The sequence below is a fragment of the Leopardus geoffroyi genome, chromosome B3 (assembly GCF_018350155.1).
Source record: "Leopardus geoffroyi isolate Oge1 chromosome B3, O.geoffroyi_Oge1_pat1.0, whole genome shotgun sequence".
NCBI lineage: Eukaryota > Metazoa > Chordata > Mammalia > Carnivora > Felidae > Leopardus > Leopardus geoffroyi.
In genome coordinates, this window is record NC_059337.1 from 122765976 (window position 1) to 122838064 (window position 72089).

A 72089-nucleotide genomic window follows, 5' to 3' on the forward strand; every position below is an offset into this window, starting at 1 on the left:
ACGTGGGGCTCAAACTCACAAACTGTGAGATCATGACCCGAGCTGAAGTCAGACGCTTAACCGACTGAGCCATCCAGGCGCCCCTAAAAAAAATGTTTGTTTATTTTTGAGAGAGAGAAAGAGCACAAGCAGGGGAGGGATAGAGAGAAAGGGAGACAGAGAATCCCAAACAGGTTCTGTGCTGTCAGCGCAGAGCCTGGTGCGGGGCTTGAACTCACAAACGTTGAGATCATGACCTGAGCCAAAAATCAAGAGTCAGATGCTTAACCAACTAGCCACCCAGGTGCCCCTATCCTCATGGTTTCTAAACACATGGAAAGATGTTCATTGTCACTGAATGAATGAAATGCAAACTAAATTGCACTAAGATACCTTTTCCACCTAAGAGATTAGTCAGAAGACAAAAAGTTTAGTAATACACTGTGTTGCTTAGGCTATGAGAAAAAGTGGCAGTTTCCAACTTTGCCGATAGAATTGCAAATTAGTATAAACACTATGGAAGAGTTTATCAGTCTTCAGGGAATCAGAATGACTTGAGGTATTTCAAGCAGAAATGGATTTAATAAAGGGACTTAGATGATGGCGTCCACTGGATGGACTAAAAGAACCAAATTTAGGATGATAGGATTATGCAATGATTTTTTTTCTCTTTTTTTTGGTCACACTGCCCCAAGCTGCCATCCAGAGACTAGGAAGTCACAGCTAAAGTCACAGCTGCCTTGTAGCCCTGAAGCCAGTGATAGGCTTACTATTGCAAAACTCACAGTGGCCAAAGCCTATGTGTGTTGGCTGCCATCAGAACCAGATTAAGAACAGCTTCTATCCCTTTAGTCTTTTGTGTTTCACTGTGAACACACTTCATTGGCAAAAACTGATTGTTTGGGAAACCAAACCCAACTTCCAGTTGGGAAGAAAATCTGGGAAGTGTAGTTCCTGAGTTTCTAACCCCTGTGTTCTATATCATATCTCCCTGTGGGAGAATATAGGAGGGCATTGAAAGGGGTGCTGAATGACAGTAGATAGCATCTCATATGATCCAGCCCTTTGGCTTCCCAGCGTCCATATGTACCCTTTTGTCCATATTTAAATTTCCAGAAGCAACAATTCAACAACATGCTTCCATCTAAAAGAAAGCATAGTTACACAAAATAATGCAAACAAGAAGGTAGCCACTCTGTCGTCAGTCACGGTGCCCATCTCTGGCTGAATGTTTTTCCCCTTCTAGTTCAGTCACAATCCATCTGATATTCTAAAGACTACATTATAAGGTTAGCTACCACTAACACTCCTTATGTAAAATAATAGGGGGAGGAAAGAGGAAGAAAATACTTAACAAAACCAGGAAGAATATATATGCATGTTTACTACATTTTGGTCATTATAACTTCCTGCCTCTGCCATCTATTCCTATCCCTTTTGCCCTCAGCCAGCATTCAGCTATTCAGCATATTCTATCTGGTGGAATGATCCAAGCCTGCCTTCCTGAAGGATGTACTCTCTTGGTGATTCTGCCTGTATTTGGTTACTATAGTTTTCCATTAACTTTTCCTAATGGACAAGTAGGCATCCCAAGGAATCCTGTCATTCCAGACATATGCCTCTCAGGTCACCACTGAGTAGCATCAGTCTTATTTTCCCTTGACAATCAAGATCAGTCAGAACTGAATTCCACCAACAACTTCAATAAGGTTAGAAGAGGAGCCTGGGCTCCAGATGAGAATGGAGCCTGCTGACACCTTGATTTTAGCCTTGTGGTACCCTGAGCAGAGAACGTAGCAATGCCATGCCTGACTTCCCACCTGCAGAACTGAGTTAATAAGTAGGTGTTGCTTTAAGTCTCTAAGTTTGTAGTAATTTGTTGCACAGCAATAGAAAACTAATACACGTTCAGAGATCAGAAAGCTACAGGAACCCAATGCTCAAAATTAGTATCATTAATAGTGGGACAACTAGACATTACCTAAGGATGTGATAAGAAGTTCAATGGAAAGTTCACAGCATCACTGTAAACTATTTTGACCAGTGGTGTAAAATCTGAATCAAACCAAGCTTTTAGATTACATGACTGTTTGCATTTGTCAAAATGCAAAGAACTGTAAAGTAAAAAGGATGATGTTTACAATATATAAATTATACCTCAATAAATCTGACCTGAAAAACCTCCAAGCCTTTTGATCTACCTCATTTTACAGGAAATACCAGGGATAACTAAACGACAGCCTAAGGAAATAGATGTATTTAGAATGTGGGACATTCTACATGACAGCAGGCCTGATCTCTTCAAAGAGTCAATGTCATGAGGGGGATTGTTCCAAATAAGACAAGACTTAAGAGGCATAACGAACAAATACATTGCATGAACCTATTGGATCCTTGTTTCAAAGAAACAACTCTAAAATGTATTTTTAGGACAGTTGTAGAAATTTGAATATGAAGTGAGTTTTAGGTGGTATTAGTGAATTATTGCTACTTTTATTAGGGATATTATTGGTCTTGTTAATTGAAGAACTGTCCCTACTCTTTGGAGATATGTATTTAGGGGTGAACTGTCATGGTCTTTTTAATTTACCATAAAATGATTCAATTATGAGGCAAATATGACAAAATATTAATGATGGCTGAAACCGGGTGGGATAGTACATAGGTAGGTGTTCATTATATTCTTTTCTTTCCTGCATGTGTGAGACCAGAACTGACATTACATTGAAACAAAGAGCAGGTGAAAGCTCTTCCTGGACCTACCCAGCTGCCTTATCCAGCCTGGAGATCCAAAGTGGGTGATGGATGGACTGCACAATGTGGAGCCTTATAGCCAGTGCAAAAAGTCGTGAATGCTGAAACAGATGCCCCAGCAACTGCCACTGGCAAAAGAACAAGGGCGTTTGCCTCCCTTCAATCTTCCAAATCATGGGTGTGTGATTGATCAGTCTGAATCCAGAACCTTGCTGGCCGGGGGCATTTTACCATGCAGGTAAGGGAGCTGAGCCTTCAGAGCCCTTCACTTGCACAGGCATTGCCCCGGAGAGCCTTAGCATGTTCACATGGTCAGGTGCTCTTGTGACCATCTTTGCAGAAGTAACATATTCTAACTGCAAATGGCTCAGCCTGCTGTCTATTTCTATTCTGCTTTTCCTTGTGTCATGCTTTCCCTTGGGTTGGCTGGCATTGGAATGGTCATGGGAATTTGGAGGACCCAGCCAGGAAGAAGAGGAACTGGGGTTGCATTTAGTTGGTGTTTAACTGGATATGCTTCTGTGGTTTGCAGTCATTTGCTCATCATCCTTTTGTGGGAATGGCTTCCATGAACACCCCTGCTGGTCACTGGGCCGGCTCCCCCTGCTTTGGATACCAAGTCATATCCCAATGTGAACGAGTCCTATGCCCAGCATCAGAAATCTTTGGTAGTGGAAGAGGAAAAAAGGTTCAAATGTATGGAGCCAGAAGCTAGTCTGTGTAATATTTCCCACTTAAAGAGATATACAAAATTGCAGGTGGAGAATTTGGTATTCACTGATGCCACATAAAATGGGAACTTTCTCCTACTGGGAACATGCTCAATCACTTAGCTTATACATTGATAAACACACCAGGTATTTTTTTTTTTGATGGGCATTGTGAATCATAGACTTTATCAGAATTCCTATATTTGTAGGGCAAAATCTGTAGTAGTACTAGAAATAGTATGTGTCACATGTTTTATGCATTTCAACTATCAACAACAATGATAAATTTTAACGAGCTGTACTAAAGGAAAAATTCAATTATCTTTTTATTTATTTTCCAGGAGGTATTATAAAATCTTGTCCTGTGATAAAGTGATCAAAGATCATGTAGCCAAAAAAAAAAAAAAAAAAAAAAAAAAAAAAAAAGTAAGGAAAAAAACCTATTACAAAGATACGGTGGGTGGTTGAGAGGTTATATTGTTTTTCCCAGATGTTATGATGTTTGTGTTATTTCAGCTTTTAAGAATTTGTATATATTATTTTTTTCTCACTCTAAATGGGTATGTGTAATTTTGTATTCTTTTACTGAAAGAAGGCCTCCATAGTTGTATAAGCTTTGAATGGAGAATGGCACAGCAGAAAGATAGAATCCTGGTCCCTCTTGACATTTGGGAGCCCATGGCAAATGGATGGCCCACTGCCAGACTCCTTTTATTCAAGGGAGAAATAAATCTCTATCTTGTTTAAGTGACCATTATTTTGGCTTTTCTGTTATGAGCAACCAAACAGAATCTGAGTTGATATGCCCTTTGTCTCAGCAGTTCTATTTCCAGGAATTTATTCTACAGATATACTGGCACATATACACAATGATGTATGGTCAAGGTCATTCATTGCAGCAGAAGATGGGACATAGTCTATATGTCCATCAATGGAGGCTGGTTAGATAAATTATGTGCATCCATACAGTGAGATAGTAAGCATTGTAAATTGGGAGGAAGCTTGTCATATCGATATGAAATTATCTCTAAACTGTGAAGAGAAAAAAATAAGTACAGAATAGTGTGAATGCTTATTTGTGTAAAATATAGTTGTACATACATATGTACACACACACACACACACACACACATATGTATTTATATATAGGCTTCCAGTTCCTGTACAGGCAACTAAGTGGCTGAGGACAGGAGTCAGAGGGAGACTTTTCTCTGTGTTCTTTTTGAATAATCATTGTGAACTTTAATCTATTTTAAAATAAGTAAAATTAAAGCTAGAAAACATTCTTTTTTAAAGTATAATTTGTTGTCAAGTTGGCTAGCGTAGTGTGTACAGTGTGCTCTTGGTTTTGGGGGTAGATTCCAGTGATTCACCGCTTAATACCTGTATAACAAAACATATTGTTTGTTATAAAAAAACCTCTTTTCAGATTGAAAAAAAATCCCTGAAAGTCACCTGTAGATAGTGATGTCATATTCCTGGATTGCTCAGTACAGTCTTGCTTTATGCCTCTTATTCTGGTGTAATTATCAACATTGCCTGACTTCACTTTCAGTGGTGTCCCGGCTTGAATGATTAACTGTCTGGGTAGCTTACAAAGTGCATCACAGCCCACAACAAGTCCAGCCCACTACACTTACCACGGTGAACCCTGAGTAATGTACAGAATTGTGGAATCATTATGCTGTACACCTGAAACAAATATAGTATTGTATGTCAACTATATGGCAACAATAAATATATTAAAAAAATAAAAAAGTAGTCTGGCCCACCCTGTGCTGAAACTGATCCCACTTCTTTGGCTGATGACCAGATGAAGTGGCTGGCTTGAGTTTAGGGGCCTTGAGTGAAGAAAAATGTGGCTTTTTAATAGTGAACAAATGTCAGTCAAGCAGGCAATGATCACACCAAGAGAGATAAAGGCAAGTGGAATACATGGAAGGTACACTAGTTTCACATCCTACTTCAGGCCAGTGCTGGGGCATCGCTTAATGGGAGGAATGGTGGGTGAAGCACTGTATTGTTTATCTGATTTTCTTTCTTTTTTTTTGCTGTATAATTGCATGCACAAATGTTACATGCATATGTCATGATTCAACTCTGTAGAACTTAACCACAGTGTGTTTGCAACCTGCTTCTATGTCATAGGCTGTGAGCTCTCTGACAGCAGAGAGCATGTGTGTTTTCTCCTTGTGTCCAGCTTATAGTCATACTCACTGAATATTGAATGAATCGATGAACTCTGTACAGACCTATGCTGACATCTGGTGCTCTCTTTTCCGTAGATTCTGGTTGTCAGATTTTGAAGACTATTATCTTTATGAAGACAGGAACTAGATTTACTTGAATCAACATTGGAACCTCACTACAGAACACTGATATAAGTGCTAATTAATATCAGTATATGCCTAGTATATAGTAAGTACTAAAAAATATTAGTTTGATGAATGAATGAATGAATGATCCAGTTTTTGCAGCAGTCACCTGAGGACCAGCTTTTATACTGATCACTCCCATCACTGGTGTTATGGAATGAATGTTTGTGTTCCGCCCTGCCTCCCCAATCCCTATGTTGAAGCCCTAACCCCCAAACTGATGTTATTTGGAGCTGGCATCTTTGGGAGGTAATTGGAGTTAGATGAGGTCATGAGGGTAAGGCCCTCATGATGGAATTGGTGGCCTTATCCACCAGAGAGACATCTCTCTCTTTCTGTCCACTTGCACACACCAAGGAAAAGCCACGTGAGGACATAGCAAGTAGGTGGTTGTCTGTAAGCCAGAAAGAGTCCTCACCAGGAACCCCATCTGCTGCACCTTGATCTTGAACTTCCCAAGCCTCTAGAACCCTGAGAAATAAAAGTCTATGGCTTAAGATGTTCAGTCTGTGGCATTTTGTATGGCAGCTGAGCAGACTGGAGCAGGTAGACTCCCCTGGCCCTGGGAGGGCTCTGGCCTTGGACCAGACAGTTCTCTCACACTGGTGGAGGAAGAGTTCATGGGGGATGCAGTGTTTGGATACCTTCTTGAATGAACACAGGGAGAATCTTACAAGCTGTCACAACTTCCTATTGTCTCAGCAAAGTGCCCTTTTGAGCCTGCAGTTTCTTTCGAGCTTCTTTTCCTAGCTGTTGTGTTCATGATGGATGATATTCCCGTGTCAGGGAGTATATTCCCTGGGGATACTCAGGTTTTGATATAGTCTAAAAAAAACCTGGAAGAAAGTAAAGTGCTGTAACAATTCCTAAATGCCACATTACTAATAATATAGCGGTCCTGATTATTCACTTGGATTGTGCCATATTCAGAATGGGTTGTGAGTCATGCACTTACCAGTGAACCAACTGCCATGCCATCCTCTCTCTTCCATCAAGAATACATACATATCGCGTTCAAGTCACTGTGGTGTGGTTTTAAGAAAGGTCCTGAATTTATTCCAGTTTTCCAAAACTTACCTAATCCACAAATTTCAGTATTTTCACTGCCAGTAGTAAAAATCACCTTACAACTGATGAGGACATTCTAAGGTAGGGAATCAACTCTTTTAGTATTGCCTCCTTCTGCATCCACTTTAAAACTGCATGCTCTTGAAGGATAATGCGTCCCTAACTCCCTAGTCACTTCTCTATATAATGTTGGAGTGGTGTCAGTTGTGTGTGGCTGGGGAGGTAAGGGGTTTGGGGTAAGGCTGCTGGAAAGGGGATGGATGGTACAGAGAAGGGGGCTGAGGGCTCTCAAGTCTCACATTTTGCTTTGGGCCCCAGAACAAAGCTCAGAGGCCGGCATAGGGCCGTATGTGATAGTCACCACTTCTCCTTACCTGTGTATCATCAGGCCTCACCATCCTTTGATAATCTATTGGCTCTGGGACACCCATCTTCTAAAGAGATGTTGGTGGATAGCACACACTTGGCCTCTCTTTTGGTGTCTAGGTCCTGGCTGATCTCTGGCAAAGGGTGAGTGGTTTGGTGATGGGAGGAAACTGAGAGCTTGGGGTTGGATGGACCTGGGCTTGAGTTCCAGTTCTGTCACTTACTAGTTGTGTGGTCTTGGGCAAGTCACTTGACTTCACTGAGCCTCAGTTTCTTTATAAGTAAATGGGGTTTACAATAAAACTTTCCACCTCATACAATTGTTATATTAAAACTGATATAATGCTTAACATGGGTCTTGGCACATAATAAGCCTTTGATAAATGTGAGCTATCATTTTTTCTGTATGTTTGCTTATTCTTCTGATATGTTGAAGATCAGGTATAAAAAGATTTTAGGTGGGATGTTACCCAGTTGTCACTGACCATTTGCTGTTCAGCTTGGGATGAGGTTTGATGCTAGGACAAACCCCAAAATGGGTGGGTAGAGCGTAATAAGTGTCCATTAGGGGAGGCTTGCCTTTACTGAGTCATTTCCAGATGCACAGAGCACCTGGGAGCACTGAGCTTCTTTGAGGAGTCCTGAACATGCAGGAGTAAAGCAAAAGTTCAATCCTGGGAAGGGTTGTTGGAGTCCAAAGCACAAATTCTAGAAAGGTGGAGTCTGGGTGGTCTCCCCAGAGCAGTCCTTTGGAGGGAGAAAGGAAATGTGGCAGTACCAGGCTACAAGGACAGGGGTATAGGCATCCTACACATCACTGATTGCTGATATAGAGCCTGAAAGCCATCTCTCCCGGACAATGAGCTGCTCAAGATGAGGACAGTGCTGTGGGAATCTGAGCCTACAGCCTGGAATGGACCAGCCTGAGGCTCTGATTTTAACAAACAATGGGCAGTGAGTTCAGCTTTGGAGGCTTGTCCCCAATCATAGGACCTTCACTAGAAAGGGCCTCTCTGGGTTTTGGTTTCCTCAGCTGTGTGTTAAGAGGATAGATGTTTCCTGAGATACCTTGCCTTTCTGTGGCTGGGAGATGGTAAAGGAGGAATAAATAGTTTGGTTTTGGTGGACTGCCTTTTTTGCATCTCATTGTGTATGCCCCCTGCCATTCTCTCCTGACCTTGGGGACATTCTTGCTGCTATCTGATGGACTAGGACTCCAAAATTTACTGTCATCTCAGTCACCAGTACTGGTTACTGTGAAAAATATCTCATCTGCCTTTCTCTGCCCATGCACAAGGATGAGTTTTGCATTTCTCCTCTTACCTTTCCTTCATGACAATGGTGCCATTAAGTCATTCATTCATTCATTCATTCATTCACTCACTCATTCATTTATTGGTTCATTCACTAGGTACCAAGCACAGTGCCAAAGGCACAGGAGAGAGCAATGGGCATTGTCTTGTGCTTGTGGAGTGGGCATGATGTCGGAAGAGACAAATCTGGTGACAGGCAATGGGCATTGTCTTGTGCTTGTGGAGTGGGCATGATGTCGGAAGAGACAAATCTGGTGACAGGTGTAATGAGAAAGGAGAGGCTCTGTGTGGAGTGGGGGTGGGGAGAGTTGATGGGGAAGGGGACAGTAAGATCTTTTTGAGGATGGGCCATTTGAGCTGAGACTTAAATGGTAAGTAGAAGTGAGACAAGAGAAGCAGGCATCTGTGTTGGGGAAGGAGAGGAAGGGGCACAGGAGGACGGATGTCAGCTCCAAGAGGGCGGGGACCCTTGACTCTTGTTTGCTGACTCTTGTATCCCAATGCTTTAAATGGTAGGCAATCAACGAATAGTTGCTGAATGGAAGAATAAATTGAGCCACTGGGGTAAAGTCTCTGTGGCAGGAAAGAAGCTGAAAGAAGGTGAGTGTCCCTGCAGTGCTGTCACTCAGAAGCTCAAAGAAGTTAAGAGTAGAAGTTGGGGCCAAGTGTGTATGTGTGGGGGGTGCTCATCTAGTTTGGATTCCCTGAGAAGCAGATGCTGAGAGGGGGATTTGGGTGTAGGCAGTCTTTATTTGGGGAGCACAAGTGAGGGAATGGGGTAACTGAGAAGAAAAGGGAAAAGCCAGTAAATAGAGGGGGTGTGTGTTGATGAATGGGGCACCACTGTGGGCCTGGGAAGAGAGGCTGAATTTTGTGGGGGCCTCAGAGGAGTCTTGTGGGTATTGTCCTCCCAAGGGGTGGTTACTTATCAATGAGTCTTGCTCTCATTGGTTGAGGAGGGTCCCTTGGGCGTTAAATCCCTAACACTGCCTGCTGCCCAGCTCAAGGGCTGAGCAAGCTATTGTGCTATGGAAGGAAGCCCTGGGGGGGGGGGGGGTGCTGCAAGCCCACCCCCACCCCCCAGCTGCAGATGAGCCCGGAGGAGGCTGAGAGGGTCTGGGGTGAGTACCAACTGTGTCTGCTGCAAAGACAAAACGGGGGTTCCAAACAACAGAGGGTGCTGCTTTGATTACAGTGGTGGCATTGCATGTGGAGGGAAGTAGGTAAATCTGAGGTCCTCTTTGGAGGTGGAAAATGATTAACAGTAAAGGGTCAAAGCTTTTTCTTTCTTCCTGTCTCTCCTCTTTCTTTCCACAAATGCTTATTGTTGTGGTTTGGCTTCCTGGCAAGCAACTCTGAGGCTAAGATTGTGGAGTGGGCTGTTTAAGGAGTGTCCCTGGACCAACACCTGTGGAAAGGAGGGCAGAGATGCAGGAATGGGGCACAGGGAGGACCACCGATGCCCTCGGCCAACCCCACGTACCCCTTGAAGCTATACCTGCCCTCCGCTGCTGTCCTGGGTGGGGCCCAGAAGCTGCACCTCCATCAGCCCATGGGCCCCCCTGGGAAGGGCCTGTGTGATTCTGGGCCAAGCAGCTCTCTTCAGCTGAGGCGATTTCTATCATGGTGTCCACCAAGGTTATTAAGAGTCTCACGGGTCAGGTACTGCTGCAGGTGCTGGGACCATAGCAGTGAATGAGAACGGCCATAACAAGGGAGAGGCAGTAACAAACAAATATATATAACGTCAGACAGTGAGAAGCGCAAAGCAGAAAACAAACAGGGTTAGCTGAGTGATGGCTAGACCAGGAGGAGGAAGGTGGGGGTGGAGGTGAGGCAAACTTGGGAGAGGCCTGACAGTTTAGAGGCAGGACAGCCCCTCCCTGGAGCAGCCAGCTCCCATCTCTCTGCCTCTGTGTATGGAGTAGGGGCACCACCCCCTCCCATGGGATATTTGCCCTGGGACCCTCTGCTTCCTTGTTTGCGGGCAACCTGGGGTTTTAGGAGTTGGGGGATGGGGTTCACACGGAGTCTCAATGGTGCTGCTGCCTTCCACCTGGAACAGCTGGCACAGCCTCGGGCCTGATCATTATTAACCCAGGGAGGGGGTGGATTGGCAGAATGCACGCCTGGGCCCCAGCCAGGGCTGAGATTGTGTGTGTGTGTGTGTGTGTGTGTGTGTGTGTGTGTGTGTGTGTGTGTGTCTGTCTGTCCTCATGCGTGTCCTTGGCCCACCTCACCTGGGCTGGTGCCTGCAGGGAGCCAATCGCCTGCCTCCTATTGGAGGCCAGGGATGGGGAAGGACCCCCAGCCTGCTGCCCTCCCCCGACCCAGGCCCTTGGGTTTGCAGAGGAAGGTCGAGCAGCGCAGCCAGCCGCTGGGGGAGGCCAGGAGCCGGTGTCTGCGCGGTCACGGATCATTAGGGCCGCGCAGGCTGGCGCAGTCTCGGCCTGGGCGAGGGCAGCCAGTCTGCCAGCGGAGGGGCTGTGGGCGGCGAGTCCTCCTGGCACACAGCCGACCCGGGCGGTGTGGCAGCTCCCGGCAGGGGAGGGCGCTGTCCAGGGGATGCGCAGCTGGGGCCCGGAGGGCGTCAAGGGCCCGAGAGTGCAGCCCAGTCCGGGTCTTGGTCCTGCTGCGGGTTTCCCATAGGAAGCCACCGCCACTGCCCCCTCCCCACACCCCCAAATGGCAACCAGCCCCTCTGTTTCAGATGCCTCGGGTCGGTTCCCTGGTGACCGCAGAAATGAAGCCGTGGGTGACGACTTTTGGAAGACCCAGCACTTGCTCACATTAGCTAATAAAAACAGTACTGACTTGTAAAATAAATGTAGGGAAGACAAAGTTTTTAACTGTTGGTGCAGGTGTGTGCGGTGGTGGGTTGGCTGTTTTGCTGTTGTCCCCCGCAGCCCTGGTGTGAGGGCTTCCTCCTCCTCTTTTCCCTTCTCTGGCTTCCTTGGGGCTGGGCTGGCAGAGGCCAGGGACTTTTTAGTGTTGCAGCACTTACCAAATAAAAGTACCAGTTAAATTTGAATTTCAGATAAAGGAACTTTGTGTGTGTTGTGTGTGTGTGTGTGTGTGTGTGTGTGTGTGTGTGTGTGTAAGTATGTCTCATTCATTATTTGAAACATGCTTATACTAAAATTATTCATTATCTGAAATTTGACAAATTTGTAAAGTGTAAGTATGTCCCAAATAATACATGGGATATACTTATACTAAAAATATGGTCATTTATCTGAAAGTTACCTGAAATTCAAACTTAATTGGAATCCTGGATTTTATCAGGCAACCCTACTCTGAGAGCCACATCTCCTGTGTCCCACCATGTCCAGGAAACAAGGAAGGATGGTAGAGCCCTCATCGCATCGCACCTCACCTCACTCCCAATATTGTGAGAGCTTCCCGAGCTGCTTCTGAGGTCAGGCTCTGGCTCAGAAGTGGGTTGTGGGTGTTGAAATAGGAACCAGAAGGCCTGGGCTCTGAGTCCCTGCCCTTCCAACATGGAGTTAGGCACGGTTAGCGTCCCTGAGACCCGCTTCCTCAGCTTTAAGAGGGTGTAATAGCAGATGATCATGCGGCTGGAAGGTCATCCATCCTAGCACATTCACTCTGTGCATTTTAAGGAGCAGAGGGCAGGGGTCTCAAACTCTGAAGACGATGGGTGCTGGCTGGGTAGGTGGAGGGTAAGTGAAGTAAGAGCAGTTCCTCAAAGAGCATAATCCAGGGAGGGAGGGAGGGAGGGGGCAGCTGTGGTCTGGTTCCAGCTGGTAATTGTCACATGGTCAAGTGAGGTCAGATCCTACAATTTTTCTAAACAGCCTAGATATCGGGACTTTTACACAAAAAATGTGATTTGAAAATGTTGGCAACCAATTAATATTTTTGGTTAAACATTTTAAACACTGTGTAGTCCTAACAAATGAAACCTAACAGTTGTGTCAGAGAGCTTCCTGTATATTAATTTGTCCAGCCACCCTAGGAGATAGATATTATTACGATCCCCATCTTACAAATGAACACATGGAGGCACAGAGAGACTAAGAGCTGATGCCATATTTGGTCTGAAGGCAGCCAGTTGGTTGTCTTTGAAAAGCAGTCCTTTCTGAGCCTGCGGGCACTAGTTATACTGAGCCATGCTGAGGGCAGCACAGTGGCTAAAAGCCCAAGCTTAGGAGTGAGAGAGACGTGGGTTCAAGGCCCAGCCCTTCCTTCTCTCACCGGCTGTGCCATGCTGTGCCGGGAAATGTCTAATAGTGGGCTCTCCAAGGTGTTTGCCCATTTCCATGGTGTAAATACTCCCACCACTTTTGATCTGAAGCTACCAGGGTGCTGGCTGTTCCGTTAGCGAGAGAGGCGCACAACTCGCTCTGCTATGCTACTGCTGCTGTGACCTTAGACAAGCTGATTCATATTTGCGGCCTCCTTGCCTGTGACGCTGAAATCTGAATGCCCACCTTTCAGCGTGAGAAGTGAAGAAACGATGTGAGTGATGTGCTTTGGCCTCATGGTTGCACACCTAGTACGTGTTTAGCAAAGATTCAATGAGTCTTTTTCTTTAGGCTCTTGACTTACAAAAATCCTCCTTCTTCTTCTTCAAGCCCAGGCACCTTCTACGCCTTCCATGATGCCCTCCTGCCTTAAATTGCCCCGGTTAGGTGGGGAGGTTTCTGACTCAGGAGATGGGGGCCCAGGGCATGGGCGCCCCCTTGTGGCAAAGAGCAGCAGCAACTTCTAGGGGGCAGAAGGCTGGCCTGGTTGCAGATGCTAAGACAGGTGTGAGGCCTTAGGAAATCTTGCACCTTCTCTGGCTCTAAATTTCTCTGCCTGTAGAATCGCGGTGGTAGTGCTTTTACTGTTCCTGCAGCTGAGGGGCAGATATGTGCCCCCTGAAAGGAAAATGCTTTGAAAGTTAATTCATCACATCTTTTAGCACCAACCCCTCCCGCCTCTGTGTGCTTTCCAGTTTTGTCATCTGTAGAATGGGAATAATAACTGTTGTGATCTCATAGAGTCTTTGTGAGGATTAAATGAGTTAATTAATGTAAATTAAATTAGAATGGACCTGCCACATATTAAACATTACGTATATTAGCTATTCTTAGAAATAAAATATAACATTGTAAATGATATTGAGGGGTGATACACTGTCAGTTTCCCTTTCAGGAGCCTGAGGGGTTCTTTTGAATAGATTCTGCTGGTGTTTCCTCCTTGCTGGATGCTCAGAACCCAAAGCCACTGGGCACCTGAATTTGCTTCTTCCTACTCTGCACGCAGAACCCTGTGGGCAAGCACACACATCTCATACATGCTGGTTCCTGAGAAGTTGTAGACATAGCAGTGGGCTGGAAACCTGTTTGTGCCTGTGGATGTAGAGATCTCCATCCTACCTTTCCCTTTTAGCCAAAAATATTTTTTTAAGTTTATTTATTTATTAAAGAAAGTGCACACACATGTGAGGTGGTGAGGGGCAGAGAGAGAAGGAGAGGGAGGGAATCCCAAGCAGGCTTCACATGGTCAGTGCATAGCCCAACATGGGGCTCGAAGTCATGAACCATGAGATCATGACCTGAGCCAAAATCGAGAGTTGGATGCTTAACCGACTGAACCACATGGGTGCCCTTAGTGAAAAGTAGTTTTTAAGCCCCAAGGAGGTCCAACGCCTAGACTGCACTGGTTCTGATCTCAGGGGGGACAATATAAATATCATAAAGTCAGGACTGGAGTCAGAAAACCAGACTTTGCTTGAGTGCTCTTGGACAAGTTATTCAGCCACCCTGAGCCTCAGTGTTCTCATCTGTGAAATGGAGGGATTGATCTCTGAATATTCTTTCCATTTCTAGAACACTGTGTGTTCCTTGGTCGTCTTCTTCTCTTGGCTGTGGAGGTCGGTAGGGGTGGAGGAAGTGGGAGATGTCAGGACTCCTTTTTTGGCTCTTGCTCACCCTGGATGCTGGCATCTGACCAGAGTGAATCTGTAAGGGAGAAATTGTTGAGTAATAGGGAGGATCTTAGCCCATTTGTGAGGAGCAGTGTAATGGTGGGTGAGAGCTCATGGCAAGAGAAGGGGGGGGTGGTAGTGGAAGCTGAAGAAACTTCTGGTGCATAACTATGGTGCTCATGTGGGTCATTGGTTCCTTTGTGGTTTGCTCTGCCTCCCTTCTTTTAGGAAACTGTCACTCCCCAATACCTGTGTTTCAGGTGACCAGTCCCTGACCTGCAGTGGGCTTATGACCCAAGCTGGGGAAAGCAAATCCTTTTCAAGGACCAATATGGATGGTGAGGGAGAGAGGGGCAGACTCCTTTCTCTGGCGTCGCTGCCTGTGTGACTGCCTGGACCATCTTTGTTGCCACATGGAGAGAGCCTGCCTGAAAATGGAGCAAACTCAAGGGAAGGCAGACTAGCAGCAGAAGGTCCTAGGGACATAATTTGAGCTCCTAGATGCAGCCATGCCAAAAGCCAGTCCCACCCTTGGATTTCCCATTTATTTGTACTTATAAATTCCTCCTTTTTATTATTCCAATTTGAGTGGGGTTTCTATTGATGACAGTTGACAGAGTCCTGGAAAATGTAATGTCCAATAAATGTAATAACACTTCAGGATGATATGTTAGATCCTTTCCACTCAAAATCGTCCATGCACCAGCAGCATGGGCATCCCCTGGAGCCTGAAATGCAGAATCTCAGGCCCATTTCAGATCTAGTGAATCAAGATCCCAGGATTAACAAGATCCCAGGATATTCACATACACATGGAAGTCCGAGAAGCATTACTCTAGACCAGTGGTTCTCTGCTCTAGCTGCATACTAGAAAGTCTCAATACCCTAGCTACACTCCAGGCCAATTGAGTCAGAATCTCTGGGGGGGGAGGGGGGGGTGGGCAGACCCTGGCATCAGCATTTTTGGAAGTTCCCCTGGTGGTAACAACATACAGTCAATGTTGAGAAGACCTGCTTTGGTGTGATTTGCTTGGTGGGAGCAAAAGGCCTCATGTTTTGTGATTTAGCCTGGAATGGGAACCTACTTTTGTGGAGGGTACAGCAAAGGGACTCCCTGGTAGTGATGGGGATCCCTTTGGAATGACATGGGAGCTGTCAAGCAGAGGGGCCAGACCGGACTGTACCCCATAGGCACCTCAAGGGGGGTTTACCCAATCTGGGAATACTTTCTTTTTCTGTCACCTCAAAATGTCTTCTTTTCTCTGAATCCATAACCCAGGACTACATGAAAAGCTCTTATGCTTTCAAAAATCCAACTTCCTCCGACACAGGCACTTGAACATAAGGAATCCCAAACTGAACCCAAATATTATTTTTTTATTGAACCGTGAACTACCCCCAAAATATGTTGTGAGTTTTCATTTTCCTTCTTAAAAATCGTTGTGGTGAATCAGTTCACTCTGGAACTAATCCAGATGCTTTCTAAAGCCAGTCAACTGGAAGAAAATGGGGATATCAAAATATTCTCTGAATTGAACCTGAAGGAAATTCTTTGCATTGGAGACTTTGCTACAACTGGTCACTGTGGGAATTTGGCCCTGTGGCCTCATCTTTCCAGTGACTAGTTGGATGCTGTGTTCTCCTGCCTTTCCATCTCTCTCTGAGTGAGGACCTTGCCAGGACCTGTGGGGGCACCTGTGACCAATTATGGATAGGTCCAGGTGGCCTCATTAGGATGTTAGCAGGTGGCAGAGGTTGGTGTGCTCAGAAAAATGAGGAAGATGGAGGTATCCTGTTCAGGAGGAGAAGAAGGATGGGCAGGGAGTTTCTGGGGCTGCTTTGTGTTTGTTCTTTATGGTCTTAACTGCTGGCAAAGAACCATTTCCTGCCTGGAGCTCTGCTTGGAGCAGAGAGAGGGGTGGGAGTGCTGAGGAGAAAGCTGGAAGCCCTTCTCCTACTCACCTAGTCAGCAGCGCATTAGGATTCTAATCAGGCAGAAATAGCTTCCCGTCAGCTCATTACAAACTCTTAACAAGGTCCCAGCTCCAGGTCGGGGCTGCTTTTCTCCTGCTGGGGACAATGATGAGCAGCTTGTTGGAACCTTTGGTAACTCATTTGTTACAACATGTGATTCACAGCAGCAGGAGGGCTCTAGGGTGGAGGCGGTGGAGGAGGGAACAGGGGAAGAGATGGAGACAGGGGCCGCCTCACAGAGGACAGGAAGGCAAAATTGTCCAATGCTTTAGGGAAGCCAGGCCCACACCCTAATGGACAACTAGAATCTTCTGTGAATCTGGGCCCAGTTATGTGTGAGGTGACAACTGTGTGTGGGAGCAGGTGGCATCATGACCACTTGCTGGCAGAGACAAGGCCAAGTTTTTTATCCAGTGGGGACAGCACTCAAGAGCTCTGCTTTGCATGCCCGCATAGCCTGAGGCCAATCCTTGAACTTACTCAGTGATTTGAAAAATATTTGCATGCCATAATTTTCCAGCTCAAAAACTATCAAGGTTTCCCAAATTCCCATTGTCTTACATTTAAACTTCTTTATTTGTCTATCAGGACTCTTCCTAAAACAACCCTACACATACTAGTCGTATTTCAAGTTTTTACCCCTATCCAAAATCCTCTATTGGAAACTCTTGAGGGCCTGATTTCTTCAGTATCTCATAGAAATAGTTAATTTTACCTTATTCCTGGTTTTCCTTCATATTCAAGTTCTCTCCATTCATCAAAGCTTAACCAAAGCATTATATCTTCTATATATCTTTTCATGGTTATGCAAACGTTCACTGGATGCCTACAGCATGGCTTAAAACAGGAATCAGCCAACTACAGTTCGTGGGCCAAATCTGGCCCACTGCCTATTTTTATAAATAAAGTTTCATTGCCACACAAGCCATATACTGCAGTTACTTATTGTCTGTGGCTCCTTATCTACCATAACAGCAGAGTTGAGTAGCAGAGACTGTATGACCTGCGAAACCTAAAGTATTTACTATCTGCCCCTTTGCAGAAAGTTTGCCTACCCCAGCTTAAACTATAAGACATAGAACACGCTTCCTTAATTTCTTTCGAAAAGCCTCACCAGATTCTTCTGTACTCCTCCTCTCCCTATCGAGTGCCCGCTTCCCATCTTTTCCTGCTCTGAACGTCCATCACGTTTTACTGTGTTGCTTGTGATACTTTTCTCTAAAATTTTAAGTAGTCACCTATTGAAGGGCATGTTTTGTGTGATCCTCTAATCTGTAAGAGCTTTGAGGGCAGAACCTGTTCAGACCCACCTCCGCAACCCCTCGGTTCTTAACACAAAGATCAGTAAGTGGGGAGAGGACCTTGTTGGTTGAAGTCTGCTGTGGCTCCTGAATGGCCTCCTTGAACTGCCACAAGGGCATCACCAGCTTCTGGAAGGTCTGTGTAGATCATGGCAGCATGGTGACTGTGTTCCCACTGGGCTATGGCCATCTAGTCCCGCCCTTTAACTGGGAGCCAGACCCTACATCCTTAATATTGAGACCGGCATTTCAGGGACGGAGGGATGTTCTGCAACTCTGAGGATGATTTATTGGATGCTACTAATCCTGGCCCATGTCCATCCCTCCTTCCTTTAACTTGAGCCTACATTTTAGGGAATTCTAGGTGTAGGACCATCAATTCCATGGAGATATCCAAGAAAAATAAAGGCTTCCTGTCTCTCAATCCTTGTTGTAAAATCACAGTGTAACTGTGGTAGGCAGAATAATGGATCTCCAAGATGCTCATGTTCTAATCCCCAGATTTAATGATGGTATTAAAAAATTTTTTTCTTGCATTTATTTATTTTTGAGAGACAGAGCACAAATGGGGGAGGGCAGAGAGAGAGGAAGTCACAGGATCCAAAGTAGGCTCCAGGCTCGAGCTGTCAGCACAGAGCCTGATGTGGGGCTTGAACCCACAAACTGTGAGATCATGACCTGAGTTGAAGTCAGACGCTCAACCGACCGAGCCACCTAGGCATCCCTAATGATATTATTTTAAAGTGCCAACGTGAGTCTGAAGCTATGATTAAGTATAAGAACTTTGAGATGGGAGATGACCTTGGATTATCTGATTGGGTTCAATTCAATCACTTGAGTCCTTAAAAGGAGAATAGGCAGGAGAGGCCAGAGAGCTGCCATGTGAGAGGGATTTGATCCACTGTTGCTGGCTTTGAAGATGGAGGCAGGGAGTCATGAGCCCTGCAGTGAGGTCAGCCTCTAAGACCTGGAAAGCTAAGGAACAGATTCTCTCCTAGAGCTTCCAGAAAGGTAGATGGTCCTGGCAACACCTTGGTTTTCGTTCAGTGAGACCCATGTCAGGCTTCTGACCTCTAGAGCAGTCAGCTAATAAATTAGTGTTAAGACCGAATTTGTGGTAATTTGTTACAGCAGCAGCAGATGACTAATACAAAATACTCCCTACCCTGCTTTTCTTTTTAGCCTGGAATGGCTGACCCTCCACTTGCACCAAATGGTTCAGTGACTCAGAGGCATATTGGGGAGGTGGAGGTCACATGGGCATTTGCCCATTCATTACAGAAAAAAAGCCATGTTGTTGTCCTGGAGCTAAAGCTGCACTGGTTGTCTTTGAAGTCATGACCTTTGCCTCTAAGAATAGATTGGGCAAACGTGAATGACCTTTTGCTGGCAGCCTATCGGGGAAGGGATGGACCAACCTTGTGGGTTTTTTGTTGTATGTGTATATAAACTTTAGGTTTTTAGCACCAGCTGGTAGAACTCTGGTCCTCAGAGAACCAGGAGCCCTAAAGTTCAGGGCCTGGGGTGCTTTCCTCTGGGCACTGCTGTGGTTACAAGAATAATCGGATGAACCTTGTATCCGTGATCTGGTGACATGATGATACTATACAACCCACCACCCACCGAACCTTACTGACTTAGAATGATAACCCTTTATCATAGCTCACAGGTTTATGGATTGGTTGGCCAACTCTGCTGATCTGGGCTGGGCTCAGCTGGGCTTGCTTATGCATCTGTGGTCAGCTGACAGGTTGGCGGGAGGCTGATTGGTCTAGGGTGACCTCAGCTGGGGAGACTTAGCTCTTCTCCATGTGCTCTCTTATCCTCCAGAAGGCTAGTTGCTCTTATTCTCATGATGGAGACAGAGAGGGGGTGTGGGGAGTGGGTGAGGTCTCTCGAGGCCTAGGCTTGGAACTGAGACATTGCTGCCCACTCGTGCTGCTGCAGTCTGTTGGTCCAAGTAAGTTACAAGGCAACCTAAATTCAAAGAACAGGGAAATAGACTCAACCCCTTGATGGAAGGAACTACTGAGTCACATTACAAGTGGTGTGGGAAGGATGGAGAATTAGGGCCATTTTTGCATTCAATCTGCTACAAACTCTGGGGAGGAAATAATGTCCTTGTTCCAAATAGCTCCTGACGGCTGAGGTGAACTAGGCTCCTGCCCACTTCTGGCTCCTCTCCGTAGGCTGTGAGCCATCAGAGCCTCCAGACCCTCTCTCCTCTTCACTACCTGCCCCTGCCAGTAGAAGCCATAATTCTCCCTATGAATTGCCACCCGCCAGCCCCTCCCTTCTATGTCTCTCTGCTTCAAGCCCGAGGGCTGTCGTGGGCGACCTGCTGGCTTGATGAATGCGGCTTCTGTAAACCTTCCCCTGGCCTCTGTCGCAACATCAGCGTGAAATGAACTTGCTAATACTCCGAGGGCCACAGTCCTTTTCCTCTTCCCCAGCGCGACGCATCAAATCGATCTGGCCGGGTGAGCCACGACAAACCCCACAGAAAAAAGCATCAGCAAATTTAAAGCCTCGTTTGAGGTCTTGATTCACCATAAACTAAGTTGCCGGCAGCAGGCATTGACACTTCTTCCACTGAGGTTGATACTGGGATTTATCGACTTGCCGTAAGACGTTGATATTGACCAAGACTGAGTTCCAAATGAAAAGGCCCATGGCAGTATATCTTCATTGCTCAAGTAATCCGAGGACTTGCTAATCCTTCCTTGTCCCACTCAATAATGTTTTGCAGAAATTCTTTTGGAACGGAGAGACTATCACTTAGACACAACAAGATGCTCTTTCCCCACAAGCACTCCTGAAAGAGGGATGGGGTACAAGCAGTGTGTTGAGAACACGACCAAAGTGCTGGAAAATCTATTCATGCCCACACCCCAAAACCTTTCACTTTTTAGAGACTCAGTTCTATCCTCCTGGGAAACTGCCCAGAAAAAAAACACAATAGGACTTCACATGGGACCTGCTCACGAATAGTGTCAGCTTCCCTTTCTCCACTGGTCCTCAGGCTAATGGATCCCGATCCCAGGGGATGCTCTGATGTCATCCTTAGCCCTGGTGCCTGACAGTGAAATTAATGTGACATTTGGTTCTTGCTAATTTCAAGGCCCACTAGGAACACAGAGAAAGAAGGGAAAATTTATTACCTGCTAATTTATTTTCTCATTGAAATACAGTCTGCAGCCCTCACTTTAGGGGAGGATATGTTTGCAGTAGAATCATATACAGTGAGTTTTGAGTTATTTTAGGTGTCAGGGTCCCTGGGGAAACCAGCAAAGAGAAGATGAGCAGACAGAACAGGGCCAAGGAAGTAGCCCGGAGAGGCAGATAAAGGAGTGAGCCAGAGGGGCAGAATTTCCAGCCCAGCTTCCTTACTCAGCTCTGTTCTGCCTGATAGTCTCTAAAGGCCCATTCAAGGGGGGAAAACAGAGGTCAGCAGGGAGAGGCCAAGGAAGGCAGAGCCACAGGAAGATGGGGCTTTCACAGATATGCGGTCAGGGAGGCACATGCAGGATGCCCAGATGTTGATCCACAGTGGGACCCTTGCTCCATGCTCCATGCAAGACCTTTGATGTCATTAGCAGTGCGATCATGACTAGCCCTCCAGCTTGACACTCCAGGGAGAGAAGGAATTGGTCACTGCATCAAATGCATCCCAAAGAGGTACTGACACAGAGATTCTGAGCACAGGCTTGGCAGTCAAACAGTACTGGGTTTGAAACCTGGCCTCAGCATTTACCAGCTGGGTGACCTTGGGCAAGTCTCTTATCCTTTCTAAGCCACAGTTGCCTCATCTGCAAAGAGGAGGAAATAATAACACTGCCACGGCAGACACCATATATTGCCTCCTTTCCCCCTCTGCCAACAGAAGATCAGTTTTGTTCAGGTATCAGTTCAGGTGTGGTCTCTGGGGAGGTGGGCCCACTTCCTGATCCAGGAATGAATGTGTGAATGAGATACAAGGGAATATTTCTGGGTGATTCTGAGAAAGATGTTCACTCCCTGATAAGAGAAGTTTTGACATGTGCTTCCTTCCTGATGTGGAGTAGATAAGGGAAGAATCTCCCTGATTTTGCTGCCTTCTGCTTCCTATGGTGGAAATTTGAAAACAAGTTTTATTTATTTATTTTTTTGAAAGAGAGACACTGCGAGTAGGGGAGGGGCAGAGAGAGAGAGAGAGAGAGAGAGAGAAGAAGAGAGAATCCCAAGCAGGCTCTGCACTGGCAGTGTAGGGCCCAACATGGGGCTCGAACTCACAAAACTGTGAGGTCATGGCCTGAGCTGAAGCCAAGAGTAGGACACTTAACCAACTGAGCCACCCAGGTGCCCCAGAATGTAAGTTTTCATTTCTTTAGGATAAGTAACTGGTAATGGGATTGCTAGTATGTGTATATTTAACTTTTTAAGAAATTGCCAGATTGTTTTCTGGAGTGGCCATACAATTTTGCATTCTTACCAGCAAGTTCAGAGAGTTCCAGTTATTCTACATTTTCGTCAACACTTGGTCTTTTGGGTACTTTGAAATTTATCTTCAGCCATTTAATAGATGTGTGGTGGACAAGCCACTGATTTTTTTTTTTTTTTAAAATTTTTTTTTTTTCAACGTTTATTCATTTTTTTGGGACAGAGAGAGACAGAGCATGAACGGGGGAGGGGCAGAGAGAGAGGGAGACACAGAATCGGAAACAGGCTCCAGGCTCTGAGCCATCAGCCCAGAGCCCGACGCGGGGCTCGAACTCACGGACCGCGAGATCGTGACCTGGCTGAAGTCGGACGCTTAACCAACTGCGCCACCCAGGCGCCCCTCCACTGATTTTTAATTTGCATTGTTCTAATGGTTAATAATGTTGAACATTTTTTCAACATCCATATATCCTCTTTGATGAAGTGTTTATTCCTTTGTCCATTTAAAAATTGTATTATTTGTTTTTGTATTGTTGAGTTTTAAGAATTCTTTATGTAGTCCTTTGTTGTATATGTGATTTGAAAATATTTTCTTCCAATCTGTAGTTTGTCTTTTCATTCTCTTACCAGTGTCCTTTGCAGACCAAAAGTCTTCCATTTGGAAGAAGTCTGATACTCAATTTTTTCCTTTATGGATTATATTTTTGGTGTTAAATCTAAGAATGTTTTTCTAATTTCACATCTCAAAGATTGTCACCTGTTTTTTCTACAAGTTTTATATTTTATACTTAGATCTATGATTTATTTGGGTGAATTTTTGTGTAAGACGTGAAATTTAATTTGAAATTAATTTTTTTTTAGCATATGGCTGTCCAGTTGTTTTAACACCATTTGCTGAAAAGACTGTCTTTTCTCCACTGAATAGTTTCTGTACCTTTGTCAAAAATCAGTTGGCCATATTTGTGTGGCTCTATTTCTGGACTGTATTCTATTTCGTTGGTGTGTGTGTGTATTTTTTTTCTTTTAAAAAATGTTTATTCATTTTTGAAAGACAGAGAGAGACAGAGCACAAGCAGGGGTGGGGCGGAGAGAGAGGGGGACACAGAATCTGAAGCAGGCTCCAGGCTCTGAGTTGTTAGCACAGAGCCTGACATGCGGCTCGAACTTCGAGCCGCAAGATCTTGACCTGAGCTGAAGTCGGATGCTCAACTGACTGAGTCACCCAGGCACCCCAGTGTGTGTGTGTATTTCTTTGCTAGTACCATGTCTTGACTTACTGTACCTTTGTAGAGAGTGTTAAGATCGGGTAGCTTGATTTCTCCAATCTTATTCTTTATTTTCCAAAATTATTTAAGCTATTTATCAGTTTGGGCTGCTGTAACAGTACTGAGTAGCTTAAGTAATAAACATTTATTTCTCAGCTCTAGAGGCTGGAAGTCCAAGAATAGGGTGTTGACATGGTTGGGTTCTAGTGAGGGCCCTCCTCCTGGTTCATAGATGACTGCAGTCTCACTGTATCCTCACATGGTGGAGACAGAGAAGAAGTAAGCTCTCCTTTGTCTCTTCTTATAAGGGCACTAATCCTGTCATGAAGACCCCACCCTCATGACCTAATTAGCTCACAAAGGCCCATCTCCAAATACCACTACATTGAGAATTAAGGTTTCAACATATAAGTTTTGGAGGGGACACATACATTCAGTCCATTAGCACCGTTTTGTTCCTTTGCTTTTTTGTATACATTTTAGAATTAGCTTGCCCAAATCTATACAAAAATCCAGTTGGGAGTTGGATTAAAGCTGTATTGAATCTATTGATCAATCTGGGAAAAATAGACATGTTTACTGTATTGATTTTTCTACTTCATGAGCATGGTATGCCTCACCATTTATTTAGGTCAAATGTGAATTATTTCACCAGCATTTTATAGCTTTCAGGATACAGATTCTACATGTATTTTGTTAGATTTATATCTAAGGATTTAATTTTTTGAAGTTATAAATGGTATGTATTTTTGCTAGTATCTGAAAATATGATTGAGTTTTCTGTGTTTATCTGGTAGCCTGTGACCTTGCTAAACTCATTCTTGTTTCCAGGAATTTTGTTGTTTTCTTAGGATTTTCTACCTTGAAAGTTGTGAATAAAGTCAGTTTTATTTCTTCCTTTCCAATCTGTTAAGATTTTCACCTGAATGGGGCTGGTGAGAATATGTTTTCTTCCCAGTCTAGGGGAAAAGAATTTGATGTCTCACATTTAACATGATGTAGCTGTAGGGTTTCCCTAGATGCCCTTTATTAGGTTGAGAATGTCCTCTTGCACTCCTAGTTTACTGGGATTTTAGAGTGATTAGATAGTGAATTTTGTTAAATGCTTTTCTGCATCAATTGATACAATCCTAAGGGTTTTCTTCTTTGGGCTGTTGATATGGTGGATTGCATGGATTGATTTTCCAATATTGAATCATCCTTGCATTTCCAGAATAAACTCCACTTGTCCTTCTATATTTTCCTGGACTTAATATGATAATATTTTTTTGAAAATTTTAAATCTATATTTATGAGGGACATTGGACTCTAGTTTTCTTTCTTTTTCTTTTTACCTTTTTTTGGGGGGAGAGGTGATATAGTCTTTGGTTTTTGGAGTCAAGGTAATCGTAACATCATAAATTGAGACAAAATGCTCCTTTCTTTTCTATTTTCTGGAAGACATTGTCTACAATTGGTATTATTTATTCCTAAACGTTTGGTAGAATTTGTTAGTGAAATCATCTAGTCCTGTGGCTTATGTTTTTTGGGAAGGTTTTAAACTATAAAATAAATTTCTCTAACAGTGATAGTACTATTTGGGTTATATATTTCATTCTTGGTGAGTTTGGGTAATTTGTGATTTTTAAAGACTTGATCCATTTCATCTAAATTTTTTAGTTTATGTGTGTACAATTGTTCATAGTATTTCTTTATATCCTCTTGATGTCTGTGGGGTTTATAATGATAGCACCTTTTTCAATCCTGATATTGGCAATTTGTGTCTCTTCTCTGTTGCTTTTTGTTTGTTTGTTTTTGGTTGGGTTTTGTTTAGAAGTTTTCAGTTTTATTGATCTTTTCATATAACCAGCTTTTGGTTTTTGTTGATTTCTTTTTATTTTCAATTTCATTGATTTCAGCTCTCTTTATTACCCCTTCCTTAACTTGTTCTCTGTTTATTTTGCTCTTTTCCCTGCCCTAGTTTCTTACTATGAAACCCTAGGTTATTGTCTTTAGACCTTGATTATATTCCAGTATAATCATTTAATGCTATGCATTTCTCTGGAAGTACTGCCTTAACTACATCTCACACATTTTGATGTGTTGTATTTTCACTTTTATTTAGCTAAAAATATTTCCTAATTTCCCTTGAGACTCATCTTTGACCCCTGGGTTATTTGAAAGTGTGTTGTGTTGTTTAATTTCCAAGTGTTTGGAGGTTTTTCTCTTATCTTTCTGTTCCTGATCTAGTTTAATTCTAGTGTGGTTGGAAAACATTGTATGGTTTCAATTCCGTTAAACTTGTTAGAGTTTATCTTATGACCTACAACATGGTCTGTTTTTGTGAATGTTCCAAGAAAATGTATATTCTGCTGTTCTTGGGTAAGCTGTTCTATTGAGAAGAATATGTTTTATTGAGAAGGATTTTTTTCTGTGGTTGGGTGGAGGGCTCTATAAATGTCAGTTAGATCCAGTTTTTGATGGTGTTGTGTAGTTCATCTATATTCTTGCTGTTTTTCTGTTTACTAGTTCTATTTATCATTAAGGGCATTCAAGTCTCTAGCTATAATTATATATTTGCCTACTTCTCCTTTCAGTTCTTTTCAATTTTTGCTTCCTGTGTTTTGATCTCTGTTGTTAGATATAAACTTAGGATTGCTATTTCTTCTTGGTGAATTGACCCCTGGTAATTTTCTCATTTCTTCTTCTTCTTCTTCTTATTTTTTTTTTTTTGCTGATATTAATATTGCCCTGCTGACTGTCTTTTGTGTAGTGTTTGCACAGTATACCTTTTCCCTTATTTTTACTTTTTAACCTGGCTTTATCATTATTTGTGAAGTGAGTTTCTTATAGACAGCATATAGTTAGGTCATGGGTTTTAAAATATCTATTCTGACAACATCTGTCCTAATTTATATGTTTAGATCACTTTCATTTAATGCAGTTATTGATAAGTTTTGACCTAGGTCGACCATTTTATTATTTATTTTATGATTGTACCCTCTATTTTTGTTCCTTGAATCCCCCCTTTCTTGCCTTTATTTAGACTATTTAAACAGTTTTAATTTTTTAACTGTTTTTATTTTAAAAATTTTAATGTTTATTTATTTTTGACAGAGAGACAGAGTGCGAGTGGGAGAGAGGCAGAGAGAGAGGGAGACACAGAATCCGAAGCAGGTTCCAGGCTCCAAGCTGTCAGCAGACGCCCAATGCAGGGCTTGAACCCATGAGCTGTGAGATCATGATGTGAGCTGAAGTCAGACAACTTAACTGACTGAGCTACCCAGGAGCCCCTAAAGAGTTTTTAGTATTCCATTTTAATTAATTTATTTTTTGATTATGTCTCTGTACATTTTTTCAGTGGCTACTCTAGGGATTACAATATACATCTTAACTTTTCACAAACTACTTAAAGGCAATATTTTACCATTTTAGGTAGAATGTAAAAATCTTAGCAATTGTCAGACCCTCTCTTCTCTCTGTTTTATGGTATGGTTGTCTTACATAGTACATCTGTGTACCTTGAAAGGTCCACCAGATGATGTTATAATTCTAGTTTGGATTATCAAACATATATTAAAGAATTTAAGAGATGAAGAATAGTTTATCATGCTTAACTAGACACTTACCCTTTCTGGTGCTTTTCTGTCATTCTGATGTTCCACATTTTCTTCTGGTATTATTTCCCTGTTGCCTGAAGAACTTCCTTTAGCAATTCTCCTAGAGGAGACTGGCTGGCAATAGATTCTCTTAGTTTTCCTTCATCTGACAAGGTCTTAATTTCACCTTAATTTCTGGAGGGTATTTTTGATAAGTATAGACTCCTAGGTGGTAGTTCTTCACTCTTAGCAACTTTAAGAAGGGTGTGACTCTCTTCCTAGTCTCCATGGTTTCTTATGACAAATTCACAGTCATTGGAATTCTTGTTCTCCTATTGATAATGTGTTGTTTTTCTCTGGTTGCTTTCAAGACTTTTATTTGGTATTTAGTTTTCACCAAATTGATTACGATGTGTTTGGGCATGAGTTTCTTTGGGTTTATTGTGTTTGGGGTTTGTTGATCTTCTTGAATTTGTAAGTTGATTTCTTTTTCCAGATTTTGGAAGTTTTCAGCCATCATTTGTTAAAAAAATGTTTAGCAGCACACTATCTCTTCTCTCTGGGACTCTAATTTAACACAAATACTAGAACTGATTTCTCTAATTCTTAAATCATGCTCTTTTGCCTTAGTCTCCCTCTTTTTTTTTCTGCTTCATTTTTCTCCATAAGTTTGTCCTCTATATTGTTGATGCTCTGCTCTGCCTCATCCATACTTGCTGCCATGGCATCCATTCGAGATTGCAGCTCAGTTATGGCATTTTTTTATGTCATCCCGACTAGCTTTTATTTCTTTTATCTCCGCAGAAAGGGATTCTAATCTTTTTTTGATTCCAGCTAGTATTCTTATTATTGTGATTCTAAATTCTGGTTCAGACCTCTTGCTTGTATCTGTGTTGGTTAGGCCCCTGGCTGTCATTTCTTCCTGCTCTTTCCTTTGGGGTGAATTCCTTCATTTCATCATTTTGAAGGGAGAAAAGGAATTAATGAAGTAAAAAAAGTTAAAATTACAAAAATTAAAATAAAAAAATTAAAATGAGAAAATTAAAAACAACACACACACACACACACACACACACAAATCAAATAAATGATGCTAGATCCTAGGTGTGTTTTGGTCTGGGTGTTGAAAGGGGCTTGACAGATTAGAGAAAAAAGGGGAAAGAAAAAAAAGGAAATCATTTGAAAATTTGAAAAAATGAATACACTGAAATAAAATAAAATGAAATGATGGAAGTAAAATAGAATTTGAAAACATTTACACAGAAGTATGAAATATGGTAGAAAAAAAAATTAAAAATGTTTTTAATAAAAATTGAAAATAACAATTTTTTTCTCTTTCTGTATTTAAGAAAAAGAAAAGAAACAAAAATGAGAGAGAGGAAAAAAAAGAAAATGGAATAGATGGACCAGCGAACAGATTGAAATACAATTCAAATTGCTTCGTTTTCCCCTAGAAGTCAAGCTATGAAGCGCTTTATAGTCCAAAAACTAAGCAGGCGGAGAGATTTGTGTTCCTGAAGAGTGAGGTTGGCCTAGTTGGGCGGGGCTTAGTGTAACAGCTCCGTTCTCCACTAGATGGTGCTGCTTAGCTTACTGGGGTGGATTGTTGGGGCACTCATAGGTGTGTATGTACATGTGCGGGAGTGGTGAAAATGGCGTCACCCAGCTACCCAGTGTCTAGTATCGGAATTCTGTTCTCCCTGATCAGCACTTGTGCACCCGTCCTTTGTCTTCAGCCTCCATCCTCTCCCCACTTTTACACTGTCCATGACGAAGACCCAGGCAGAACCTTCTTCCTGAGTTTTATTTTAGATGCGGCTTTTTTTCCCAACCCCTTACTTCTGAGGGACTGTGGCTTTGACCTGCTCAGACCTTCTGGGGGAGGGTCTCACTAAGCAATTGCTGGTGCCGGCTGCACTCAGGAACGTTCACGGGACTGCTGTGGCCGATGCCCAGAGACTGTGGCTGGGCGCCAGCCAGCCCCAGAAAAAGTTCACACGATCGTGTAGCAACAGTGTTTCAGGGGTCATGGTAAGTCACAACACACATCTGGCACGAAGCTTTACTCCCAGAGATCTTGTTCCAGCACTAGCGAATGTGGTTGTTCTCCCAGGTCCACTGGGGACTTTGCCTGTTGGGGGACCACACATCCTCTACCAGATGTCCTCCCAGCAGGGGAACCGCCTCTCTCTATGTGGCCCGAAGACCACAGACTTCACTCTGCTCCTGGGGATTCACCCTTCCTGCCAGAGTACTTCCAGGTATCGAGCTGCATAGTTTCAGACTCTGCACTCCCCCTGTTTATAGAGTCTTAATGGAATTTAAACCCTCTCCTTTCTCCTTTCTCCCTTTTTAGTTCAGTCCCTGCTGCCGTTTCCACTTTCCACTTTCTCTCCAGCTGCTTTTGGGAGGTGTGCTTTTCCCGTATTCTCCCCACCCCCCACCCTGATCTCCATCCTCTCTCTGCACACAAAAACAGCTCCCTGCCCTCCGTGGCTTCTCTTTCCCCCAGTTCACCTCTTCATGCCGTGTACTTGCTGAGTTCTGTGGTTCAGGTTGTGCAGATTGTTGTGTTAATCCTCAAATCAGTTTTCTAGGTGTGCAGGATGGTTCAGTGTTGATCTGCCTGTATTTCATGGACATGAGACACACAGAAAAGCTTCCATGCTGTTCCACCATCTTGGCTTCTCCTTGATCATTGTGTTTCTTAAATACATATTGACATACAGCTAGGTCTCAGCTTCTTATGCTTACAGTGTTTAATCAACTACAAAACAAAAGGATATTTATAAATTAAGTGCAAACAAAAGTACAACACAAAACAATTCAAATCAACATCGTTTATTTAATGTGACAGATGATGTTTGCTGAAACTGAATAGCTGTTCGTACTGTGAATTGTAGTGCATGACTGGGGTACGGACTTTTTTGGCACATCACTGCTCCCTTGCCCTGAGTGATGACTCAGTTCTCCCACAAATTTCTCTATCGAACCACTGTACCACCCTGAAGCTTCCATCTGCACAGTGTGATATGACATCATTTGGCCTATCTTTAACTCAAGAAGAATTTACATATAAGTTAGTCTCTCTCTTTTTCTGTCTCTCTCTCTCTTTTTTTACCAGCCTAACGTCATTAAAGTAGTAGTCATTGGTGCCAACACTTCTGTGAATGGCATCAAAACCTCTGATGCTGAAGTCTTTCACCAGGACTTAGTTCTGAGGCAGTCAGCCAGAGAGGATCTGGAATATGTTAATATTAGAATCTTAAATCTACTAGCCAAATGGAAAACTATTCCATTAAAAACGTAGTTTAAGAAAATTATTAAGACTCAGAAAACATGTTTGTAGATTCCCATTTAAGAAACATTGAAGTATTGTTCAATATAATTATTTCAACAAAAATTATTACTTCCACCCTACAATGAGGAAACTGGGGCTTACAGGTTAAATAACTTGGCCAAGGTCTCATAGCTGATAAATACCCAAGTTGGTACACACAGAGAGCACCCAGCCTGTCCATCTCCAGAGCCTCCACTCCTAACTGTGACTTACTCAAGGCTGTTTTCTCACAAAAGCTCATGCTATGATCTGGTGGCTCAGTTGGTTAAGGCTCTGACTCTTGATTTTGGCTCAGGTCATGAACTCGAGGTTCATGGGATGGAGCCCCATGTGGGGCTCTGTGCTGACAGTGCAGAGCCTGCTTGGATTCTCTTTCTTCCTCTCTCTCTTCTCCTCCTCTGCTCACTCATATGCTTTTTCTCAAAATAAAATAAATAAATTTTAAAAATATCAAACACATAAAAGCTCGTGCCATAATCTGTTTTTCCAAAGTGGGCAGAGGCTACACAGGACCTCCAAACTACCTCACATAGCTTCCCTTCATTCCTTGATCTAAGTCCTTTATGTTTCTCTAAAGAAAGACTTGTTGAATTCTACCCTCAAGAAAGGGAAGAAAACAAGGAACATAGAACAGTGTTCACTTTATTACTCTAAATTTCCTTTATGTCCTTATTACTGTATAGAAATGCATTTTTCCACAGGTGTGATACTGCACAGTTAATCACACAGTTAATCACTCCCTTTTCTCTTCAATATATGGTACTCTAGCTCACAGGCCAGATGTAGCACTTTTTACATTATATCATACTTGCCTTTCTTTTCCCAAACTGTGAGCCTTTTGGGGACAGAGAATTCATCTTCCATATCTTTGTAGCATTGGAAGAGCACTGCACAGTTTGATGCGCATTTTCTCAGTTGAATTATGTCATGATCTCATATGTTAATTAGACACATGTTAAAATAAACCTGATCTCTTGGTTTTCTCCCTGGATGTTTTCCTACCCTAATCGTGTGTGTGTGTGTGTGTGTGTGTGTGTGTGTGTGTGTGTGTGTGGTGATTGTTGCTGTCTTCATGATGATGGAGAGGTAACTTTTGCTAAGGGCTGTCAGAGTACCAGAGCCAGTAATCAGCTAGAGAAAGTAGCCATAATCATGTTTCCTGCTTCTATCAGTGCCTTGGATCCTGCAAGACACTATAGCATCTTGCTGGAGCCCATCCCACGTGGGAGGCCCCAGGAAAGGCCCAGAAACACAGCTATGGGGGCTTTGTCCATCCTCCTTTATAGTCTACAGGGTCTGGGCTGAGAAGGCAAAGTTTTTGGAAACTCGAAGGTTGACTTCTGTGTATGTCATTACTGTTAAATTAGGGATTGGAGGGGGGCAGAGAAATGGGACCTCTGTGATGAAAGTTCACATCTGCTTAGAGACTATTTGCCCTGGTGGGTGTGAACTGAGTGGGCAGTGGGCTCTTGGATATACTTGATGTAAGCAGTGAGGGATAAAATACTTCTGGGCCCTCTGAGGACACATATATTATCTCAGGAATCTCTGACATGAAAAGGGAGGAAGGGAGGCTCTGCTTTTACCATTTTTCTTCACTCTCTCCCTCTCTTTCTCATTTTTCTTCAAGAATTTATTGACTGATGATTGGGTAAGATGATGTGGTCTATATATACAGTGAAATATTACTCAGCCATCAAAAAGAATAAAACCTTGCCATTTGCAACAATGTGAATGGAATTAGAGGGTATTATGCTAAGTGAAATAGGTCAATCAGAGAAAGAAAAATACCATAAGATTTCACTCATATGTGGAATTTAAGAAACAAGACAGATGAACATACGGAAACGGGGGAAGAGAAGAGAGGGAAACAAACCACAAGAGACTTAACAATAGAGGGGCGCCTGGGTGGCTCAGTCAGTTGAGTGTCAGACTTCGGCTCAGGTTGTGATCTCTCAGTCTGTGAGTTTGAGCCCCGCATCCGGCTCTGTGCTGATAGCTTGGAGCCTAGAGCCTGCTGCAGATTCTGTGTCTCTGTGTCTTTCTCTGCCTCTCCCTCACTCTCTCTGTCTCTCTCTGTCTCTCTCTCAAAAATAAATAAAAACATTAAAAAAATTTAAAGAGACTTGACAATAGAGAACAACTGAGGGTTGATGGAGGGAGGTGGGTGGGGGATGGGCTAGATGGGGAGTGGGTATTAAGGAGGGCGCTTGTTGGCATGAGCACTGGGCATTGCATATAAGTGATAAATCACTGAATTCTACTCCTGAAACCAATATTGCACTGTATGTTAGCTAACTAGAATTTAAATTAAAAAAAAAAAAAGAATTGATCTGAGCACTTGCCATGTGCTAGAGTTGGGTGATATACCTGTAGAAAAACCACACCAAGAAGTTCTCCATTTAGCATGGGACATTACAGACAATTATGTAGAGCGACAATGACATCTATGCAAGGAATCGGGGGTAGAGTGGGGAGCACCTGACTACTTAGAATGGGAGGTAGGGGCTATGGAGGGGAAGGGTTTGTGATGGAGCTGGCATTCGTCATGAACACTGGAGGAGTTTTCCTGGTGGAGAAGTGAGGCAGGGCACCCAGAAACAAGAAACGATACAAAGAAAGGTTTGGAGGTATGAAGGGGAATTGGATAGGTGTCCAGGAAATAGGGTGTATAGTGTTCCAATAAAATTTATGTGTTAGCAACTCAAAATAAAGTCTGCTCTGTTGTAGACCATTATCACAGTACACTGGTGTTGGTCTTGGGAATTTTGACTATTAGTGACTTTGAGAAAACGGAAATTGATATTAGTTAACATCTAGATAAAATATGTTAATAAATTGTGAATGTATTTTATTAGATAGACATGGGTTGTTGTGTATCTGGAACATAACATGTCAGGAGGGTGAGAGATTGGAGAATGAAATGAAGATGCATAGGGCCAACTTAATGTTGACTTGCTACTTGTGTGAAGATTTTTTCTTTTTTCCTCTTTCCCCCTTTTTACAATGGAAAAATCTTAAACACACATAAAGATGGATTAGTATAATGAAGTCTTACATACCCATAGCGCAGCTTTAGTGACCACCAACTAACTTCCACTTTTGTTTCTTTGATTCCTTCAATTTTCTTTTTTAATTGTTGGAGCATCTTGAAGCAAATTCAGTACCCATAGATACTTCAGGATAATTTCTTTTTTAAAAAATATAACCACAGAGGGGCGCCTGGATTGCTTAGTCGGTTAAGCGTCCGACTTCAGTTCAGGTCATGATCTCATGGCATGTGAGTTCGAGCCCCACATCGGGCTCTGTGCTGGCAGGTCAGAGCCTGGAACCTGGCTCAGATTCTATGTGTATCTCTCTCTCTGTCCCACCCCCACTCTCACATTGTCTCTGTCTCTCTCAAAAATAAATAAACATTAACAGAAATTAAAAATACAACCACAGATATATATATATACTGGATTATTTCTTTTAAAAATACAACTACAATATCATTTTCACACCTGACAAAATAAACAAAAATTCTTTAGTATCAAGTAAAATCCAGTCCATGCTCAATTTTCCCTGATTGTCTGAGAAATGTCTTTTTTACAGCAGTGTTTAAATCACAACCCAAACACAGTCCACATATAGCGTATGGATGATTTGTCTCTTGTCTCTCAATCTGTATTAGTTCTCTATGCACTCACCCTCTGACTTACAACAAATTTTTAAAAAGTTTTTAATTTTAGTAAAAAATTTGTTAGGAAACTGGGTTGTTTTTCCTGCAGAACTCCCAGAGTTTGGATTTGGCTGATTGCACCCTTGTGGTGCTCTTGAACAAGCTCTTCCAACTGCCACTTTCCCTAGGAACTGATAGGGCTAGCAGCTGTTCAAATACAGGCTCTTTCTTTTGGCAGAAAGGCTTCGTAGTTGATGCTTCCTATTGAATTACTAGTTGTTCCGGGGCGAGTGAAGTTAACTTTAGTTACTGGGTTCAGGTAATGTCAGGCAAATCCATTCATTATAGAGTTTGTATTAAGGTTTTGGGCGGGCTAGGCAAAAACAGGTTTGCTTTCCAAAGACCCACCTGCTGACTATATGGAGAACGAGACTAATGAGGTGATCCCGGAGACAGTGAGATCAGTTGAAAACAATTGCAGTGGTCTAGGTGAAAAATGAAAATTTCTTGCTAAGGTAAGGGTTGTAGAGGTGGACATGAGAGTCCACATTTGGGAGATATTAAGCAGGAAGAGGGTGTCTACTGGAGGCAGGGGTAAAGAGGGAGAATGCAGTTAATCATTTAGCCTATTTGTCTTTTTTTCTCTAGATACATCATACCTTAGGTGATTTCATTAATTCCCTTGGTTTTTAATCCCCTTATATGCTGGTAACTTCAGAAAGTTGTATCTTTGGCCTTAGCATTTCATCCTGAACTTCACACATTTATATCCGATTGCCTGCTGAATATCTTCACTGGGATCTTATCCTTCCATGTCCAAAACTACTCTTATCTTGTCCGCCAACCAGCTTCTCCCCAGTCTTTGCCATCCTATTAATGGCACTACTAGTTGTTCAGACAAAATCCCTAAGAGTCTCCTTGTTTCTTACCTGTCCCTTATACTCCCATCAAGTTTTGTCAGCTTTACCTTCAAAACATATGTGAATTTGAACCATTCTCAGTGACATTGTTCTGGGCCATAATTTAATCATCTTTCAGCTCATCCTCAGATCTCACTGTTTTTACTCTTGCAGGAGACCAGGTAGGAGAGGTAGACAAAAAGATTTAAGGCTTGAGGATGGTGCCTGTTAGAATTCCTCTTCAGTTCTTGGCAAAGACAAACTGCTCATTCTTCTTTGCTCGTCTTTACTTTCCCTCTAGTCCTAAGGCATTCAGTACACTCTCTTCACAATGGTAATGTGGTAGATCACACAATGGCCCAAGTTCTTCAACCCTATCTGGATCTACAACTTTGCCACATAACTTGGCAGTGCTCTCCACTGACCCTGGGCTTGATGATGTGACTTGCTTTGACCAATGGAATGTTAGCAAAGTTTGATGCAAGCAGTGGCTTGAAAAATGCTTGGACAATTGGGCTTGGTCTTCCACTCTTGCACCTCTACCATTACTATGAGAATATTCTTGAACTAGGCTGTCAGGGCATGGGAGATCTGTGAAGCAGAGAGCTAAGGCTGGCCTGGATAAAATAACGGCCAGTGGACTCCCAGGTACATGACTGATTTGAGCCAGGATCAGAAGAGCCTCCTAGCCAGTCACCCCAGCTGCACGAACAATTAGAGTTTTGTGGTTGTTACTTTTTGTTATGCAGCATTGTGGCAATAGATAACTAGGGGATTCCAAATTCGTATCTACCACATGGATCTTTTCTCTTAACTTCAGCTTTGTGTATCTCTCAGATGCCTCTTTTGGATATATAATAGACAGTTCCAGCAAAACATGACCAAAGTCTTTGATTAGCAGCTCTTTGCCTAAATGTTCCCATCTCATGACAGCTCCATCATTCATCTAGTAGCTCAGGTCAGAAAGTAGGAATCATTTTTTATTCCTTAATTTTCATTGTATCTCTCATCCAAATTATCAGGTTGTTTCTCTGTTATTTTCAGAATATACCTAAACGCATCCATTCTTCTCTGTTTCTACTACCAACCACTTTAGTTCATGCCCACATAAACTTCCTTCTGTATCACAGTCACCTTCTACCTTGTCTCTGTTTTCATCCTTAACTTATAGTCAAGTCTCAAAATGCCAGCCAGAATAATTTGAAAAAGAAAATTCCTCAGATATGATATCAAAAGAACAGAAAATAAAAGAACAATAAATTGAAGAACATTGAAGTTTCTTCAATGCGCTTCAAAGGGCGCCTCAAAGGGCACTATCAAGCAAGTGAAAAGGCAACTCAAAGAATGGGAGAAAATATTAACAAATCATATATCAGATATGGGATTAATATCTAGAATATATAAAGAGCTCCTAAAATTCAGCAACAAAAACCAAACAGTCTGATTAAAAAATGGGCAAAGGATTTGCATAAATACTTATCCAAAGAAGATATACAGATAGCCAATGAGCACACGAAAAGATGTTCAACATCACTAATCACTAGGGAAATGCAAATCAAAACCACAATGCAAATCAATACCACCTCACATCCATTAGGATGGCTATTATCAAAAAACCAGAAAATAATAAGTGTTGGCAAGGATATAGAGAAATTAGAACACTTGTGCTTTGTGGGTGGCAACATAAAATGGTGCAGCTGCTATGAAAAAGAGGTGGTTTCTCAAAAAATTAGAATTATCATCATCTAGCAATCCCATTTCTGGATACATACCCAAAATAACTGAAAGCAGGGACTTGAACAGGTATTTGTACAGCCATGTTCATAGCAACACTTTCAAAATAGACAAAAGGTATAAGCAACCCAGTATTTATCAACAGGTGAATGGATAAACAAAATGTAGTACATACATACAAGGTAGAATTATTCATCCTTAAAAAGGAAGAAAATTCTGACACATACTACAACATGAATGAACCTTGAAGACATTATGCTAAATCAAAGAAGATAATCACAAAAGATCAAACACTGTATGATCCTACTTACGTGTGTGGTACTCAGAGTAGTAAAATTCATAAAGGTAGAAAGTAGAATGTTGGTTTCTAGGGTCTGGGGGAGAGGACAATGGGGAGTTATCGTTTAATGGGTACACAGTTTCAGTTGTAGAGAATGAACAAAATTCTGGAGATGAATGGTATTGATGGTTGTACAATATAAATAGGGGTGCCCAGTGGCTTAGTGAGTTAAGCATCTGACTCTTGATTTCAGCTCAGGTCATGATCTAACAGGTTTGTGAGTTCAAGTCCTGCATTGGGCTCTGTGCTGACAGTGTGGAGCCTGTTTGGGATTCTGTCTCCTTCTCTTCCTGCCCCTCCCCCACTTGCTGTCTATCTTTCTCTCAAAATAATAAAAATAAACTTTAAAAAATTAGTTAAAAATCAGTATAAGTAAATTCAATGCCACTAAATGGCACATTTAAAAATGGTTAAAATGATATAATTTTTGTTATGTATATTTAATACCACAATTTTAAAATATGGCATGAAAAAACCTTTCCTCAGCCATTCAAAATGCATTTCACAATCTTTTGATCAAATCAATAATATAGCAAAAAAGAAACTCAGGGACAATGAAATAAAATCATTAGCCTTTTTTTTTTTTTTTTTTTTGGTTTACTATAAGGTAGTATCTATTTTTAGACTCTTATTCCCCAGAATCTATTTTATATTCAGGTTACACTATAACTCTTTAGCTCCTATCTTACATCTAAATTATTTTCCCTGTCATATGAAGACTGACAACAGAATGAGATTCATGGCGAGTTAGTTATCCCATTTTGTATATTTTGAATGCAATCAAACAGATTAAAATTTTAAACATTGTTTAGCATTTGAGATGTACAATTGAATATATGTATTATACATGTATGCATATCCATAATATATAAATACATGTGTAAGTTATATGTTTTTACAAGAATATACCCTGTATTTTATTTTTTTTATTTTTTTTAATATATGAAATTTATTGTCAAATTGGTTTCCATACAACACCCAGTGCTCATCCCAAAAGATGCCCTCTTCAATTCCCATCACCTACCCTACCCTCCCTCCCACCCCCCATCCACCCTCAGTTTGTTCTCAGTTTTTAAGAGTCTCTCATGCTTTGGCTCTCTCCCACTCTCACCTCTTTGTTTTTTTTTTTTTTTTTTTTTCCCTTCCCCTCCCCCATGGGTTTCTGTTAAGTTTCTCAGGATCCACATAAGAGTGAAAGCATATGGTATCTGTCTTTCTCTGTATGGCTTATTTCACTTAGCATCACACTCTCCAGTTCCATCCACATTGCTACAAAGGGCCATATTTCATTCTTTCTCATTGCCACATAGTACTCCATTGTGTATATAAACCACAATTTCTTTATCCATTCATCAGTTGATGGACATTTAGGCTCTTTCCACAATTTGGCTATTGTTGAGAGTGCTGCTATAAACATTGGGGTACAAGTGCCCCGCTGCATCAGCACTCCTGTATCCCTTGTATACCTTGTATTTTGTAATATAAATGTCACGTCTTTCACCCCCTGATCGGAAAGCTTTCACATGTTTCCCATCTCAACCCCCTGATCGGAAAGCTTTCACATGTTTCCCATCTCAACCCTTTCCATGGCCTTCAGGCTCCACAGAACCCAAATTGGTCTATCTTTTCAACCTCATCTTTTACTACCTTTCTCCTAGCTTATTTTGTTCTGGTGATCTTGGCCTTCTTGCTTGGATTCAAATTCCCAAGTTTGGTACTGCCTCAAGGCCTATGTATTTGCTGTTTCCTCTGCCTGGAATATTTTCCTTCCAGACATCTGCCTGTCTCATGCTTTTGCTTCACCCTGACCTGGGTTCAAATGTCAACTCCTCAGAGGCCTATTCTGGCCATTCTATCTAAAACAGACCCCTCCCTCCACTTCATAACCCATGACTTGCTACCTCATTGTTCTGTTTAGATTTCCTGTTAGTACTCATTACTACATAAAATTACATTCCATACTCATACCTTTTCTGTCTCTGTCTTTCATCTACCTTGTTGACCACAGCATCCCCAGCTTCAATAAGACTACCTGACACACCAATGGCATTCAATAAATGTGTGTTCAATGCATGAACTCTATAAATGTTTATTGAGTTCCTACTATGTGCAGACACTGTGGACTTAGTTTTGTCCTCTGTGTGGAAGATTATACTATTGCCTGGCACAAGATGTTGAGATAGGGAGTACTGAGGACAGTTAGGTTGTTTAGATGGGTTTGGTTTGAGATACCTTGGACTAGCAGGTAGAGATGGAGAAGGGAAGTTGTAACCCTGGTATGGAAATCAGGGCCTCTAGAGAGATAGGCAGGAATGTAATAGAACTTACAGAACTCTACACAGGGACTGACTACCAGTCTGTCCAATCTGGGATTCTATCTCTGATGGGGAGAGAGGGGGTATTGAGGGAAGAGTGGTCATGGTGGTCCATAATATCAATAGTAAGGTCCATCCTAAGTGGAGTTTTGAGTTATGTGGCTATAGGACCTATGAGTAATTGTCTGTCCCCAGAACCACAGGCTTTCTCACCATCTCCCTGATGTCGGACATTCCCTCAGACAGGAAAGTGACTCACTTGGTTACCAGAGGGAAGATAGAAAGGCAAGCATTCCCCCTCCATCTCATTCGAGAGACATATAGATGACTTATACTGGAATTTCCCAGATGCCATGTTTTGGGAGTTGGATGGAGAATCTGAAGTCTGGGGCAAAGAGAAAGGGAAATAGGAAGATGGGTCTAAAAACTAACTTCTGACAAGTCATTGCCCACAAATTTCCTATATAAAAACTGCCCTGGGGGTGCCTGAGTGCCTCAGTAGGTTAAGAGTCCAACTCTTGAGTTCAGCTCAGGTCATGATTGTGGTTCCTGAGTTCAAGCCTCACATCAGGCTCTGAGCTGACAGTGCAGAGCTTGCTTGGGATTCTCTGTCTCCCTCTCTCTCTGCCCCTCCCCCACTCACTCTCTCTCAAAAATAAACATTAAAAAAAACCCTGCCCTTACATTCATATAAAACTACATAGCTTATAAAGTATTACATTGAAAAGTCAGGTGCCCCTAAAGTTGCATCCCACATGTGGGATCTCTGGAAAATTAACCTCTACTAATGTCCTCATTTATAGACCACAGTAATAACCTATTCCTCATGGTACTAAAAGAGACAACTTATGTAAAGTGCTTAGCCCACTGCCAGCACATGCACATTCAATCAGCATTTGTTTCCTTCACTATTTCCTTTACATTATCTCGCCTGAAACACACCAATTCTGGGAAGTAAGTTTGGCGGGTATTGTTATCATCCCACTTTACAGATGAAAAACCAGGATCAGAGAGATTTATTCTGACTTTCCTAAAGCCATAGAACTTTCAAATAGGAGAGTCAGGATTTGAATTCAGGCCTTTCATCCCTAAATTGTCTCCTCCCACCCTGCTGCCTCTTGTTCTTCTCTGACCATGTTGGAGTGTCCCATGGCAGAGACAGTTCACCACAGGTCTGTCCTGTAGGTCAGAGGATGCTGCCATTTTTGCTTTTGTTATAATATGCTTTTGAAAACATATAGAAGCAGAATGTCTGAAAGCTGGACAGTGGACTTACATGTTATCAATGACATTCTGATCAAATTATATAATCTGTAATTACACCTTGCCTTTTAGACATAACCTTTGTGTCTCTATTTCTAGTGCTTCACTTGCCTTTAATTTCACTTTTCCTTCACGGTTGAATGCAGACTTGGCTGGCTGGAGAGCCCTGAGTGGCCAGTCAAAGCTAATGGTTCACCTTTGCCTCCATTGTCCTAAGTTTATGAGACTTTTCACTTTCTTACTAGTATCAACACTTTCCCCTTCCCTTTCCTGGTTATTAAAAAAAAAAGTGGCAAATTGAACACAATATTTAGACCATTGCACAGCTGTACTGACAATGGTAGTCATCTTGCTGACTCCAATTGGTGAGTGGAGGCATGGTCATTTTTCCATGGCTCAATGGAGTCGGCTAATTCCCAAAACCTAGAAGGTGACTGGTGTGTAAGGCACTGAAGATTGTGCTGCTTGCACTTTAGAAGGGGGGATGTGGGTCATGAACTGCCTGCATTGTCCTGAACTCGTGTCTAGCCAGGAGGTGGCGCCCTTTCGCTGCCCAGATGATAGTGGTGGGTCCATACTGTGGGGAGGGAAAAAATGAGCTTCTGTAGCTTGGACTGCCATTTCAGAGGCTCTGAGACACAGGGCCCAGGTTTGCCTCTTCTAAACAGCCACATAATTCACTTGATGAAGGAAACTGCATGGGACCTTACTTCTTCAGCCACCAGAGCCATTTCTCTGTCCTTTCCTTCTAGAGATTCTCTTCCCTGAGAATGAGCAGTGGGGTCTGGGAAAATGATCAGAACGCAGGCTTGTAATGAAGGTGAAGGGAACCGAGAAAGATGACAGATGAGGAGCTGCTTCTTACAGTGCTTGCTTCTCTCTCTCTCTCTCTCTGAATCTCCCTTCTGCTCTTGTTCTGAAGTAACAAAGTTGTCCTGTATTTCTGCACACAGATCTCCATCCCCAGGCAGGCTTGTGACCTGAGCTGCTATTTGCCCTAAACCTCTTTTGTTTTAGATAGACTGTGGGGGATCTAAGGTCTAAACTGGGAAGAAAGGAATGGGAGAAATGAAAATCAGAGAAGAACAGGAGGAAAGAGACAGCCGAACAGACATCAGAGAGAAAAACAGAAAGACAGATACACAGAGAAAGACAGAGATACAGAAAGAGACAACGTGGGACATATGCGAGGGTGGGGGCACTGATTTGGAGGCAGAAGGATAGATTTGCATCCCAGCTCATCTACCTCAAGCTCTGTGAAGTTGGGAAAAATCACCTGACTGCTCTGAACCTCAGTCTTCTCATCTGAAAATGGGAATAATTTTACTTCATCTGTATCACAGTGATGAGGACCAAAGGGAAAGCATTGACATTCTAGTTACAGTGGCTATTACCTGATGTCAAGCCAGGCCTTAAGAGAGAGGTTGTGGTCCTGGCTTATGTTGAATCCTAAGGGTGGGCATAAGCACTATCAGAAGCTCTGGGAGAAAACTCTAGTCCCCTGTACCCTAATCCTATTTTCCCAGAGGATTTTATAGCAGGAAGTTTTCCTGGTTCCAGCTCCTGGGCAGAGAAGCCTCATTGCCCAGGGTGGCATTGTGTGTGTGTGTGTGTGTGTGTGTGTGTGTGTGTGTGTGTGTGTGTGTAGGCACTTCTAGGTTACTCTCTTCCACACTCAACACTCACAGCTAACATCTTATTGAGTTCATTATGTGCCAGGTGCTTTTCAAAGTGTGCTACATGGATTAACATTTAATCTTTATAACTGTCTTATGAAGTAGGGACTACTGTTAACCTCATTTTTACAGATGTTGAAACTAAAGCAACAGACAGACAAAAGGAAATTGCCCAAAGTCACACAGGAAGTGGCAGAGGAGATTAAAACCCAGGCCATCTGATGCTAAAGTCCTCATCTAACCTTTGTGTTATCCTGCCTCTCCAGGTAGGTTTTGGTCCCTTACCCTCTCATCTGGCAGGAGCAGCAGAAGGCAGCCTCAGCGGAGACTTTAACTGGCATATGCATCTCATTCTGGGGAGCTGTCCCTGTACTCAGGGTGTTGGGGGTGTCCCAGCTTGTGATGCATCCTGATCAGGTCAGAGGTGCCATCATTCCTTTATCTTGCAGCGAGGTGGCGATTTCAGCACTTTGAGATAGATGGGGAAAAGGACTTCACGTGCCCTTTGTTCCTGTTCAAATGCAGCACCCAGACAGGGTCTAGACACTACCAGCCTTCCTGCCTCCAGCTTTGCTTCTGGAAGTGAGAACACCTGTTGTCTGAAAGGTCCTGGACTCTAGAGCTGGGCTTGGTTATACAGCGGTTGGGAGCAGACAGCAGGGTTTCCAGTGCAGTCGTTCTCACAAAATGAAGGGTACTCCATGATTTTAGTTACTTTCTTTGGTGCAGAAATTGTGGGCCGATAGTGAAATCCAATAACAGCTTCAGTTTGCTTTGTTTAATATTAGAAAGTGGTATGAAAGTGACCAGGTGAATGAGAATCCAAAGAGGCATCAAAGAAGGACTTTGTAGTTACCCTCATTTTGGTTCCACACAGATGCACTTGATACTCATTGCCTGAAAATAAGGTTCACGGTCTATTGGTCTCATTTTTCCCTGAGAGAAGGGAAGACTTCCACATGGCCTCCTGGGAGATCTAAAAGCCCCATGTAGGAGATCTTCTTGAGGGCTTCTAACATACTCCCTGTACTGGTCTTCTTGTTTCATTGAGTAGTTTTTAAAAGAAGGTGCTGAGATTCTCTATTGCCTGCATTCTACCATGTTTGAGAACATCTGATTGTGCCCTTCATTTGAACACAGTCTTCTATAATTTGTAAGTATGTTAGACTTGCTTTCCCTTAGACCTTCATAGACTTCATAGACCTTCATAGACCTTACATGAGTTGAATGTTTCTGTGAGAAGTCTGGAACCAGTCTGATTGTTTTCTCTTTTGCTTATTCCATTTATTCTTTCTTTTTCTCTGAGGTCTAGTGCTTTAACTAGGATGTGTTTTCTTGAAGTCCATTATAACTTGTTTATTTTGATTATTCTTTTTCTTCAGCAACTTAACTAAGCTCTATTTTGGTATGTATTACTCCGGAATAATTGTTTTTGGTATATATGATGTACCATCTTGATTTGCTGATTCTTGCTTCATTTCAGTGAAACTTTCCTATATTATATTTCAAAACATTTCTGGATTTCTTCTTTTTTTTTAACTTCAGGGGCACCAATTATCCTTAAGTTTGACAGTCTTTGTCCTCTGCACCTATCATTCCCTAATTACTTCAATCTCTGTTTTATTTTCTCCTCATTCACTGTGATTACATCAGGCTTTCCCCAATCCTGTCAGTTCTATTTTTCATCTGGGTCGATGCCATTTCATTCAGCTGCTCCTAATTTATTCAATTTGTAATACATTTATTTTAGCTTGCAATTTGTTTCTTTAGTTCTGTGACATTTCTTGTAATTTCATTTTATTGTTCTATCATGTTCTGTTTACTGATTTTATATTTTCAAGTTATTCTATGGAATAAAACTCTCATGGGAACCTAGTTCTGTTTGTTGGGTTACTTCCTCCCATACCCCAACTTAGATTAGATTGGGTTTATACTCTTTCTCTTTCCTCTTATCTGTCTCCCTGGAAAGATGGTCAGCCCCAGTGGCCCTTGTTGCTTCTGCTGAGGCCCCTGGTGTGATGGAGGGGCTTTTACTCACTGGAGTTTTTCTAGTAGCTTTACCAGATCTGCCTCCTTACTCTCTGAGGCCATACCTCCCCAGCTGTAGGATATTTGTGAGAATTCTCAGGAATCCTTGGACTCAATTACTTTCCTACATTTTACCTTGTTCAGAATAATGTAAGGAGCCAGAATATTCTTTTGTCTTTTCTTGGCTACCATTTTGGGTTTCTATGGTACAAAGTTCTACCCCATTCTTTTTTTTTTGATTGCTGCTTGTGATTTTTATTGGTTTGTTTCACTTTTTTTTTTTTTTTTGCTTTATTTCATTGAGAGATTCTGTGTACTTGCTCTACTTAGATGATTCTGCCCAGAAATCTGACTTATTTTTATAATGAGAAAAAAATTGCTATATGACTATTAAAATAAAACAAAGAGATCTCAGTCATCTCTAGTTTCCTGACCAACTGTTCAAGTACACTTTTGAGTACATTAATATCTGCCTGCAAGGATAAGTTGAATAAACTCACCCATTTTAGCTTGGCTGCTTCTTTGAAAACAGACTGGGACAAATCTATAGAAAGCAAAGTTGTACCACATTTTCTCTCATTACATGAGCTTTACCTTCTCAGACAGTTCTGAGACTGACTTCAGAAAGCGCATCAAGCAATGTTTAAGATTTGAGTTTGCATTTCATAATATTGATCTTAGCTAACATTTCTCTTCTTTTGGTGCAGAAACTTTAGAGAGTTTTTTCTTCATCCTCTGGGAAACTTCAGTTATGCTCTCAAAGCCTTTCAGATGATTAGATGAAGCTCACTCACATTACCGAGGATAGTCTTTACCTGAAGTCATCTCATGATAGATGTTAAGTACATCTACACAACACCTTCAACACAACACCTAGATTAGTGTTTGTTTGGATAACTGGATACTGCAGCCTAGCCATGTTGACACATCAAACTAATCTTCACATATGGGGTGGGCAAGTGGGGAAGCAGAAAGGCAAGATATCAGAGGGGTTGATATCAGAGGGGTTGGCATATTGCACCATCCAGAATTTAATAGGTTAAAAACATTTTCCCACTCCTCCACTCCGGCAGACACGACCAACAATGAGAACACTCACATTTATATAACTCAGCAAGTGAGTTCCTTGGAAACACTCACCATAAAACTGTCCATGCGAAGGTGTACTGTGGGCAACTCCGTACGCTGTATCTCCCTGCTGGAGACTCATAATACACGTCACCATATTGAAAACCATGAGAAATCCCACAGCAAAGAAAGTTATTTGTCTTTTTTTGTTGTTGTTGTTAAATCCAGCTTTTCCCAAACTCATTTGACCATGAAACCTTTCCATTCTTTTCCTCATGTGACATCTATCAACAGAACGTGCTTAGGGAAAGTCTGGCTTAATCTCCTCTCCCTAAAGTAATAGTTCAGTTTGCTTGGGTACCACTGAGGTTTCCCTGATAACACACACAAAAAAACAACTTTTTCAATTGCTTGGTGCACATAAACATTTCCTGCTTTCTCGGTGTTCATGAAAAGTACAAGATTGGCTGACACAGGAAAGTGGAATTTTGCTGCTTCTGTCTTGTATATATGACAAAGTGTCTTAAGAGATAAACAATTCAAAATCATTTTCACCAACTCTGAGCAAAATGGTCTCTAGGAAAGTGTTGTTTTGCATATCACTCAATATACCACAAGGTATCCTCAGGAGCTTCAGTACCCCCGTGGGAAAGCTTGATCTTACACACTTGTGAGCTGGTACCCCAGGCAGCAGGGAGCAGTGATGCCAGCAGTGTGCAGTTGATCTCCTCCAAAAACAAATTCCTCAACTAGTTCTTGAGCGTCTGCTGAAGGCTCGACACAGTGCGTGTGTGTGTGTGTGTGTGTGTGTGTGTGCACATGGGAATAAATAAAGAGCTAATAGTTTGAGTTAATGGACTTTTTGGGTAGGATTTGATTTAGCATGAAGGACTCCTTAAATAGTAGTACCTTAGACAAGCCTAGGGTTTATTTTTTTATGCATGTGACCTAGTCTGTAACAGCGAGAAGGGGGTTCCAAAGTGAAAGGGATCCAAGCTCTGCTTTGTCTAAGGTGTTTGTCTCATCTTATCATATAAAGTGGCTTAGAACCACATCCTCATTCTAGCTAGGAAGGAGGTGGAAATGCTGTCAAGCAGGGCACATTCTCTCTTCTTGAGATTCAACTCAGAAGTTTCATACATCACCTACTATATATCCCATAAGTCACATGGCCACATGCAGCTTCAGTGAGTGGGAGGCTGAGAAACATAACCCTTATTCCAGGTGGCCAGGAAAACCAGCAAAAAATTAAGGGTCTTGTTATTCTGGAGAATGGGAGAATGGATTCTGGGGAACAAGTAACATTCTATTCTACAGGGTTATGTAAAATGTGAAAAGACATTTATTAAGCCCTTGACTTTTTCCAAGCAAGGGTGCACCACAGGCCTTTCATTCCAAAGACTGGATAAAGAGAGGATTTGGAGTCCAAGAGCTGAGAACCACAGGTGAGTAACATTTATACTTCTGGGTGGATTGGAACCATCCTAGGATACCAAAAATTTGGGGCTAATACTCTTGACTGTTTTCAAAGTACTATCAAAGTACTTTTATTTTTAATAGCAACTTAACTTATTGCATTATAATTACTTTTGAGTGTGGATGTGTCTGCCTCCCCAATTATACTGTGTTCCTTGAGGGCGGGGACTCTGTTCTGTGCCTGACTCATGGTAGGTACTTAGTAAACATTGGCTGAATCCAGTGTAGGGAGTTAACACCCACTCCCATTCCCCCTCCTGCCTCCAAAATGACCTGAACTCTGAACTTCTCTTGTGAATTAATTAGAAGAACTGGGCGGGGGGAGAATCCAAATATTAGCTGGAGATTTGGATTCATGGCATAAAGTCTATTCTTGGGATCCCTGGCTGTTGGCTGCTCGCTTACTGAATTTAACTTCATATGGGGAATATCTGCTCTAGCTTCTGGGTACCACCCATTCTGGCTATCCATTACCACGTCTCAAACTACCCCAAAACTTAGTGGCATGAAATAACTGTTATGCTCAAGGACTCTGCTGGTCAGGAATTTGGAAAAGGGACTGTGGGGATGGTTCACTTCTGTTCCCCAAAGTCAGGACTTCAGCTGGGAGACTCAGGCTGACTCAGCACCCGGGGGCTGGAATTATCTGAAGGTTTCCTTGCTCTTATGTCTGACAATGGATGTTGGCTGTGACCTTCACTGGGGCGGTTGCCAGAACATCTACACGTGGTCTCTCCTTGTAACTTGGGCTTTCTCACAGCCCAGTGACTGGGCTCCAATGGTGAGCTTCACAAAAGATAAAGCCAGGTAGAAACTGTATTGCCATAGTTCAAACTTAACTTGGGAAGTCATGCAGCATCATTTCTGCCATATTTTGTTCTTTGTGGCAATCAGAAAGGGACTGCCGAGATCAAGAGGAGAAGGAATAGATTCTACTTCTTGATGGGGTGGTGATGGTGGGAAGGTTCTGCAAAGGGCATGAGGGATTGTAATATAGGTGCAGCTATTTTTTGGGAAATACTTTATCTGATGGGTTCATCCAGAGGACTGAAGAGTGAGGATTCTCAGATTCACGGAGGACTTCTGGCAGGATGATGCCATCAGCCTTCTTCCAGATGGGCCCAAGAAGAGCCAGGAGCATTGGCAAAATCTCTGCATCCCCCTGGCATCCCGACAAGCAGCATGGGGTGGTGGAAATCTCCAAGTGGGAGTCAAGAGGTGATCTGATTATTGTGTGATATAGGATAGGCTACTTAATCCATCTGAGCCTCAGTTTCCCCTATCTGACAGATGAGAAGTTTGGATTAGATTCATTGTTTTCTAATCCCTTATAGGACAGAAGGATTTTTCTCCTTTTAAAATTTGTATTACTTCCAGGGCGACTGACTGGCTCAGTTGGTACAGCATGTGGCTCGATCTCAGGGTTGTGAGTTTGAGCCCCATGTTGGGCATGGAGACTACTTTAAAAAAAGAGAAAACAAATAAATTTGTATTATTTCCAAATAAAAGTTTAGGGGAACCCAATATATGAGCTGGATAAAGGTCATTGAAAGGAGTTTTGGGGGATACCTATGCCCACTTATTCCTTCCCACTCCTTGAGGATTCTCCATGGAAACTCAGTGCTCCTCAGAGAACATTTGGAAAATCTTTGGACCAGGATGTTTCCTGAGGGTCTCTAGGATGGGGTTGGGTGAGAGAGGAAAGACCCCTCAACCATCTCTCAGATTTTCCTCAGAGTAGTTTGTTTCCTTCCTGCTCCCTGTTTGAGTCCCCATGGCCACCTGTCAGCCATCTGACACTGAATTAAGTAAGTGTCTAGCAGGTGATCTGGATGAGCCAAAGTCCCACAAGTACCTGGGGAAAGCACTATTTAAAGAACTGGGGTATCTACTGGTATTGTTTGAATTTGAAGCCCTTACAGCCTGTAATTTGTGCTGGACCAGCCTAGTATGGGGAGAGATTGGGACTCTATGCCAATGGTGGTCCCACATTTCCACCTTTGGGGCCTCAGCTGGTGACTCAGGGTGACCCTGCAGTTAAGAGGTGCCCTGGGTTGGCTCTCATGGTCCTTTGTCTTCTCTGCTGCTCCTGTCCGCTTTTCCACCGCTGTCCCTCCATCTGTCCCCTCCCCTCCCCCTTCCCAGCCCACTCCCACCCCCACTTTTTCTCTCCCACATTCTCTGCTCCCTATCTTTGTCTCTCCATCCTGTTCTCTCTTTAAAGAAAAAAAAAATACACAGAGCGATTAGATTTGCAAATGAGCGGGCAGGAAACTGGGAACAAAGGGAACCAGAGCCGAAGAGGGAGCAGGTATAATTACTGTAATTAACTCAAGCAGCAGGGACACATCCCCTAGTCAGTGGTTTCTGTGAGGCACTGCAGGGGAGGCTGAGGGGAACTGGGGGCCCCCAGGAAACTCAGACGGCTCCCTGCTCCCTGGGGCTTAGGCATCTTCTTGGCCCCCCCCCCCCCCCCCCAGGAAGCTCCACCTGGAGCAGGGGGGCCGGGTGCTGTGCCAGGTTCCATCTCACCCCCTGTCCTGGCCTCACAGAAGCAGGGAGGAGAGGATCCAGGCTCAGAGGACATGATATGGTCTCTTGCCCAGCACAGTGGAGCCAGAGAACAAAGCCCCTCTCTCATCTCTTAACTGGACACTTAGCTCTTTATCTGCTTTAGGACATCCTGAGAGCCTGCTCTGCTTAGCTGGGATCCAACCATTTCTAGAGGCTTTGGAAGGGAACACGTCTCCAATCCCATGAAACTGTCATTTCTGTGTCCCCAAGCATCCCAAGTATACACCTCTTGAGGCCTTTCAGGGTACCTTTGCAGCCTTACCTTTCACCACTGCCCCTCATCACTCCATCCTCTAGCCAGGTTTGACCGTGGGCTGCACCCTGAACATGCCCACGTTCTTCTATTTCCGTGCCTTCACATGTGAGGCAGTCCCTTTCTTGTGGTGCTGTACTTTTCTCAAATGCCAGTTGGTAAAAAAGTTATCCACCTTTTGAGGTATGATTGAAACTAAAGCTGCTTCTCCAAAGTCTATACTTATCTCATCCTTCACAGAAGCCCATAGCCCTTGTCTCTTTTATGGACCTCACCTCACTGTACTCCTGATCTCCTTTACTTTGAGGAAGGCAGATAGACCCTGGCTTAGGATTCCTGGGGCTTAACAGCAACCATCTTTGGGGCTCTGTGTCAGTCAGACCCCTTTCTCTTGTCAGTAACAGAAACCCCAACTCAAATTGGCATAAACAAAAAAGGAAATTTGTTAGTTGGAATAACTAAAAATTCTGGGGATGTTTGAAGGTATGGCTGCATCCAGGAACTGAAACATCAGATCTCTCTCCCTCCTGTCCCTTTTCCTCAGTGTGGGTTTCACTCTCAGGCCCCTCTACAGCATGACCCCTAGGATCTCCAGGCTAATAACATTCCTAGAGCCAGCCATCCTAGGGAATTTTTCCTTCCTAATGTTCCAGCACACACCTGAGATTGAGTCTCATTGGGTTGGATTGGGTCCAGAGCCAGTCATTGGGTTGGGGGAAATGAAACCGAGTGGTTGGCCAGGCTGGCCTCAAGTGATCCCTGATGGAATCTGAGGGAGAAGTCAGGCCAGCCCTGTCCAAACTACATGGTTCCCAATGGGGAGGAGTGGTTCCTTAAAAGAAGATAGAAGGACATAATAGTGATGCTGCACAGGTGGAAACAGCAGGTGTCTGCCACTGACAGAGCACCCAGGTGAGGGCCCAGCTCCTAGAAATATCCTTTCGTTTTTATACTCAACCCATCCTTCAATACCCAACCCGTGTCCACCAGCCCCGTGATGCCTCCTCACCTGCTCTAGGGGCCCAGAGTCTGTACCACTTCCCAGGCACACACCTTCATCCTGCCTTTTCATGATCTTTGTTTTCACTTGTTATAGCCTCATTGGAGCAACAAGATTATAGACCCATTGAGAGCAGGGATGTGGCCATTCTTGTGTACCTCCTCCCACCCTACTACAGCCCTGGACAACAGTCCAGTGACCCAGACAACACTCCAGTGACCCAGACAACACTCCAGTGAGCCAAGCATAGAATGCAAGTCTTCTCCATGCCTGCGAACTGGCTGGGTCACTTACCAGTGTGTGACCTTGGGGCATCCCCTGATCTCTCAACTTCCTTATCTGGAAGCTGGGGCTATGAACACTCCTGTTTTATGGAACCATGACAAATAAAGGAGATACTATGCGCAGAAGTACCTCGCACTCTCTTCCCAGCTAAGCCCAGGCTGTCTTCCTCCAATTACATAATTGGGTATTTAATTACCACTGAGGTAAGAAACAAGAGTTCACCTTCCTTATTTCTGTGATGCTGGCCTCTGCTTCCCTAGACATTTTTGTTCTCCTTGGCCAACTCCCCTTGCTTTATCATCTACCTTTTAAATGTATGCTTGTACAAGGCAGCAGAGTGTGGGGTCAATAGCATAGGGCGAGGCTTAGGTTGCCACCATTCCAGTTGTAATTATACCACCTGCTAGAGTATAACCTCAGGCAAGTGACTTAACCTTCCAGTGACTCAGTTCCTTAACATTGAAATGAAAAATCACAATAATATCTACTTCATGGGGCTGGATTGAATAGGTTAATTTGTGTAAAGCACTCAGGACAGGACTTGGTGGGGAGTAAGGACTATAAGAAAGTTAACTATTATTCCCATTTTAATGTTTGAAACTGAAATACGTTATTGGCATTAGGTCCAGTCAGTTCTTTCTCTCAAAACTTCTCAAATTCATTCTTTCACTCCTTCCCATCCCTACTAATTTCTTCATTAAGTCCCTGATAATTCCAAGCATGGATTTCTCCCACATCTGCCTGGTTAGTCTCGCCTACCTGTCTTGTGTTTTCATCTATTCTCTGTACAAAAATCTGATCATATTCCTCTCTTGATATAAGTCTTTAAATGGCACCCTGTAACAATTAGCATACAAAGTTTATATATATATAAGTTTATTTTTGAGAGAGCACGAGTGGGGAAGGAGCAGAGAGAGAGGGAGACACAGAATCCGAAGCAGGCTCCAGGCTCTGAGCTGTCAGCACAGAGCCCGACATGGGGCTGGAACTCGCAAATTGCGAGATCGTGACCTGAGCCTAAGTTGGCGCTCAACGGACAGAGCCACCCAGGCGTGCCCCCCCCCCCCCACCCCTTGCTTTTTCTTTTTTTTTTTTTTTTTTTTTTTTTTCAACGTTTTTATTTATTTTTGGGACAGAGAGAGACAGAGCATGAACGGGGGAGGAGCAGAGAGAGAGGGAGACACAGAATCGGAAACAGGCTCCAGGCTCTGAGCCATCAGCCCAGAGCCCGACGCGGGGCTCGAACTCACGGACCGCGAGATCGTGACCTGGCTGAAGTCGGACGCTTAACCGACTGCGCCACCCAGGCGCCCCTCCCCTTGCTTTTTCAACCACATCTCTCTCTGCTATCCCTCCTGTTTGTCCCCCTCCCCTAAGCATATCTATTTTCTCTCACCTCTTTGTCTGGAATGCTTTTACTTTCTCTTTTCTCATGGCCACTTCTTCAGCATCCACTGAGCCCCAATTTAGGCATCACCTCCTCACAAAGGCTTTTGGATGTCCAGCCTGTTCCTCCCCAGGATGCTCTCTGGATGTCTCACCTAGAGCACCCTGGGAATATTTCTGTCCCAGAAGCTGTTGCTTTGCATAAGTGTCTCCTCCACTAGAGTATACACTTCCAGGGGTCAGGGCCTCATATTTGAATGCCTAGCTCCAGGCACAGTTTCTGGCACTTCATGTGGGCTCAGTGCTTGTTGAATGAATTGAATAATGATAACCCCTACTGAATTTGCCAGTCCTCATCTGGTTCTGGTAACAGAAACTGGCTTTAGGTATGGCTGGATCCCAGTACTCAAGTGACATCATCAGGACCACATCTGTCTCCATCTCTAGGCTTTGCTTCTTTCGCCTCTCAAGCTGGTTCCTTGAAAATGACCAGTGGCAGCTTCAGCCAACTCACTTAGCAACCCAGTGAAAAACCAGCATCTCTGTCTCAATATTTCAGCAAAAGCCTCCATACCACTCTCATTAGACCAATTACTTGCTGTTCCCGGGGCATGAAATGTGGTCATAGGTTGGAAATAACTGAAATGCATCTCTTACAGTTCTAGTTCTGGAGGGTGAGAAGTCCAAGATCAAGGTACCAACAGAGTCAGTGTCTGGTGGGACCTGCTTCCAGGTTCATAGAAGGCACCTTTCCACCATTACCACGTATGGCAGATTAGGTGAGGGAGCTCTCTAGGGTCCCTTTTATAAGGTCACTACTCCCATTTTTGAGGGCTTCTGCTCATGATCTAGTCACCTCCCAAAGGCTTCACCTTCTAATGCCATAGTAATATGTCTGTTCTTGGAGCTGGGGAATGGCATCATGGTCACATGGGTGAGTGGGGCATGTGTGTTTCCCAAAAGAAAAATGGGATGCTTTGGCCAGAAATATGGGTCATGGGGAAGCAAAACCAACATCTGTACAGAAGTGCCAGGTGCTGCTTGTGTTTTTATAAACATGTCAGTTAATATTCATAATGATTCAAAGAAATCCATCCCACTACGAGGACACATAGTGGTTGAGCAACTTGCTGGGATTTATATAGCTCATAGGAAATGGAGTCAAGTTCTCACCCTGACAGTCTGACTGCAGAGGCTTCCCCCTTTAAAAAGTTTTTAGGGGCGCCTGGGTGGCTCAGTCGGTTAAGCGGCCGACTTCGGCTCAGGTCATGGTCTCGCGGTCTGTGAGTTCGAGCCCCGCGTCGGGCTCTGTGCTGACAGCTCAGAGCCTGGAGCCTGTTTCAGATTCTGTGTCTCCCTCTCTCTCTGACTCTCCCCCATTCATGCTGTCTCTCCCTGTCTCAAAATAAATAAACGTTAAAAAAAAGTTTTTAAAAAGGAGTGCTTACATACAGTAAAAATTTGAAAGAATGTAAAAAGTTATGCAGTGAACAGGCAGGTTCACTTCAAGCCTTGACCCTGAGGCCCAATCTCCCCCTTCCTGACCCCAATCATCCACCCAGAGGCCCTACTTTTATGCTTTATTATGCTGGTCACAATAGCCTTTGGTCTAGGGCTAACGTGTCCCCACTTCTGAGGGTTTTGCCTCATGCTCCATGGATTATGCGGTCTTTCCACTTTGCCTGGTTGGGAACAGAAACCATCTCCACCCCCATGTGAAGTGGGGACATTGTTGGGCTTACTGCTTTGCAGTGGGTCTTCCCAGCTTCTGGTGGCTTCTCACGTGTGTGATGACCGTAGTCAGGCCACAATTAGAGGGGACCCCTCTGCAAATTGCTGGGGTCTCTCTTCTCTGACATTCTTCCCTGGCAATCTGGCTGCTTCGCCACCCTGAATGCCATCTCAGTCTCTTGAACTCAGGAAGAACATCAGGCTGTATGCTTCGGGTCCTCCTCCCTGGTTGGTGGCCAGAAATGACCCACCAGCAGTAAGCAGTTTAGGACTCGCCTTCTTCTTCTTCTTCCTCCTCTCAGACATCAGTGACCCTTCCCACACTGTCTGCTGCTCAATATTTAAAACCATTGCTTAGTTTTGTCTGTTTTTTTGTAAGAGCTATTTAAGGAAGTAGGGTAAATTTGGTTGGATGGAGTCTCTAGTACTCTCTCATGGCCAGAAGTAGTGCTACTTTTACCGTTTTTTCTTTTTTTTTGTGTGTGAATCCTTCCAGTGATAGGCTATGCATAAACAAGCATTTATATCCCCTCTTCGTTATACATACCTTTGTGTACCTTTGCTACACACTGTTGTGCACCTTACTTCTGTCACTTATCATCCTACAGGTCATTTTATATAGACTGACCTCATTTTCTTAAAAGGCAGAGTCTGCACTCCTAACCCCTACACTATTCTGCCTCAGTGAATGACAGCTGAGCTATTAGTGGCTATAATTGATGCTCGGTAAATAGTTGACGAGTTGAATAAATTATGGCAAAACTGCACACAGGTGGCTGGACTCATGTTCTGATGATGGGAGGAAACAGGATGCTCCATATTCAGTTTGGGGTCCTGAGTATTCCAGACTCTTCTGTTCTCTTCTCCCACTTCTCAGAAGAGTTTCCCCTCATCTGGTCTACGGTAGGCTGAGACATATTTAAACCTCAGGTCTTGTCTCTTCTCTCCCATTTCATAAGAATTCAGTTTATACCACAAAACCACACTGGTTCTATAAAAGAGATACACCTGTACCCATTCTGGGAGACACTGTATGATGATATGCAGTGTGCCTGGGTTGCCAGTGCCTGCCATCTAGAAGCGCAGTAAATGCTCTTTGGATGAACTTGGGATTAACTTGTATCTTGTGCAGTTGATATCTAGCTGCCCCCATCACCCCACAGAAAAGTCCTCATTGTCTAACATCTAGTTAGGACCTGTCAAAGATGAGTATATAGAGATATTCACTGGCTCATTATTTATAAAAGTAAAGCTTTGGAAATCACTAAACGTTCATGGCAACAGAACAGTTAAGTGGTGAAAGATTAGCATATGGCATTAGTATTGTCTTAGTCTGTGTGGGCTGCTATAACAAAAATACCAGGGACTCAGCAGCTTATAAACAAAAATTTATTTTGCACAGTTCTGGAGGCTGGGAAGTCTAAGACTAAGGTGCTGGCAGATTCCGTATCTGGGGAGACCCACTTCTTGATTCATAGATGGATATCTGCTTGACACATCCTCACATGGTGGCGGTAGTCGGGGGCAAGGGATCTCTCTGGGGTCTCTTTTATAAGGGCACTAGTCCCATCCATAGGACTCTGCTCTCATGACCTAATTCCTCCGAAAGATCCTACCTCTCAATACCATCACACTGAGGGTAGAATTTAACATATGAATAGGGGAGGACAATCATTCAATCTGTAGCAAGTATTTAGCTCTTAAAAATATGTATTTGTGTGTGTGTATAGGTTAACCTGGCTCCCTCAGCTGACTCTTTCCCTTACCGCGGTTTTTGGAAGCATGAGACCCAAGTTCACTATTTATCACCTATTCTGGTTCTCACAGCAACCTCATAACATTGCTTATTTGCCTCAATTTCTACAGAACAACTAGTTCCAGGCCATATGCATGTATGGAGGAAATCGGATGTAAGTTCAGGTCCTCCTGACTCTAAAACCTGAACTCCAGCTGCCCGTGCGGTTAGAACATTGTTCCCAAAGTGTGGTCTGCAGAACTCCACTCCTACTGCATGTTACAAGGAAATATCCCCTGTTCTCAGGGGATATTTGCTTTTGTTCTTGAGGTATTTGCATTTCTGTTGTGATCTCAAGTGATTTGGGGCTTACACAGTAGTTTCTAGCATCTGCCTGTGGTTGAAAGAGTTTTTTTTTTTGATAGATGGCGGCTGGACTGATACCTTGGAATTATTCTAGATTCAGTACTTGATAGGAGTATTAGGTGGCCCTTTCTACAAACTGCGTGGGTCATAGAAATTTGGAATATCAGAGTGAGAAGGACTTTAGAGAGAATAATTTAGGCCTACCCCTTCATTTTACAAATGAGGAAACTGAGGCATGGGGAGAACTACCTTATCAAACCACTTGGTTTGGTGGAGGGAGGGCTAGAACCTGGGGCCTAGGCCTCCTGACTCTTAGTACTCTTTCTTCCTTCTGTGAATAGAACTATTTTGTAAAATTTCTGGCAGTCAATTAGTGGTTTTATATATATTCTGCCCGTTGCCACTTCTCTGTGTTTTAGTTTGTGTTCTTACTCTGTGTCAGATCCTCTTCCTGATGGTGTTTGAGGTCATAGTGAGATGGCAGGTGGATCCCATAGAAAAGGGGACTAGAAAATTGAGCAGAAGGAGGCTTAGGGTATTGGGTTGTGGCCTAGCATCAACTCTGATAGGGATAACTGCACATAATTACACATTGGATTTGTGACTGAAAAACTGTGTGTACAGGTGAGACTTTACCGTTGAGTTATATCAGGGGTATATCAGAGAGTCCTGAGTTATATCAGTTGTATCAGTATCCTGAGTTATATGAGTTATATCAGATAGTCCTATTTAAAGAACTATCCTATTTAAAGACTATCAAGAACACCCTTTGCCTTATGCATTCTATTTCAAGAAATTTATCTTATAAAGACGTGCCTAGGGATCTTTTAAAACAAACATTGTAAAAAAATAACAAAAGACAATAAACAACTTAAATATCCACTGATGGGGGATGGTTATAAAACCTATGGTACACACATGCAGTTGAGAACTGCACAGTCATGAGACACAATAGGACAGACTGTATGGGCTGACATCGTGCAACCTATAAGATATATCAAGTGAAAAAATAAGGTGTTTGCATGTCTTGGTTTGGGGTCCCTTGAAAGCAGAGCCTCAAACAGAGACTTGGGTGCAGGTGGTTTATTTGGGAAATAACCCCAGAAAAAATCAGTGAGAGGGTGAAGACAGCGAGACAGAAAATGCAAAAATGACGAACAACCCCCCCAACCCCCCCAAAACAAAAAAAACCCACCCAAGTTGTATTATTGAGTTGCTGCTATAGGTAAAGGAAGCCTAAGTCCAGACCTTTGGAAAACACACAGAATGCCTGTCTCCCAGAATTGCCTATCTGTTGGCAAGAAGGAAGACTGGGGCGTTTATTAATCAAACCCAAACCCATCCTGTATTGGTTGGGGTGTTCCAGGGATTTAACTCCTGTTGCTTAAGGCTGCCTCTCCCTGTCGGCTGACTAGGCTCCTGTGACTTTGGAGAAAGTGGTAGTGTTCAAGGTGGGACTCTTGTCAGTGTACAAGGAAGGGACTGACCATGGGGGTTGCAGCAGAAATCAGAGGTGGTCTAAGGGAATATTAGGCACCAAAAAGCATCTGCTATAATAGAAATATGTCTACTTGTATATAAACAAAGTATATGTGTGCATTTGTGTGCATATATCTATATAAATATCCACATACAAATACCAGTGTAGAGGTGTATACACATATACACACAGTTTTTGAATAAGGCATGAAATCACTGGAGATTACCTTTGGGTAGAGAGATGGGGTATTTGGAGGTCTGGACATTTGATGAAAGTGTACTAATTTTTCAGTGTTTACTTGCTGTTTTTTAACCATATGAATATATTTTTTAACAATGTTTTAATTACTTTTATTGAGGTATAACTTACATATAATAAAGTGTACCTATTTTAAGTGTACACTTTAATAAATTTCCTTGAGTGTATGCACCCACACAACCCCCCCCCCCCCCAAAGTCAAGACATAGAACGTGTCCATCAAGTCCCCACTGGCTTTTTACAGTATATCCCCTCCTCTTGATCTTTTTTTACGTCGATATTTTGTTCCTTTTTAACACTGAGCTATATTCTGTTGTAGGGATATTATGCAATTTATTCACCATTCACCTTTTGATGGACTTGCAGATTGTTGTCTACTTTTGAGTTCTTATGAATAAAAGCCATCATGAAAAAGTTATGAACACTTGCAAGCAGTCTTTGTGCAGACCTACATTCACATTTTTCTTATGTAAATTTACCCAAAGGATTGCTGGGTCAGATACTATGTGAATATTTAACTTTATGAGAAATCACTGAATTTTTCCAAGTGCTGTATTATTTTGCATTTCTACCAACAAAGTATGAGATTTCTAGTTGATCTACACCCTTGCCAACACTTGGTATGGTCTCTCTTTTTAATTTTAGCTATGCTAGTGGGTGGTAGTAGTATCTGGGAGTTTTAATTTGCCTTTCCCCGATGACAATGATGTTGAGCATACTTTTCATTTGTGTATCTGCTACTTATATTTTTTCTTCTGTGAAGTGTCTGTTCAAGGTTGTTTTTTTTTTTTTGCCTATTTTTGAGTTAATATTTTATTATTAAGCTATAAGAATTTTTTTTATATATTCCAAATATAAGCCTTTTGACAGATACATGTATTACAAATATTTTTTTCTGCATTTTCTTTTTGTTTGTTTTTAATGCTGTTTTTCAAAGAATAGGAAACTTTAAATTTGATATGGTCCAATTTATCAAATTTTTTCCCTTTTGGAATAAGTGCTTTTTGTGTATTGTGCAAGAATTATTTGCCTATACTAAGATCATAACATTTTCCTTCTCTGCTTTCTTCTAGAATTTTTTAGTTTAGCATTTATATTTAGGCCAGTGATCAATATTAAGGTATTTTTGTGTATAGTGTAAGGCAATGTTCAAGGTTATTTTCTTCCTGGGATATTCAATTGTCCTGGCAACATTTGTTGAAAAATTTGCCCCATTGGATTTCTTTGGCATTTTTGTCAAAAATTAATTGACCATATATGAGTGGGCCTATTTCTGGACTCTTTGTTCTGTTCCATTGATCTATATGTCTATCCTATGTTAATAGCACACTGTCTTTATTATTGTAGCTTTATGGTAAATCTTAAAATAGTGTAGTTCTTACACTATTTTAGGCTGCAGTGTAGGAGGTAGTCTAAGTCCTCCAACTTTGTTCTTCTTTTCAAAGTTGTTTTGGCTATTTTAAGTTCTTAACATTTACATACAAATTTCACTATCAGTTTGTCAATCTCTATTAAGAAAAAACCTGGTGGCGTTGTGATTCAGATTACATTGAATCCCAATACATTGAAAAGTATTGACATCTTAATAATATTGAGTCTTTCAGTCCATAAACATTGTATATATCTTTACTTATTTAGGCCTTCTTTAGATATTTCAGTAATTATTTTGTCATTTCAGTGTAGAGGTTTAGCACATATTTTGTTAAATTTATCCAGAAGTGTTTTATGTCTTTTGATGCTATTATAAGTGGTATTTGTGGTAGCCAGCCTCCAGATTGGCCTGAAATGCTCCTTCCCTCCTGGTATTCATGCGCTTGTATAGAACCCCTCACCCTCCACACACTTTGTACCAGGGTTGATCTGTGTGACCAAGAGAGTATGACAGAAGTGACAGGAGGCCACTGCTGAGACTAAGTGATCAAAGGCACTACAGCTGTTTCATTGCTCTCTCTTGTATTGCTTGCTCTGAAATACATTGGAGCAGATCTACTGGAAGAATGGTGGTGAAGAAATGAGACCTTCATAAAGGAGAAACTGAGGCCTCTACCAGCAAGATGTGAATGAGTGATCTTGGAAGTAGATCCTTCAGATGAGTGCAGCCCTGGCTAACAGCTTGATGACAACCTCCTGAGAGACCCCGAGCTATGCTGCCCCCTGAAACTGCTCCCTGATTCCTGACTCTCCAAAACTATGTGAGATAATAAATGTTTGTTGTGTCAAGCTGCTAATTTGTAGCAATTGAAAACTAATACAGCAGTGTTTTTTTTAAAAATGAACGGTATCTACTATAATTTCTAATTCTTTGTTTCTAGAATATAGAAATTCTATTTTTTTTTATAGACTTTGTATCCTGTGTCCTTGCTGAAATCAGCTCTTTTGCAGATATTTTAGGATTTTCTGCATAGGCAATCATGTCATCTGTGACAAAGACAGTTTTACTTCTTTTCAAATATGCGTGCCTTTTATTTATTCTACTGCCTTATTAAACTGGCTAGGATTTTTAGTATAATGTTGAATAAAATGGCGAAAGCAGATATTCTTGCCTTGTTTTTGATCTTAGGGGAAAGCCACTTAGTCATTCACCATTAGTATTGGTGTCAGCTGTAGGTTTTCTGGAGCTGCTCTTTATCAGGTTGGGGAAGTTTTCGTCTGCTCTTAGTTTACTGACAGGTTTAAAAAAATGTTTCCCCCTAATTCCTGTCATCAATACTAGATTTATAGTTTTATTATAGTAACAAATACTTGTTACAGTTTGTTACAGTGAGATCTACACTCATACACAGAATTACTATATTTAAATTGATATAGAACAATATTTACATTTTTAAGTTACACTTTTGAAATTAGATGATGAAGTGTAGCTTAAGTTTTACAACATAGAAAAGAACACATGAGACAAAAATAGAGGTAACAGTAAAAATATAACTATCTGTTCTTGAGACAGCATGTGGAAATTTTTTGTCAGAAAGCTACATCTTCTCAATCGGATTGTCCAAATCATTAAAATATGGATGACTCAATATCATTTGCCAGAAACTTGTTTGTTGGGATTAACATTTAAAAAAAAAATTTTTTTTTTCAACGTTTATTTATTTTTGGGACAGAGAGAGACAGAGCATGAACGGGGGAGGGGCAGAGAGAGAGGGAGACACAGAATCGGAAACAGGTTCCAGGCTCTGAGCCATCAGCCCAGAGCCTGACGCGGGGCTCGAACTCACGGACCACGAGATCGTGACCTGGCTGAAGTCGGACGCTTAACCGACTGCGCCACCCAGGCGCCCCGGGATTAACATTTTTGAAAGCAAATCTAAGCCATTTTCAACCAAGTTTTTAATATGGGATGCTGGACTTCCTGGTTTCCACTTGGGAAATTTACTCTAAGAGTCTTCTAAAGAATCCACTTCTGCCCACCCTTCATTATTGGGGGTGCCCAAAGCTCTAAAAATCCTGAAGACTTGATAAGTTTCTGAATTCCTATGGAAAAGTGGCTTATTAGTTGCTAATTCTGCAAATATGGTCAACTGGAGTTGAATAGAGAGCTGACCCCAGCAATACTTGGGCAAAACTATACCAGAGTGTTACTACCTCATGTATATATGCTCTGACAGGTATTCCAAAAGCTCTGGCAAGGCCCAGACCAGCCAATTTAGTTGTTCCTTTGTGGCCAATAGATTTCAAGGTTTTAAGCCTCTGTGGGGAGCTATTCTAGAGGGACAAAACAACATCCCTTGAATGATTTGGTACAAACACATCCTTTTTTTTTTCCTTTTCAAATTTTTGTCTAAATTCTAGTTAACATACAGTGCAATATTGGTTTTAGGAGTAGAATTTAGTGGTTCATCATTACATACAACACCCAGTGCTCATCATAACAATTCGCTCTTTAATACCCATCACCCATCTGGCCCATCCTCCACCCACCTCCCCTCTAGCAATCCTCAGTTTGTTCTCTATCATTAAGAGTCTCTTGTGGTTTGTTTGCCTCTCTTCTCTCCTCCTCCCCCCACCCATATGTTCACCTGTTTTGCTTTTTAAATTCCACATATGAATGAAATCATATGGTATTTGTCTTTCTTTGATGGACTTATTTTGCTTAGCATAATACATTCTAGCTCCATCCACATCAGTGCAAATGGTAAGATTTCCTTCTTTTTGATGGCTGAGTAATATTCCATTGTGTGAAGATGTGAGATATATATATATATATCTCACATCTTCTTTATCCATTCATCAGTTGGTGGATGTTTGGACTCTTTCCATAGTTTGGCTATTGTTGATAATGCTGCCATAAACATCGGGGTGCATATACCCCTTTGAATCTATATTTTTGTATCCTTTGGGCAAACAACTAGTGTAATTGCCAGATTGTAGGGTAGTTCTATTTTTTTTAGGTTTATTTATTTATTTTGAGAGAAAGAGCATGTGCATGTGTGCATAAGTGGGGGAGAGGCAGAGAGAGGGAGAGACAGAATCCTGAGCAGGTCCTGCTCTATCAGCGCAGAGCCCTATGTGGGGCTCAAGCTCTCTAACCCGTGAGATTATGACCTGAGCCAAGATCAAGAGCCTGATGCTTAATCTACTGAGCCACGAGGTGCTCCACAGTAGTTGTATTTTCAACTTTTTCTTTTTTTTTTAAATTTTTTTTAACGTTTTTTTAATTTATTTTTGAGACAGGGAGAGACAGAGCATGAACGGGGGAGGGTCAGAGAGAGAGGGAGACACAGAATCGGAAACAGGCTCCAGGCTCTGAGCCATCAGCCCAGAGCCCGACGCGGGGCTCGAACCCACGGACCGCGAGATCGTGACCTGGCTGAAGTCGGACGCTTAACCGACTGAGCCACCCAGGCGCCCCTATTTTCAACTTTTTAAGCAACTCCATACTGCTTTTCACAGTGGCTGCACCAGTTTGCCTTCCCACCAATAGTACAAGAGGGTTTAGGGTTTCCCTTTCTCCTCATCCTCTCCAACACCTATTGTTTATTGTATTGTTACTTTTAGCCATTCTGACAGGGGTGAGGTGCTATTTCATTGTGGTTTTGGTTTATATTTCCCTGACGATCAGTGACGTTGAGCATCTTTCATGTGTCTGTTAGCCATCCAGGTGTCTTATTTGGAAAAGGCTCTCTTCATGTCTTATGCCCATTTCTTAACTGGATTATTTATTTTTGGGGTGTTGAGTTTGATAAGTTACTTATAGGTTTTGGATACTAACCCTTTATCAGATATGTCATTTGCAAATATCTTCTCCTGTTCGGTAGGCTGCCTTTTAGTTTTGTTGATTGCTTCCTTTGCTGTGAAGAAGCTTTTCATCTTGATGAAGTCCTAACACTTGATTTTTGGTACAAATAAGCCTTAACAAGTGAAGAATCCATGAACTGACGAGGAGTGATGGGATCCAAGTATTTCTTAAGATCCAAGGAATTCAAAGATGTGATATAACCTTGAATCCTGTATAAGCATATCTTGAAGACTGACTATATTTGAATGACAAACTTCTTTTAATAAAGAAATTTCCTGAATTATAGTACTAGGAACATCTTCCTCTTTACTTCCTAGTCTGATTTTCTTCCTGGCTACCAGTTGACTTGTAATTTTTTGTCTACCCTTATATATAATTCCATAGGTACATTCTTCAATTATCTCTATTTTAGTATAATATTCCATACTTACCCAATAAGTAATGGTGGATACTGTGATGGTGGGATTGGGAGTTAGAGGCATGGTGGAGGCAGGAATGGCAGCTAGCTTGTCTATGTCATTCTTTCTTAAACTTCCAAGTTTACCCCAAGATAAACCCCACTTCATCATCATGTATGAATTGTTTTTGAAAATATTTGATGAATACTTTTCACTTTTCTACTATTTGAGGCACATCTGCATTTCATGCATCATCAAGAGGTCAGGAGACCCTACTCCCCATTGGCTGCTGTTGGATTACAGTAGTGCCTTGGTGCCTGAACGTGGGTGGACAAGTGTGTTTTGTAACCCTCTGAGATCCTTGAGGGGAGTGTCCAGACTGAGACACATGGGAATCTTGGTGGACTATTGATAATTTCTTGCCCCCTTGTATCACTTTATTTGTTCAAATCAAATATTTGTTCAGCTTTAGTCTGGAGGAGGAGCTGAAAACTGAGATAATAAAGGGAGGATAATAAAGGGAGAAGGAGGACTATTAGTAGAAACCCCAAAATAGGGAGAACACTTAGATGCTAACTCCGCTAAAATGACAAATATTCATGATCAAAAGCATGGCTCCTAGGTGTCTTAGTCATATCTCCAGGATTGTTTTATGGTATTCCTTCTAGTTTTTCTGAGAAGTGCTTTGAAATTCCATTTTTTCCTCCATTGCCTTAAGTTTTGTGGTGTACAAGTGCCCTGGTGACAGATGAGCACACTTTTCCTTATGTGTACCAGCCCAGAAGGCAGCTGCCTGGTGGACCCACTCCTTCATCTGACTCTGGCCTATTTCCTTTTAGTGCTTTGAGCTCATTAGGAGTTTGATCAGTATTTGGTGAAAGCTCAGTGTCCCCCTTCTTTGGGACTCCAAGGAAATGGGTATGAGATACCATAAAATTTATTTTGACTTGAGAGCATTAAGACCAAGGATTAAAAAATGTCTCTTGGTCTGTCTTGGAAGCTGGGGTCACTGTCCATATGCTCTGAGCAGCGGCACTGAGACATGAGACTGGGAAAAGGAAATTTCCAGTAGATAAGAGGGTAGGAGAGAGCCTGAATGGCTCCTCTAAGTCCTGAACAACTGCCAAATTCTCAAGGAAATATGTGGAGAAGGGTGAGAACCTCTTGGCTCTCTCCCACATCCAGTCAGCTGTGGATCTTGGAGTCTGTGAAAGTCCCTCTTTTTCTCTCCATTATCCCATTTTGCATTCTCCCTCACCTTTCCCCCTCTAATCTAGACTGGAACAATCAGAAGACAAAAGAATTCTACTTAAAAACAAGTGTAGGTAGGTATTTATAGTAGGGAAATGGACTGAATAAGCCAGCTGCTAAAAATAGAAGACCTGACTTAATCCATTCAGGAAGATTGTGGCCCAATGCATTTAGGGATAAAATAAATCAATTCAGATCTAATGTTTAGAAAAAGTAGCCCAGACTGGGATAGTTGGCTTCTCATGAGAAATGATACAGATTTTCCCAAATTGGCAGAAATGGTGGGGATGAGCTTTGCAGGCAAAAGACTTGACTCTTCACCTGGATATCAGAAGATCTTCTAAAGTCTGTTTTAATTTTCTTCTGGGAAAATTGGTCTAAGCCCTCTAAGCTTTGCACTACATAAATTTCAGTCAAGCCTGCTGAACCCTTAAGGGAGTTTTGGAGCTCTGACTTGTTTGTAGAATATTAATTGTCTGTCAATTTAATGGTGGATGCTCATTCAATTTTCCCACATGTGCAGGTTCTTTGAGTGAATAAACAAATGCACAGCATTTATTGAGCACTTACTGAGTGCCATGCACCATACTAGGCTCTTCTCATGCTATTTTATTTAGGCCTCACCACAACCCTGGTGTATGCTCTCCATTTTTATGATCTACAAACCAAGGCTTAGCTAGGATTTTCCAAAGCCATGCTGTTTGTGGATAGAAGGTTGAGATTTGAACTCATTTCTAGCATTGGAGATATATACTGAGTCATACAGTGTTTATTCAGTCCTCTTGGCATTTTATATCAGTCCTCTTGGCATTTTATAGGCCCTCAGTTGGTGTTTGTTTATGATGAAGGCTTTACCTGTTTTACTTCTTCCTACTTTGAGGTCAACAGCCTACTTGCACTGTTCAACATCATGTCTACTTTATATTATCTTATATCATCTCTTCTATCAGTTAGGAATGTAAGTTGCAAAAAAAAACCCCACACCTCACCTGAACCAATGTGGTGGTTTAAAAATACGACTGCAAATTCTTTGATACTCCTCCCATTGAGAGATGGGGTCTGTGTCTCCTTTCCTTGAATCTGGTGACTACTTTGACCAACTGAGTACTGCAGAAGTGACATTGCATGATTCCTGCATGAGGCTAGGTCATAAAAAGCCATGCAACTTTCACTTAATTCTCTTGGGATGCTTGCTCTCTGTGCTGTGAAAAGCCAAAGCCATATGGAAAGGTCACATGTGAAGGGACTCTGGTCATCAGTCCCATCTGAGTCTAGTCTTTGGTTAGCTCAGCCCAAATACCAGACACATGAGTGAAGAAGCCACTTCAAAGTAGATCCTCCAGGTTTGGCTGTTCTAGTTCCTAGGTGTTTGAGGCATTCAGCTGTTTGTTTCCTCTGTAGAGGCCCCAGTCATGGTGGAGTGGAGACAAACCATTCCTGCGGGACCCCATCTGAAATCCTGACCCACAGAATCTGACGAATGTAAGGAATATTGTTACGTTTTAATTATGAGCTTCTCTTAAGTCATATATTAAAATCATATAGTGGTCTATCATTCACAATGATTGTTTTTAAACTATTTATTTGTTTATTTATTTTAAATTCCAGTGTAGTTAACATAAAGTGTTATGTTAGTTTCAGGTGTACAATACAGTGATTCAACAATTGTATACATTACTCAGTGCTCATCACAATAAGTGTACTCTTAATCCCCATCACCTATTTCACCCATCCCTCCCAGCCACCTCCCCTCTGGTAACCATCTGTTTGTTCTCTAGAGTTAAGCATTAAAAATTATTTTTAATCTACCAGCTGACAGCTCAGTTAGGTCCTCCTTGGATTATGTGGAAACCATAATCCAATGATGTTTTTCTGTCACCATGTTTTGGGTTAGCTTGTTACACAGTAAGAGTAACTGGAATATCCAAAGTGGTTCAACTAGATGATGAGTTTTGAAAACAGACGATGCTGATTACTTCTCTGGGAAGCTTCTCAGTGTCCAATTCAGCACTGAGAACATCAGTTCTGTTTAATATGTTTACTTATTGTTGGGATGAGGACTGGATATTGTATGGAAACCAATTTGACAATAAATTATATTAAAAAATGTTTACTTATTGAAGAAAGAGGAGAAGGAGGAGGTTTTCCAGAGCAGAGGTCTTCAGAATTTTTTCCTTGCATGTCCCCTGAAAGGATTTTGAGAGACAATGTACCCCCTTGCATGTTTTTAACTTGATATCTACAGTTTCCCATTATAACTTTACATAGTTGCAAAGAGTGTAATTTTTGGCATATTGTAAATACTGACATTTAAGAATAAACCTTTGTTTGCTCTTTTTCAATTCCCAATGAAGTCTAAATATCATCATACTACTACCTTCGGTTTATAAATACCCAAACAAGATTTTCTTCAGTAGTCAGACATTTTTACATCATTTCTTTTCTCCTTAACTTACATTTTCATTCTGCTTTCCCCACAGAATTTTATCCTAATGTAATATATTTTTATGCTTGAAAGTTTTTTATTGATTTCTGTATCATACTTCTCTGCAACAATAACATGCATATAAATTGAAATAGCATTTGAAAATATTTCACGTGACTAAAAGGCTTTAAGTATTGAAACATTTCTTCTGGATTGAATTATCGTTATAATTATTATTACTATGCAGTTGAGAAACACATAAATATACATTTTAATATATAATTATTAAATATAAAAAGTGAAATTCATTAGAAATGCATCTGTAGGGGATGGATAGGAATTTTAAAAATTATTTCATCTACCTGTAGATGAATATTACTTACTGCTAGAATGAGACAAGTTTACTTACAATCCTATTTTTTGTTTATTAAGACACAAGTGCTGAAAATGTTCACATAAGTAGATGGAAAATGTTCATAGCAGTAGATGGAAATATAAGGAATATTTCTTTATCTGAATTATTTTGAGTATGTTGAAGTCATATATTAAAATCACATTGTGATTTATCATCAAAAATTATTTTTAGCGATCTATCAGTTGATAGTTCAGTTAGATCTTTCTTGGATTATGTTGAAAACATGTGACTTGGAAAAGGACAGGTAACCAGTCATTTGAGTTGTTCACTTGCAAATGGCCTTGTTACCCGCTCATTAGAGACATTCACATGAGTATGTCTATTTACACCCTCTGTTTGGAGCCCTGGAAGGTTATACTCCAGGCCGGATCCTATTAAGGTTTGGGATGAGTGAGAACTATGTCTTTCTTTTGATCAGTGGGAGGAAGACTTCCGTGAAAGAGAAGGTCAGGAAAGAGAACTTGCCTGATGCCCCCAGTTCAGGCAGATCAATTTGAGGATAGTCTGCCAGAAAACTGAGGGTTTGGAAATTGATCCTCATAAATCTATCAGTGCTCCCAAACCAAGTCTGCTTATACTCCCAAGGGTCTGTGTACCCCAATTTGAAGACCGCTATTCCGAAGGCTGCTAAAACCGTAAAGATATTGACACTCTCAGAAGGGATAGACTTGCTTGAGTTTCTTCCAGGATATTGGTTCTCAGTGAGCTGCTCTGTGCTAAGTGCTTTATAGGGAATGTGTCACTGAGTTCTGAGAACAACTTGCAGATGAGGATGCAAGGGTTAAAGGAAGTAGCAGCCATCAAGTATCAGATCTGGGGTTCAAGCCCCAGGCTGTGGGTTTACAGAATCTGAGCTCTTCAGCCTCTGTGTTAAATGGTGTAGCCCAGTGGGTATCATGAGCACAGCTCTTCATGTGAGCTGTTGCCTGGACTGCTGTTACTTTTATTTTTGTCTCCTCCTTGGTAAGTTTCTCCAAAGCAGTGGTTCTCAAACACACATGGCTGGGCCACACCTCCACTATTTCTGATTCAGTAGGTGTGGGTGAGGCTGAGAGTATGCATTTCTTATAAGGTCTGGGAAGCACACTTGGAGAATCACATCTCGAAAGCATGTCCAGCCTCATGGGAGAGATTCCATTTCTAATGCATTTGGGGACTGATGTTTTTCCTTTAAATTTCTTTTAGGGCTGAGGTTTTTGGCTGCCTTGAGGCGAGTATATGTAGCTATGCACATTGCATGTATATTTCAACACCGGAAGCGACTTTGGAAAAACTTGTGCTGCAGGAATTTTTGCCAGAGATTAAAAAAAAAGTTTATTTATTTCTTTTTGAGAGAGAGAAAGAAAGAGAGAGAATCCCAAGCAGGCTCTGCACTGTTAGGGCTTGACTCACAAACCATGAGATCATGACCTGAGCCAAAATCAAGAGTCGGATGCTCAACCCGCTGAGCCACCCAGGTGCCCCCCAAGATATACATTTTAAATTGAGACTACTATACATGTGTACACACACACACACACACACACACACACACACGCAGACACTTAGTGGAAGCAATACTTATTATCATGTGTGGTGCATTCTTATATCTTCTATTTCACTTAAAAAATACCATTAACCATGCACCCCAATGTTTATAGCAGCACTATCAACAATAGCCAAAGTATGGAAAGAGTCCAAATGTCCATCAATGGATGAATGGATAAAGAAGATGTGGTGTATATATATACCTGAATGTTACTCAGCAATCAAAAAGAATGAAATCTTGCCATTTGCAACTATGTGGATGAAACCGGAGGATATTTCGCTAAGCGAAATTAGTCAGAGAAAGACAAGTATCATATGACTTCACTCATATGAGGACTTTAAGAGACAAAACAGATGAACATAAGGGAAACAAAAATAATATAAAAGCAGGGAGGGGGACAAAACATAAGAGACTCTTAAAAATGGAGAACAAACAGAGGGTTACTGGAGGGGTTGTGGTGGGGGGGGATGAGCTAAATGGGTAAGGGGCATTTACTCCTGAAGTCATTGTTGCACTATATGCTAAATAATTTGGATGCAAATTAAAAAATAAGATAAAATAAAAACACTGTTAACCCCCTCATACATTTTACCATCTACTAAGGAGAAAGGACTGGCAATTTGATAAAACAACTGCCTTAGGAGAATTTCTTCTTTAATGTACACACACACATTCCATCCATAGATATGTTAATATCGCCAGGTAGGCTTTGCATGTCTTTGCCCTGACTGTAAAAGACAGGCTCATTTTCTCATTTTCAAGTTCTTGAGTGGTTACATTCTGGTCAAGAGAGACAGTTTCTCCTGTTCCAGGGCTGGATACATCTCTGGGCTGGGGCTGGCCTTGAGATTTGTGCTTCTTTCTGGTGGGTGCAACTCTTCCATGAAGCTCTAACTTTCTCAGGGCTGGGTCGACTGGAGCTGCCACCTGAAAGTAACTGTGTCAAAGGCCGTGTGCCATTTGGGCAAAGTTTGGACTTGGCTAACATAATGCTGTCTTTACGGCCTCTTGGTTTGAATCCTTCCACCTAAGGTTGATGGGTGCCTGCTGTGGGAGGGCCTTGGTCTTACCCTGCCCCTTGGCCCATCAGATATAAGTCATCACCACTCCTCCTCCTGACATGGGGCTTTGGCTCTTGGGCCCCAATTCTACAAGGGGAGAACTTCTGCTGGCATACCCATATTCCTGAGTTTTTGGTGTCTGCAAGGGTGAGCAGGAAAAAGTGTCTTGAAGCTGGAGAACTGTGATGGGCTGGGCTGTGCTGTGGTTGAAGGAGAGGGTAGTGGAGCGTGTCCTGAAGTGGGTTTTAGAACTGTAAACTCTAGACAGTGGTGCCTTTTGAAACAGATGTGCCTGAGCTCCATTTGCTGCTCTGGATCTGGTACCACTCTCAACTTTGTTGAGTGAGTGGTAAGGATAGAATTCTTGGGTAATTTTCTTTTCAAGTCACCAGCTTGGTTCTTTTCAAAGCTTGTGTATAAATGCCACCTGTGATACTAATTCAAGTCCAAGGAAAGGAAGGAAAAAGGTTACAGGGCCAGGGGAACTTAATATGTCAATGATATACTAAAAACTCCCGCTACTATTTATTGGGGGAGGGGGGGTGTCTCTGAGCTTTGACACCTGTGGATTCCACCCTCTGACTCAAAATGGTAGCTGTGTCTTTGCTATTATAGCTTGTGTCCACTATTCATCTTTGTTGTTCAAACATTTTAAACTCCATTCCATTGTTTCTTGGAAATGCTAGAGCTAGTTTTCCTAAACCATGGCCATTCAGGGCTCTTGTTTTTTCTGGCTTTAGACAGCGAATACCTCCATCTGTCTTCCCACATTCCTTTTGTCCTTGTGTTCCCCATCAATTTCAAAAATGTTAGAGCATTAGTATATTCCCCCAAAGAGTAGTGCAGACTCTTACAATTTGCTTATTCTGTATATTTTCACATTTTCCAAGTATTCCCTAGTCTATTTGTTGTCAATAGTTATTTTTGCAAAGTCTTCATAATTTCCAAATTATTTAAATCTGTATCTTGCCCTCCCACCTTTCCTTTTTGTACTTTGCCTATTCAAGCAGTGGGTCCTAGATTTTTGGATTTCATGCAGTAAATGTTTTTTGTTTTTGTTTTTGTTTTTGTTTTTTTAAAGGAAGTCAGGGTAACTTACATAGGATTGCTATCTTTATATTTTTTTCAAATAAAGACAACCACTGTTTGCATATCTTTGCCCTGAATGAACAACATCTTCATGAAAGAAGATGCCCAGCGGAAACCCAGTAGATATCAGTTGCCTTCATGGAGATATGGTCTTACAGAAGCTCTGTTTCCTCACTGATTCCAGTTCACTGCAATCTCTTGGGCACCTGCCGTGTGCTCAGCACTCTGGTGGACACCAAAGAAGGATTAGACTTTGGCATTTATACCCAGGGACCCACAGAGGAGACAAAACAAGCAGCTGTGTAGAGCTGTAACTTCTGGGTCTATCTTTCCCTGAGACTGTGAACTTCTTACAGGGAAAGATCATATCCTGTGTCTCTGTGTCCCACTGCACTGGTGTCTTATATCATACATGCTCTATCAATGTTTGCTCGCTGAAAATGAGTTACAGGACAGCACAAGATCAAATATATATAGATGTTCAGCTGTAGTCAATCATGCACCCCTGCTAACAGTGCTGTACCATGAACAGTTGTAGTCAATCATGCACCCTTGCTAACAGTATTGTACCATGAATTGTAGGATAGAGCAGGAAGGTTAAGGTTCACAGCTGACTCCAGTTGACAGGAAGACTTCATGGAAGGAGTTGATGAGATTTGAGAAGGGCCCTCATGAGTGAGCAGAAGTCACATGACCTGATAGTAAAAACTGGGAAAGCAGTAAGAGGTTGGAAAGCAGCTTGAGGCCCAGGTGATACTATTCAGGAGAGGTCATG

The 72089-nt window shown here is 42.2% G+C and overlaps 1 long non-coding RNA gene and 1 pseudogene across 1 annotated transcript; one reads left to right on the plus strand and one right to left on the minus strand.

Annotated features, from left to right (window-relative positions):
- The first annotated feature begins 260 nt into the window (after positions 1–260).
- On the plus strand, positions 261–46809 carry LOC123584145. The gene is made up of 4 exons (XR_006705188.1): positions 261–2971; positions 5729–5861; positions 42401–42534; positions 46737–46809. It is a non-coding gene; the product is annotated as an uncharacterized LOC123584145 (long non-coding RNA).
- A 9776-nt stretch (positions 46810–56585) lies between these two features.
- Positions 56586–63572, minus strand: LOC123583740 (annotated as a pseudogene).
- Between the last annotated feature and the right edge of the window lie 8517 nt (positions 63573–72089).